General features: G+C 32.4%; 3 protein-coding genes across 3 annotated transcripts; 1 reads left to right on the forward strand and 2 right to left on the reverse strand.

Annotated features, from left to right (window-relative positions):
- Positions 1 to 4134: 4134 nt before the first annotated feature.
- LOC132747588 (cytochrome c oxidase subunit 5A, mitochondrial-like) lies at positions 4135 to 10726 on the forward strand. Its single transcript, XM_060737011.1, has 5 exons — positions 4135 to 4289; positions 7299 to 7432; positions 7760 to 7864; positions 9358 to 9514; positions 10505 to 10726. Exons 1-4 carry the CDS (start codon positions 4211 to 4213, stop codon positions 9505 to 9507), a joined length of 468 nt encoding a protein of 155 aa, XP_060592994.1. The 5' UTR covers positions 4135 to 4210; the 3' UTR covers positions 9508 to 9514; positions 10505 to 10726.
- A 2891-nt stretch (positions 10727 to 13617) lies between these two features.
- LOC132747609 (DIS3-like exonuclease 1) lies at positions 13618 to 56646 on the reverse strand (the record flags this gene model as incomplete). The annotated part of the gene is given in 20 exon segments (XM_060737030.1): positions 13618 to 13822; positions 14292 to 14426; positions 15367 to 15538; positions 16101 to 16243; positions 17722 to 17826; positions 18392 to 18541; positions 47041 to 47193; positions 48500 to 48656; positions 49469 to 49563; positions 50626 to 50662; positions 50932 to 51040; positions 51043 to 51082; positions 51085 to 51127; positions 51714 to 51862; positions 52414 to 52567; positions 53165 to 53277; positions 53947 to 54074; positions 55453 to 55604; positions 55752 to 55881; positions 56499 to 56646. Coding segments are annotated over 20 exon segments (2472 nt in total), but the record flags the coding sequence as incomplete, so codon positions are not given.
- Positions 20722 to 32313, reverse strand: LOC132747541 (uncharacterized). The gene is made up of 2 exons (XM_060736948.1): positions 32210 to 32313; positions 20722 to 23101 (listed from the first exon to the last, which is right to left on the reverse strand). Exon 2 carries the CDS (start codon positions 23098 to 23100, stop codon positions 20998 to 21000), a length of 2103 nt encoding a protein of 700 aa, XP_060592931.1. The 5' UTR covers position 23101; positions 32210 to 32313; the 3' UTR covers positions 20722 to 20997.
- Positions 56647 to 57727: the final 1081 nt, after the last annotated feature.

A 57727-nucleotide genomic window follows, 5' to 3' on the forward strand; every position in this document is an offset into this window, starting at 1 on the left:
GTTGACTTTTAAACTGACTTGGGAGAGCGATGTTATTTTATATGCTGTAAAGTCACGATTAACATGGAACAATAATGTTTCTTTTTCTTATTAAAAACAGGATCTAGCAGTGTTGCTTATCATGTTAGTCACCGGGCAATTAAAATAAATACCTACATGTAGTATGCGAGTTTTACTTGTGTTTTTCCCTTAGCTCCCAACAAATCTTCAATGTTAAACACCGCTGCACAATTGAAAATTTTATGTCTGCTGTAATTTTGGACCTTAATTCCTACATGTCCAACTCTTTCAGGACATGCCTGTGTGTTATATGATATACAGTGACCGAAAGGGCGGATTGTTCTCTATCAAATTTAAAGTTACATTCATAGATGCTAAGAAACAATTTAAAAGAGCGGGCACATGGTCCAAATACACCACTGTCTGAGTATAATTCTGCAACCCACTGCTCCAACTATAATCACGAAGTCTTCAGACGACCCTTTTAACCGAAATTATATGGATAGGTACTTCATACATGTACGTGTAGCTGTGCATGCTAAAGAATCGGGGGTCAAAATTTATCGTATACTTAATTTGAAATTAAATTATAATATAACACCATTGAATTGAAATTTCAAAGGAAAAATAACTTGATTACACTTAAATAAAAACGTAAGGGTCTTCCAAGTTCTTTTGCATACAGTTGTCATAATTATGGGCATTAGTTTATAATAAATATTATAAATTATGTTGATTTGATACAATGATTAAGATAAAATCTGCACACCATCACCATACGCTCAATTTCTTGATGTTGCCCAATCATGTCGTCTCAGTTTTCATTTGTAGAACTCCCCGAATTGTGTTAATTTTTTAGCATGATGTGTGCAAATATGTGTGTGCCGTTATAAATCACATTTTACCTATGACAGATTGCATTCCTTAGAAAATTATTCATTTATGATATAGTTCTTTCATCCACATCCATATAGTTTTGATAAAGTGAAAGTATACATGTTTTTTTGATAATTTCACAGTGAAATAATCAAATACATTTACAATTTCACTTTCTACCGAAAAGCATTTCATAAAACTTGATCTGTCATGCAATACAAACAAATTAACGTCCTATTAATTTCATGTTCTTTTAGCGAGTGTAAGTGATGTGACCAGATAATGACGCCAAAGTATTCATGTTAAAAAAATAATTCTGTAAAATATCTAAGATTTGTTACATTTTTAACAAACTGTGAGCAAATATATAAATGCTTCTCGTGAGCATGCACATTTTACTTACGATGGAGTAAATTTGTGACAAAATTTCCATTCATTTATGATTTATATTTTTTTCATCCACATTCAAATAAAGTTTGGGTATAACACAATCAGAGATGCACTTTATATAGCTCTTTATTATCTTCTGGGCTACAGCAGAGACATAGATAACAGAGATACATGTAGGCAACATTTTAATGAATTGAATGAATTATTAATCTACAGATTAACCGTTTTTCTGCGGTTGAAAGTCGGGAGATTTTTTTTTTTGATTTTTTTTTATGAAATGGTACCGTACGTAACAACTACAGTTAGAATATATAAATACAGAATCCCTAAAGAAAGCACAACACGGCAAAATTGAAAATGTTGCAGGCTCGGTTTGATTGAGCCTGTTCATGGACGGTACTGGAAAGTGCAAGTTACCGTCCACGCCCCCTACAGTTAAAATCTATTAGTTACCTGTAAAATCATATGTGAAATATCATAATAAATTGCAAGATAATGACAATTTGTAATCAATTTCAATCGATTCGAAATTAGATTTACTTTATAAAGATAAAATCGTTGGTTTTTCTTTGAACATCTCTACAGAGTACAGTACATGATAAATTTACACATACCTTGATTTTAGCTAAATGTGACTGTTATTGTGAAATATAAAAGATGACTGAAGTAATTTCAATAACTTGAAATTGTTTTATAACAATAATTTATTTTAAGCAGAGTGAAGGGCTAAGCACAAAAAGAGCAGCAAAAATTGTAAGTGAACATAACATAAATGTTACAGAGCAGCAGATTGAGTCTGTTAAGAAAGCAGAACATTTGTTCATTGATAATTTGGTTGACCACATTGAGAGAAGACTAGATTCATCAGAGGTTGTAGATTGTATGAGTGTTTTTAATATGGCAGATCAGTCTACATTCTATGGTAATAATGAGATCATGTATTTGGCTGAACATTTCAGAATGGATGTAGATGAAACTTTGCAAGAATGGGAAACTGTAAAAAGTTCTCTAGCCAATATTGAGTCCAAAGACATTGCTGGTGCAATGAACATGATTAAAATCTTGAACTCTGTTAAACATGTGACGGGAAATTACTGCCCACACATTGAAAAACTGTGTGCAACTGCAGCAGTTCTACCTATTAGTACTGCTGAGGTTGAAAGGGTGTTTTCAGATGTAGCTAGAACAAAGACTGAAATCAGAAACAGGTTGAGTGTCAATAGTGTGCATCAGCTTCTTATGATTCACAGAAATGATAAATACCTTGACATTGAGAGAACTGTTAAAAAGTGGCACAGCTTAAAACCAAGACGGATAAACTAAGAACTGTTTGTGACTGAAATAATAGCTGTATGTACCTCAAGAAGGTGAATAGTTCTGTATGCCACCCTGGCAAAAAAGTGATTAAACAATTATATATTTAATTGTGTTACAATGAACAGCTTAATTCTGTGTGTGCTAAAAATGTTGTGAACAATTTTAAAGAAAATGTCATATTTGTTTGTTCATGTGTATTTTTGAAGGTTTTATGTTCACTTTTCTCATGACTGTCCTATTTTGTCTATTTTTATAGATTTAAAGCTCATGGAAATTATATTTCAATGAAAGAATTGTACTGTCTGTATATATTTGTATCAATGACTATTGCAGGGCTACATTTACATTGTCACATTTTATGTATATTTTAAGGTTTCATGTTAAAAACTTTTATAACAGGAGTATTTTTAAGAAATAAATTCTTAATATAATGACTGTATATATTTATGTCAATGAATTTATTGCAGGGCACCATTTATATAGCACAACACCAGATGTCATATTTTATGCATTCTGTACAAGATTCATGTTAAATTTTTCTTAAACCTTTTATTTACAGTTCATAGAAATTACATATTACTTTTATTAGTGAAAGAAGAAATATATTTGTGTCAGGACTACATAAAATTTTATATTCCACCTAACCAGATATTATTTTTATTCATCCTTAAAAATGTTTTATGTGACTGTCATATTATTTTGGTCAATTGTGATGCTATGAGTTGTTAAATACATGTATTTAAAAATGATTTGAAATAAAAGTGTTCTTTTGCTTTGTCTTTGTCTGTGCTATATACCTATCATCTAAAAATTCTGAGTCTTTAAAAATCATGTATTGACACATGTTCCACCCTGCCCCTTTTTGATGCCTCCCTGCCCCTTTTTCAAGTCTAGAATAATCACTACAACTTCCTAGCCAGTTAAGATATCACGTGTTCTTGCTAAACTATAAAATTGTAGCAATTAAGTAAATCTTATTTACCAGATATAAAACTCAGTAAAATAAAACATTTTCTGATAGCTTATGCATTTGTCTATGGCTCAGTGGGTATGTTCTGCTATGTTTTTTTAAGTGAAAATTACCAATATTTTAACATGCAGCAATAGATAAAAGATTTAACTTTCAAATGGTATATAATATAAAATGATCAAATGTACATCCATTAAGATTTACTTGCTACAAAATGCCTAATATTTCGCTTTTTGATAGACATGAGTGATAGCTTACATCTCTGGCTACGGTGAAATTATATGCTTATCATTTCATTGTGAAATTATCAAAATATTATTTCGATATCTACTGAAAACTGTATTTTTTTTGTGAATAGACTTAATTTGTCCGAGTCGTCATTAAAATTCATTTATTATGAACAGTTGGTTAGCAACTGGTTAGAAAAATTTATCTTTCTTCACTTATTTTAAGGTGTCGCTTATTGTGCTTGATTTGATTTCATGGTTTTCAGAATTTTCATAGATTACAGAACATTTTTGTTTGAGACATGCTTGAAGTTGGAGACACTTCCGTTTTAAATATTTTTTGCTCTTTTCGGGTTTAAAATCTGAACCCAGAATTGTCGCGCGTGCGCAGTGGGAAAGACCTTGGTTCAAGTTAGAAACTTATAGCAAAATGTTACGGTCTTTTGCATCAAAAGTTGTTTCAGTGAGTCGAACGGCGTCAAAAACTCAATTGTTAAAAAGCCTTACAGGTATATATATTATAAAAGTACACTGACAGCATATTTAATCGACTTACATTGACGTAATGGTGGGTGGGGTACAAAAGATTATGAACAGTCGTCACGTACAAACACTCGGAGGGTCAGACCGAGAAACTACCTTGCTCATCCATTGTTAACTCTCCGTTCTGTCTCATTCTTATTCCCTTTACACCTATTTTGTTTAAAAATTCCATTTACCATCAAGTCCCAATCGATTCAAAATCATCTTTTCTGTTGTCATAATTTGGACTGAAATTGCAGCATATAATTTATCTTTATGACAAAAGAGAATAATTATATTGATATTGAATCCCATTTGCCCATGCAATATTAGTTCCTGGCATTCAGCAGTGTGTTTTTTAAGCTGGCTGATTTGTGCCATTTTGTGTTTCATGCTTAGCCCCACGACCATGACGACCCTGCCAAGCAAAAAAGACATCAATAAACAAGTAAAATTGGCAGGGCGCAGAGTGAAAACATGCTTATTAGGGGTGGCGCATGGCAAAAAGTCAAGATTGTAATATAGTGGGGCGGCAAGGTGAAATATTTATTGTTGTAGGGTGCTTATAACTATAAGCATGCTTTTGTTCGCGACCCCAAATATTCTAATTAGCAGGGGCTTGAAATGAGGTTTATTGAATGTATAAAACAGTGGCATCGCAGAGGGAGAACACAATGATTAGCGGGCCGCGTTAATAATTTGGGAGCCCTTGTGTTTAACAATTAAATATTGACTTTTTGCCCCAAGTCCTGATAATTAGCGTGTTTTTGCTAGGGCTGTCATTGAAGATCACAATAGTGATCGGTATTCATCATCTGATACAATATCGATACACACTTTCAAATATCGATACAAGCTAAAATGTATTTATTTCTGTTTGTGAATATACCTCTCTGTTTTGCCTAATAAGAGAAGAGAAGTCATTTTTTTCCAGTTTTTCTTGGCTAAGTTGAACTTTAAACTCGGTTTTCAAATGTCAGTGACAATAGTAACAGAAAAAACAAACTTTCTGTTTGTTTGTAGTATTACTATTTGTTATGTCTAATAGAATCCTGCATAGCAAAATGATCCCAATTTATAACACATATTTAAATATTTATCATTGTATCTACTGTTGATATATCGCTATATCGTCGATATTTTTCTCTTGATATATCGATACAAAATTTTCCATCAATGACAGCCCTAGTTTTCGCTCTGTCCCATACCATTTTAACTTGGTCTGCAAGTTTGTGGTCAGCTACTTGAGAAATATCAAGGTCAAATAAGATTTATAAGCCAACATTCATTTTTTTTTAATTCGAAAACAACCTGTGGCTTTCTGAAGGGGAAAATATAGCACAATAAATCAGAGAGGGGGAAAGCTCAAATTCTAACAACTGAGAATGGAATTTACCCACACATTTTATTAAAATTTCAATTCAATTTAACATGCATGGTACTTAGCAGAGGCTACCTATAGGAAAGTTTTCTGTCTTGCAGACAAATTTATCAGTTAGCTGATATGACTGAGTCAGCTGCTATTATTAGGGTATTAAAGCGAAAATGGGGAAAATATACCTATTTTGGGCTAGGGGAAACAGCCTTTTTCGGATGTAAGATAAAGGGGAAAAATCACTGACTGTTCCATGTCTGTTTTGTCATATGTGTTCTTTTTTCCAAATGTAAATTAACTCAGTAAATAAATAACAAAGATAATTTAAGGAAATTTCCATATTTTAAACTTGATGGTTAAGGTCAAAAGGTAAAGGTCTTATTTGAATTATTTAACAATTGAGTTTTGTCATAAGGCTTGAAGGGTTCTTTTGTATAAGTATTGTGTATGAAACTTGACAGTCAAGGTCATATATACATTGTAGATCAAGGTCAACTTCAATTAAATCTTCCTTTCATGTTTTGTCCAATGGATTGTTGTGCCCAGGTTTGAAGACAATCCCTTCAGTTTATTAATTAAAATGTAATAGCCAATTACTTATAGGAAAAGAACTGTGAAATGACAATAATTTGACTTTCAATGTTGAGGTCTTTCACAATTCAAGATCAAATGGAGGCGGAGTTGGATTTTCTGAAAGACATGATTGTCCTCTAGGTATTTGTATTCAAGTATGAAGATAAAATGATTGTCCTCTAGGTATTTGTATTCCAGTATGAAGATAAAATGATTGTCCTCTAGGTATTTGTATTCCAGTATGAAGATAAAATGATTGTCCTCTAGGTATTTGTATTCCAGTATGAAGATAAAATGATTGTCCTCTAGGTATTTGTATTCCAGTATGAAGAAAAAATGATTGTCCTCTAGGTATTTGAGATAAAATGATTGTCCTCTAAGTATTTGTATTCAAGTATGAAGATAAAACGATTGTCCTCTAGGTATTTGTATTCAAGTATGAAGATAAAATGATTGTCCTCTAGGTATTTGTATTCCAGTATGAAGATAAAATGATTGTCCTTTAGGTATTTGTATTCCAGTATGAAGATAAAATGATTGTCCTCTAGGTATTTGTATTCCAGTATGAAGATAAAATGATTGTCCTCTAGGTATTTGTATTCCAGTATGAAGAAAAAATGATTGTCCTCTAGGTATTTGAGAAAAAATGATTGTCCTCTAGGTATTTGAGATAAAATGATTGTCCTCTAGGTATTTGTAATCAAGTATGAAGAAAAAAATGATTGTCCTCTAGGTATTTGAGATAAAATGATTGTCCTCTAGGTATTTGTATTCAAGTATGAAGATAATCCATTTTAAAAATAACAAAGCAATTTATTAGCTAATTATAGCAAAGATTAAGCAAAATTCAATAATTTGATCTTGACTTCAAGGTCAAGGTCATTGATAAGTGAAGGTCATTACTTAAAGGTCTTGTTCAAAGGATTGTTGTATCCAAGTATGATGACAATCCATTTATAAATAGATACTTTAAGTATTAGCTAATCTTTTTAAAGTTTGGTCTCAAACTCTCAATTAGATATTTAATAATCATGTTTTTTCCTTCCAGTGACTGGAGTACAAAGATGCAACTACAGTGTACCTGCTGAAACAGGTGATGAGTTTGAAAAAGAGTTAGTGGACTTTCTAAAATTAGAAAAGACTACAGGGTATGAAATACGAGCAGTTATGAATGAAATTCAGGTAAGTATTGTGCACTGTTACCTTGCTAGTGCAGTATCTGAGAAAGTCATGTTATCTTTTATTAAATTAATTTAATTTGATCTTACTTTGATATGGTTTGGCAAAAATGATAATTCTATGAAGCATCTGGATCCAACAGTGCTACATGTAATTAAAATTGAAGATTGTTTAAAATGAGGTCATCATTAGAAATAATGATTAAGTTTAATTAAAAAAACCCTACATTTTTAATTTTGCCATTTTGAGCATTCTTCAGGGATTCTTTTTTTTTCTTCTGTATTTTAATGGTAAACAGTATATTTATGTTTTACTTCATGTTGTTTACAGGGCATGGACTTTATACCAGGCCCACCAACTCTAGATGCCTTCATGCATGCATGCCGAAGAAACAATGATTACGCTCTAGCGATCCGCATTCTGGAGGGTGTCAGGGTATGACCTAATTTTCTTCATTCATTTTACCGTTTAACACTTTTATGATGCTAAGGAGATTTTTTTTGACGCCATTTACAACTTTGAATGGTCCGAGGTTCTGTTTTTTGTGTCGTCCAATGAGTCCATAAATGTGTATTACATGTACACTGGGACAATGTGTCTCATGGAACACCCCTAGTTTGTAGGTCAAAGTCAAGGTAGCATAGACTTAAAACAGGGCTCTCGATTGACACGGGGATCCGGGTTTTGACTCGTGAAAATCGGGAAATGCACAAATTTGACACGTGATAAAATCTGCTCAAGAGTCAATTTGCCACATGGGATTTTCAGCTATGCAATAATAATTACCTTTAATCCACCCCTAATTACCTATCAAATCCTACATCTGTCAAATCTCACTCATTAAAAATGCCAACAGGCAATATAAGCCGTGTATAAAATGCTTTACACACGGCAATTGTTTATACCCTGTGCACTGAAGCGCGACAATTCAGTGGCTGCAATTTGACAGTGCTAAAAATAGCTCTACACAACTGATAAGAATTACATACTTGAGGTGTCAATTATTGATTGCTTTTAAAGGTTTATACATGTAATACGTCTTTGATTTACTTGGAGTACCGGTGCATTTGTTATTTCTTTTTCCATTAAATATTCCAAGATACATTTTGGTATTTAAAATTAATATGATAATTGATATAGCATACCAGTAAAGATAATTCTTTTTATATTTTATACATTTAATCAGAAAAGCTGCTGCTTATTTTATTCTTTCACAGCAATTCATTTTTTGGTTTTATTTGTTGTTTTTTTTAGGTGGAGCAGGGGGTGGGGGGGTAGAGACATTTGTAATTATGGATTTTTTCTGTCAATTTAGACTTTGGAATCTCCAAAAATGACCTCCAATACAGTCTTTTTTGTAACATAAAAATGATTCATGTAGTCAAATGACACTAGAAGAAAATTATTTGACTCATGAAAATTTTGGCCAAAGAGTCTTTGACTCGTGAAATTCTGACCCTACTGAGAGCCCTGCTTAAAAGGTAATAATTTAAAATGTACATTGATGATCATGCTGGCTAGTCAGTTCCATCATTCATGGGAGTACAAGCATAAATTTGAGGCACATTAAGAAAGTTTGTCGTGAGCCAGAAAAGTGAAGATTATACTTGTTTGTTATTACAAAATAGTACATAAGTGGTTGCTTGAGATCATACTTTTTCAATTCATGGTACTTTTTGCAATTATTGGGCCCATTGAGAATATAAGATAGTGTTTGTTCATGTTTCTTTATTATTGTAATATTCTTCTATAGTAACCATGCCTTCTTGTAAAGTTAAAGTACTGAGCCCAGCTTTTTTGGACAGATGCTTTTAGTACTTATTTTGTATACTTATTTCTTTGGTGTTTTATAGTATAATAACTATTTCTATAGTTATTACAGTTTGATATTTGTAATACTTATAACATTATGATGTATTTGTTTTCAGTTTAAGTGTAACCAAGATGAGAAGTTGTTTGGCAGTCTGATTCAAGCTATTCGACCAACTTTAGATGAATTAGGAATCCTTTCCCTCGAACAGATGGGATATGACAAACCAGAGCTGTATTTGAAAAATGTTTTTGATATACATGAGTAATTTAAAGGTAAGCTGCCTGAGAATCTTATAGAAATATTAGAATATATTAAAGGGACTCCACTGAGGTTTTTTACATGACTGGACTGGCATTTATTTTTCAAGATAAATGTTTCATTGGATGTAACATATCTAGACCAATAACTAAACTTGTGTGCAAAATTTCAGATCATCTGCTCATTCTGTTGTTCAAGAATAATTATTCTATTTGCGAAAAATGAATAAAAATGCAGATCGTTGCAATGCTTTTCACTCTTATTGGACTAAGAATACAGGGCTTCCATTAAGTTTCAAAATTTGGAAGTCAGAGACTGAAAAATCTTTGATATTGGAAGTCACATTATATAGGTAAAGAAGCATTAAATTTTTGAAGTCACAAGTCAAAATCAACGAGTAAATGCTTCCAAACTTTCATTAATGGAAGCCCTAAGAATAGCACAAAAATACAATTTTTAATTTATTTCTGAGTATATTTCTTTATTATCCTTTACATATACTTCTGTTTTAAATGCCCCAGTTGATCTATTCATGAATTTGAAATTTTTATCTTTTTAGGATTTGGACCTTAGTGAAGTTTTTATAATAAAATGATACTGTGTAAAATTGTCCATGCAGGTCAAACAAGTGTTCAAGTATTGAATATATGATAATGTAATGTTTTTAACAAGAGGAATTGTGTGTAATTGGAAATATATGTTGGAACAAATAAGTAAAAGTAACAAAATAGCAAAACAAAGTGGTCTCTGTTATTTCAAGATAAACAGTGCATTAATAATGTTCTTTATTCTTGTAAAGATGTCTGACTGGCAGTTCTTGTTGAGTTTTCCTTATTCATTTGTATATATTCATATTATATTCAGTTTTAGACCAATATAAAAGGGTCATTCAGATAGAAAGACCCTACCATAATTGGCCTTTTATTTTGTCTTTATTCAATCTGAATTGTTTAGTGCACTGTAAGAAGTTTATTTATAATTGTTTTGTTTTTTTGTCTTTTCAGATTGTTTATATAGAAAAATGGAAGACACTTTTAAACCAAACAAAAGTTACCTTTTATAGGCTGGTTTTTTCAGGACTATTTATAAAAAACATTATAATTCATGACTATTTAAATAACAGATAAAGAATGGAACATAAAATAATTATTGTGGTTAAAGTGTGATGCAGAATTGTAATTTTTCATAAGGTTTGTTTTACAAATAAATCATATTGTAATAGTTAATGTGTTTTTGTATCTGTTGATAGTTAGAAAACTCATTCCACCCTGCCTTACTTAACCATTACCCTGTTGGAACTAAAAGAGATTATTGCATTTGCCACCAGTATAGTACCAGGCCAGTGTGTACATCTGTGCAGTCTGACAAGGTTCAATACTATTGGCTGACCAAATTTTTCGATTTTCATCTTGATATCCATAAAATTAATAATGGAAGTCTCTGACAGTTACAACAAGAGCACCGCTAGGCAGAGCATTATATGCCCGAAAGTACTTTTTCTTTTAGTAAGGATGAAGCATTTGTAAGACATGGGAATTAAATACAGTATTACCTCCTTCAAAAAGCAATCCTCCTTTATAGCTGAAGAACATTCATGTATATATACAGTTGCTGTTTTTAAAGCACCACCATTAAGTTGTTATCTTGTAAGTAAAAATGCTACAACGGATGGACAAAAAGACATCGTGGGTATAAAGCTGTTAATCCTATAAAATTTTACAGCTGTAGGTTGATTAATGCTTTAGTTATTGAGCGAAAATTGTTTCCAGTTTAAAGGTGATAGTAACCTTGATCTTTGACCTTGTGACCCCAAAATCAATAGGGGTCTTTTACCCAATATGGACAATCATCCTATGAAGTTTGAATATTGTGGGCCAAATGGAACTTTAGTTATGCTCCAGAAACCATTTTCAGTAATAAGCTAATAGTGACCTTGTGACCCCAAAATCAATAGGGGTCTTCTACCCAATATGGGCAATCATCCAATGAAGTTTGAATACTGTGGGCCAAATGGAACTTCAGTTATGATGCGGAAACCATCTTCAGTTTTAGGGTAATAGTGACCTTGACCTTTGACTTTGTGATCCCAAAATCAATAGGGGTCTTCTACCCAATATGGGCAATCATCCTATGAAGTTTGAATACTGTGGGCCAAATGGAACTTAAGTTATGCTCCGGAAACCATTTTCAGTTTTAGGGTAATAGTGACCTTTGACCTTGTGACCCAAAAATCAATAGGGGTCTTCTACCCAATATGGGCAATCATCCTATGAAGTTTGAATACTGTGGGCTGTATGGAACTCGAGTTATGCTCTGGAAACTAAATTGCTAACGGACGGACGCCAGGGGGTATAACATTATATGCCCGAAATTCTTTTGGGCATATAAAAATGAAAGCTGGTCTAGTCTTTTGGTTAAATTTAGCAGGTTAAGTTGTCCACATCAAATTAATTGCTCAATGCCCCAATAATTATAGATAAAAAGTTATGGCTTAACCTGCTGGGAGTGCTGAATTCAAAAGTAATAAACACTTTGCCACCATTTTCGATTCAGGCTGGCATACCTCCCATGTTGTCTGACAGACTTTATCAACTCCAAATTTTTATCTTTATGTACTGGCATGCAATAAGTTCCCGTCAAAAAAAGCAGAACTGGTATTTTTCGTATAGAATCTTGATTTTTACTTGCATTCTTTAAACATCGGAATCATACCATGCAGATGTGTGAATAAGATCAACAATGCTGACTTGTTAAGACATAAGCACTCGTATTGAAGGTCCTGGAGACTAAAGTACCTCTTGGTTGCTGGGGAGTTAAGATTCTATAGCAACCTACAACTCGGCTGCCGATGCCCTAACTAAAGCCGTGGGAGTGGCCCTTCAAAGAAGGCACAGAGAATGAGGAAAATGTGTGCGTGAGTTCCTTGCACACATAGTGATGACTTGAAAGGCAGGTCCTTTCCGCATAACAACCCTTTCAGGGCTACCTCTGTTTCATATTTTCTCTGTTTTGTGTAAATTAGGTTCTCATTGGCCACTGTACATTGATCTACTTCTGGCTAAAAATTCATATCTTTGACTTTTACTATGTGGACACTGCATGGAGGTAAATTATCACTACTTTGTGCTTCAAAATTAACCTTGGAATGACTGGTGACAATAGGTCTGAACTCCACAGCGAAAGCTGTTTTTGTGCACTTGTTGGCAGATGGACCCTCATTAAGCATAGAATTCAGTCAGTATGTCAGGACCTATTTAAGATCATTTGCTATCCTTCACAATTTTAAATAATAAGCCAAAAGATAAAAATAATCTTTTATTGTCAATTACAGGTTTCAATTTCATTCAAATTTGAGGCAATAAATTATTTCAACTTATTTGATGTAAGTTTACATGTACAATATGTAGGGCACTGAGATCTATAAAATATGCACAATATATTCTTAACTGTAACAAATCTTTGTGTACTATATATAGCATGTAATTTCACATTACAAAACATGCTTCATGATAAATGAAACAAGTATCTTCGGTTTCACACACCACTGGTATCTAAACCATGGTCATACATTCCATGCAATATGTATGCCTGTGTTTTATCGTTAAGACCTAAATTTGCATGGTCCTTTATCTTAAGTGATGTCACTCAAAGATCATACTCAAAATAATTGTATCAAATTTATACTATTGTGACTCGTTAAACTCTACAGTTTTCTGTTTCTAAATTTGCCTGGAACAATGCTGAGCACTATTATTGATTATTGTACTAAGTACTTATAATGACACATTTTTAACGTCACAGTTTTCCTAACTTTGGCTTGCACAATCTACAATCACATGATGTGTCAACATTTGAAACATCACTGCCTTCTGTTTAAAACTTGGCCTTGCACACTACACAACTTGTCACTTATATGTCACAGTTTTCCTAACTTTGGCTTGCACACTAGTCTATCTACAATCACATGATGTGTCAACATTTGAAACATCACTGCCTTCTATTTAAAACTTGGCCTTGCACACTACACAACTTGTCACTTATATGTCACTGTTTTCCTAACTTTGGCTTGCACACTAGTCTATCTACAATCACAGAGGGTCAACATTTGAAACATCACTGCCTTCTATTTAAAACTTGGCCTTGCACACTACACAACTTGTCACTTATATGTCACAGTTTAAAGCAGTCGCCTTCAATGATGTAAACAGGTGATACATGCTGTCATCTGATTGGCCATACTGACTTTTGAGCTGCGGGAAATTTTCACCAAGGTCATACGACTCTAGCTGTAAACGTTTTTCAACAGCTTCTGAAGAAACCTCCTGCGAAAAATTATAACGTGAAATTAATTTTATCCATTTTTGTGTGATAAGCATGTATAAAATAATTTCTATAGAAATGCAAAGAATAATGTACAATTAAATCTCCTAACATCTTGCATCAATGATGATGTCATAATTTGACATGGATGGATTTTACAATCAAGCTGAAATGAAACTTGTAAAATTATTAAATACAGCTATAGCTGTTAAATCACAATGTGGCTTAAAAGTAACATCTTAATTTGACAAAACTTGCCGTAATGGACTTACTTTGTCTACATTAAAGCTGAAGACGTGCATAATCTGGGATAAAATGTCAACTTTTTATCTAACTGCATTGACCATTCTTACAATAATGTTGATAAGCAAATCTGCTACAAAGTACTGAATTTCCAATATACCTTTTATTTTGAAAAAATTGAACACAAGATTTTACGAATATTGTAATTATGAAAGATTTTTTACATACCTGTATGATAGATGCTTTCTGTTGCTTAGCAACATCCTCCATGTCAGTGAGAGGCTTTTTATGTGGTTTATTAGACAAGAGTTCTAGTCTGAGTGATGAAGCATGGGCCCAGGAATCATTTAAACTTAGTTTTACCTGAAATATGATAAACAATTAGGAAAGGTTTGTTCCTGTAACACAAACTTCAACATTGTCCTTAACATTGCATTTTTGACCTTAATTTCATTCCAATACATTATGAGACATCTTTAACATGGAAGTATGTTGTGTCCAAGCATGTAGACTAGTTTACAGAATAAAGATGTTGACATTAAAGTTGTGAGCAGTGTTGCAGGACAAATAACCATCACACCCAATGATTCTTTGGCATTAAAATGGGAATCTTATCTAAAAAATTTCTTTAACAAATTCACAACTCGTGTAACATCATCAAAAATCCAAGAGCTTTCCATTAAATGTTAAAAAATCTATAAACACAGAATGTGCACTGACCAATGAAAATCTGTGATCCAAGATAGATCTTTATAACCAAGGGGCCTTATTTGGTTTTAAAAAAAGTCTAATATTTTTTGTGTTGACCATCCTCAATATAAACCTACAATCCCAGGACTGATGGTTAGGGCTGTCGGGTTAGCTCAATGGACTGGGCTACCTAGGTTCGATTCCTGGATGGTGCAGGTCACTTTCATTGTGATTGATCATGAAATCCTTTCTATGGTCATTCCCACTGTACCTTCCTCTGGTATGTACAGATGTAATCAGTTCCTTGTGAAAGTGAAGGCAACAACTTGACAGCCTACCTAGGAACAATGCGGTGGCTGAACTGTGCTCTGGTAAATTCAATGTGGCATACAGTGATACTGCCATGATCTGGAGTAAAGATTACTAATACCACCACAGCCACTTCAGCCTTATGTGCCACCTGGCATGAAGAGGCTAGGCTAGGCGCCACAGCCACTGAGGGGTAGGTACCTTAACCACTAGGCCAGTCCTCCCATTCACTGGTTTGAGTATTATTAGACATTCTCAGCAATTGAACACTTCATAAACTTCAAAAAATTCTAAAAATAATTACAGTTATATGATCTAAAAGATGATATTTTTGTTGACCAAGTACACTATCCACTACAAAGTATGTGTCATGTTTTGTGACACTGCCGCCCGTCCATTCCACCTCGTCTGTGTCTGTCACGTACAACACCTGGCCCTCTTTACTCTTCAAATAAACTGGACCTTTTATACCATATCTGAATCAAAGAGAAAAACAACAGCATACGAATTATGATGTATAATTCATTACAACCAATCTCTACTGCTTTAATAGAGAAACCTGTATTAACGAAAGAACCAAAAAAGCAATTTTTAAACTTACTTAACATCAATTTCTAATTCTTTCAACCATTTAATCATGGTAAACTTGCAAAAAGTATCAAACAGTAGATAAAGCATTTTAAAGCAAACAAAAGAAGACAAGCTCGGCTCTGGTCAAAGCTTTGGTCATGGTACCAATACACATTTATACTGCAAAATCTGTATAGAAAGTACAGAGTTATGCAACAGTACCAAGCACTAGTGTCAAATCCTCACAGATAAAACCCTTATCTTGCTAAATCACTTAAATGGACTTGCTGAAATTTTACTTTTTTGTGGAAATGTTGATTATCAATTAGGGAATATTGCTGCTCTTGGTCAGCAAATAGACACTATTGTGCACCACAGCCCGACTATATACTGGTGGCATAGATTGTTCTTTTTATGTTCCAGTATTAACATTGATAAAAGCTTACCGATAGTTTTAAGTACACATACCTTGGAACAAAGACAAACAAGCCATTGGCTCGTAGTTGAAAGATAACGGCATCTACGATACAGTTCTCATCTTCCGTCCCTCGTCCTCGGAAATACAAACACTGAAACAGCTCCTGAGATTCTCGCTGGGCATACTGTGATGACTAGGAAATAAAAAAAAAAATGTTCTGTTCATAATTTCTAATTTTCTTTAAGCCTTACCAATGCATTGGTCACAGGCATAGTTTCAGTTGCCACCAGTAAGCTAAAGGTTAAATATGTTAAACACAGGGTAATGGAAACTCCCACTTTGTTCTTTGGAATTTACTCTTAATGTATTGACAAATAAAGAGTGGAGCAATATATTAAATTTAGGCAGTTTTTATATCTTTTATTCAATTTGTAACAATTAAAGGTCAATCATCATAATCCTTTCATTATAATTGACAAGTATTTAAAGATCCTGTATGTTTTGTGATTGATATTGTTACTGTGTGTATACCACACTTGCAAAAAATTATATATGTATATAATTATGCAAATAAAACGATTTTCAAACATCGAAGAATATGTAAAATGTGTACTGCAAATATTTGTGCATATTATATTTAATCAATAAATTACATGCATTCATTTCTTATTGGAAAATTTGACTTAGAATTTATAGAAAATAAATTAAACCTCCCTTTATTTACATGAAATGTCTTTATAAATAATGCTTATTGGAACTTACAATATTGACAAATCTTCATTTGTGCATCATATTTATGAAATAAAACCATGAAAAAATTGTGTTACAGGATCTTTAAAGTTACATTTAATAAATTTCATAAAAACAGAAATAGCGACATTTCATTAATAAATTGGGTTTTATATCGACTCCAGATCTTATTTTGGTGTCCAGACAACCAATATGAGTTTTATAAGCATAAAAAATGGACAACCTCATTGTGGCGAAATCGGAAGTACAATATCTGTTTGCATGACAAACTCAGCCTTCAGATCATCCGTACATCAATATTAAATCAACAAACATGACTATAAGTAGCAGTCCTAATTTAACGGTATATTTCCGCATTGTAACGGATGTTTTCATACAAATTTAATTCTTTTTTTATGAGATGATTACTTTTTACTGAACCTCAGGCCTAGTTAAACGGTTAAAAATGTTGTTTGTACTAGAAAATCTCATATTTGTTTGTGTCCCTGATAGCAGCTATAACACTTGTGACGTAGCGCATACACAAGCTGATTATAATCTTCATTAGCAATTGTTAAAATTCGTATAATAACGAACTTTTGTGTTACCGTGGGGGGTTTTCCGTTTAAAATCCATATCTATGAAACAATATTTGTTGAGATTTACAAAAGACTGTTAAAAAGGTTAATTAATCTGTAGAATGCTTGGTTTTTAGTCCGACGGCAAAAATATTTTACATATTTATTTAATGTAGCTTTAAATATATAGCTAACTCAGCTCAACTTGACAGTGGAAAATGAGAATGTCACTCTAAATAAAAACTTACACAAAGATTATTTAGTTTATAATGTCATATTCAAAGAAACTTGCAAACTATATCTCTATATGTTCCTGGCAAACATTTCCATTTAGTGCAATAATTAAATTATGATATAATTTTACCCTATGTTTCTTATTAATATGCTGACTCAACTCCTCCAGTTGTGTACATGTTGGTAAGGAAGTTGTTCTCTCCTTCTTAACTGCCTCTAGAAGCTGCCTGTGAACCTGAAATAATTTTACATACATGTGATGTTAATCCTTACCACACTTAATATCTCTTTGTGTAGAAGTTTTCCACTTTTTTAATATTTTTAACTTGCAACCATGTATCTTAAATGGACATGTCCATCTTTCAATATGTCTTTTTTTTTAGGAAAATTTTCAAACTGAGCACTGAATGAATAGTGCCTTCTGATCTTAGCCTGCACTAGTCACATGGGTAGAATTTTAGTTACCATCTGCAGCTACAAGCTCATATATCTACTTTTCATTGGTAGAGGACAGAATTCTGTCAACCTGACATTAAAAGCAATAACAGCTTGCCAGAGTGCTGCCAATGTCTTACTGATATTTACCAGCAAGGAACAGAAATTACTCTTACCCATTTGGGTTTTTCATGGTGGTGAGTATAAATAATGCAATAACTATCATCACAAATCAATGTCAAAAAGTAAAGTTCTTAGATTGACCAGCAAGGCACAGATATTCTTGCCCATATGGGTTTGTCCCGGACAGCCGGTATAAATAAATGCAGTAATCATAATTTATGTGAAGAACTAAAAATACTCACGATAACATCGGCGTATCTTCTGATTGGGAAATGTTGAAATGGTGTAAAATCAAGAAGCCAGACTAATGGAAAAAACTGGTCTCGGCCAAAATCCCTGCCAGAAATTTATTCTCATTAGAAACATCCTGAGTAGTCCAGTGATCTGAGTAACTGAAAATAAATTTAAGCATAGCATTTAATTCTAAAAATCATGTATCATCATGTATCCAAAAAATTTTTTGAGACATATTGCTTTCGCTGTTTGTCTGTCCATCCTCATTCAGCTTTTACAGGTCAAATGGCTGGTCAAAAAAAACCCAAAAACTTACAGGAGTGATCAAGAATACTATTCCCTAGTTGCGTTGCATAATTTGCCAGCAACATTCCTACGTTTCACTTCACTTGCCACAAAAAGCCCCAAGACATTATAGAAAAATTTTGTCCCGCTTTCACAGGTCTAACTGCTGGCGGGATTTCAATGAAACTTCACGTTAGTGTATAGAAACATCCCAATTATGATTCATGGGATTTTATTTGAACAAACTTGGAAGACATACACTAGAAAGTGTTTCATGCCAAAGATCTAAGTTCTAGCACTTTCGGATTGTAACAAGATTTTTTAAGTTTTTACTATATACCAATCTGACTAAAGTTTAGATCTAATTATTTCTTTTAAGAAGATCTGACGATGACCATATATTTCCCCTTTATAATTACTATTTCCCAAGAAAGCTATTTTAAGCCAGATTTTACATAGGCATAAGAAGAAGTATCAAAATACCATTATCCAAGGAAGTTAAACAAATTGTTGATTTTTGTTAGACAAAAACGTTTGACGTAATTTTTTACAAGTTAACTTGAAATAATAGAGTAAATTTTTAATGGGCAAGATTGTTTTGCCAGTTTACCTGTCGGTTATATGGACAACACCATGTTTGTTCTTGAAATTGTGAAAAATACCTACTCTGTATTGGTTTTCTCAGGGTTTAAATTAGAAACTGCATTGCTTTCAAAATTATGAAAGCTTGCCTATGATTGCCTGTGTAAAAGGTCATCAGAAATTATTTCATATTTGGTCACGTTCAGATCTAAAAGCGAAGCGCTAAGAGCTGATTCTAATCAGATTGTACTATATTCATATAAGGAAAATTAAAGACACCTGGGGCTCTAGCTCTTTGGGTTTTGTAAAAGAATTTTTAAAACAAATTTTCAAGAACAGTACTTTACTAAAGTAGATTCAAATGGATAAAAGTTACATACATGGTGTGTTAAAAGTAGTTCAGATCATAGTGTTACCCTTTGTAAAACAGAACTCAAATGTGAAAATAGTGAATTTACAAGAGTTACAAAAAGAAAGATCACTATTGGAGATCCATCTTCAAGATAAAATATAAATGTCTCCCTGACCTCATGAAAATTGCACTGGTTCTTCCAAATGGGAATGCTGATGTGGAAAGAAGTTTTCTGTTAATACAAGTGTTGTTACAGAAGATAGACCAGCAATTGGTGAAAGAACAATATGTGCCATCAGAACAGTTAAAGATACAGTAAAGGTTCATGACCAAATCATCAACCCCACAAAGTTTCTCTGACAAGGGAGATTCTCAGGAGTGCCAAAATGGCATACAGTACTGACAGACAAAGACTAGATTATGAGAAAGAAGAAAAGAGAGGCAGTTGGAAAAAAAACAACAGGAAAAACCAAAGCTGTAAAGGAAAAACAGAGAAAGATAAGTAGAAGTCACAAAGACAGCATCTGTGCTTGACATGGAAAAGGAGCTTCTGAAGAAAGAATCAGAACTGCAGGGAAAGGTCCTTATATCTGAAGGTTTGCTGAAAGAAGGCAGTGCTAAGTTAAATAAGGCTATAGAGACATGTGATTTGCAAGGTGCTGGGGTGGCTCAAATGATGATAGCAAAAGCTTCATCAAAGTTTAATTAAACATGTAGTCAAATGTATGTTATAGTAGGCCAGTGTATTTAGTATTTCTATTTAAATTATTTCGAGGTAAACAGTTATTATGATTAAAATAAGTATTTTGGCATATGAATGGACACAGATACAGAACAGTACCTAGGGCTTTATTTTCTGATTCTGGTCCCACCTAATGACCCACTTTAGTATTTAAGAATTGTGACCTTTTCTAGAAATGGATATTAGCTGAGCTATATAGGGCCATGATGGCCATGGGGGCTGCTGACTGCATTAAGCAGGGTCATGTTATATACAGGTTACATAAATTAAATAAGAACAACACATGGTACATATATAAGACTTTTAATTAATAATTTTTGTCAGCAAACATATATATATATATATATATGTGACAGATAAAACAGTTGACTGTATAAAAATACTTAGAAAAAACTCATCTCATTAACTAAAAATTTTGACATTCATTTTCATGAACAATACTGGTCCTCTTCCGAAGAGGCTCTTGACTCTCAAATGTAAATAAAATATTCAAAATCATTGAAGCTGGATTCATTCTTTCAGTTTAATCTGTTTCAAGTTACTTCAAAATATTATGTGTTTTCAAGAATGATAACTGGTCTATATTTTGACATTTGAATCTGTTTGATTCAATCAGTACATGATCATTGACAATGATACTTAATACTGTCATTTCATTGCCTAGCCAATACCCTTGAAAGGAGTTTACATATATGTATGATTGCTACATTGTTTCTTGCCCTTTGTTGAAGAGAAAGCAGGTAGCATTTTAATGCTTGTTGATGTCTGTTTTCTTGTTCCATACATTGTCCTAAAACGTTAAGAGCTGTTTCTTTATGTCCAAGATTTTTATCAGTTTCTATTGTTCTTTCAAGTTTACTAAGTGCTTGTTGTTGATCTTGATGCTTTTGTAGATGACCATAGATCTTGTATTGTAGGAAGTACAGGAAAGGGAGAGAATCAACTACAGCCCAGTCCATCCAAAAGTCAAATAATTCATCTCTGTGTATCATGTCATCTTGTGTAGATCTGAACATTTCATATTGTAGTTCATGAGGAACACAGTTAATCTCTTTCTGTATAAACCTGACGCAAAATGCTGTAATTTTTTTGATACAGTCCTCACTTTCCTCATTACATACCCTCTTGAAATCTACTGGTATTGCTTCTCGAGGATAATTCCAGCATCTACAGAAAGGTAAAACAGGATTAGAGTTATATTGTTGTTCAGTGTGTCTCAGAAGTTTTTCAGCTTTCTCCATATCTCTTGTACAGTAGAACACTGAAGCCAATTTAAGTCTGCTTGATGAGATGTCAGAGTTTAAACCGTCTGATAGCCAGACAAATGCTTGACATGACATTTGTTTTTTTTCTCCAATGCTGGATGATGCTAGGATAGATCCATATGTGGTAAAATAAAAAGGTGCAAGTAACTTGATTGCAACATGTTCTAATGTATTACCATTATCACTGAAGGTCATTACTTTACCTACAGATTGCTTTATTGTTTTAATGTTTTTATTTTGAGAACATTCTAAAAAATCCTTATGGCTTTCACTTATCTCCATTGCAGTGAGTATATATCCCAAGGTCAGAACTTGTTCATACATTTCAAGAGAAGAATCAAAAGTGTAAACACCATGTGGTACAATGTTCAATTTAACTAGAAGTCTATGACCAAGATCATCAATACCAATACTAAGTAACCTTAGTCTATCATTCTGTAAAAATTCACAAGTATTTTTGGAAAGTTCATGTTTTGACTCAGCTGTAAATTGTCCTGCCATCAAATTATTTTTCAGTATAATGAAATGTGGACAAAAGCCATTCTGTATGTAACTGTGTAATTCCAATAAGCAGTGTGTTAAACATGTTAATAAATTGTTATCTTTCCATGCACTTGGGTCTGTTTTTTCTATACAATGTAATAGAACTGTTTTACACATGAAACTTGATATATTGATTTCATTTTTAGGATTAAGGAAGGACTTAAGAATCATTTTCAGTAGTACATAACACCTTATTTGTGTGAAATTAAGACTAAACATAAGATTCCTTTCTGCCAGTGATGTAGATATTCTCCATTCCACTTCAGGATATTTACTGACCTTACTTTCAGTTCCAACAACAAAACACCCATTACAGGCTTCAGATCTTCTCATCTTTTGTGTTGGCCATCTGCCAATGCCCTGTCTTTCTAACCAACCTGATGCTGATTGAGGCCATGATTTACATGGAAAACCAATCACTTCGTCAATATCATAGCATCCAGGGTCTCTCCTAGCAATAGCTGGTCCATGCTGCTGCCCTCCACTCCTAAGCCTATAATTTTTAATTGTGTTTTTAAGCAATATTCTCCCTTCTCTATCAGTACTATAATGTGTACAAGGAATATCAGATGCAGGAAGATGTTCATATGTTTCGAACTTTTGTAAGAAACAATAACCAGGGGTAGTGTTCTCATCCTGTATCATAAGGAAGTTTGACTTGCCTTTTTTCCACTCTAACCGGTCCTGCATTATATTGACATTGTGCGCACAGACTAGTTTATCATAGTCTGACTGAAGTCCTTTAGTAGTTGTACCTTCACTCTGACTTCCTAGATAATAGGCCGTCTGATTTCTATCAGTAAATGTCCAGTTGGTATTAATCATAGTCTCTAGCAGCATGCAATTTCTTCTCCTTCTCATCACTATTCTTTCATTGACACCAATGTCATCTAAAACCTCTGATAACATCAATGATAGGTTTTCTCTGGAGTCAAGTTCTTGAAACATTCTGTAATATATTAGTAAAGGAGAAAAACTGTTTCAGTCAACTATCAAATAAATTCTATAACATACTTCTACTTGTAACTAAATTATTTTTCCTATATGTCCTAGAACAGAACAGAATAGGAGAACCGACCCAGACATTATGAAACATAAGATAAATAAGTTGAGGTTAAGTTATCAATTGCTCAAGAATTTTGCTTTTTTTCCTCCATTTGGTTGTGGTATTTTTCTTTCCAGAACAGAACAACACTTTATTAACTGTAGTTACATAGAGCAACACATGAGTGTTACTCTATCAAGTAAATTTGAATATTTGTTTTCTTATATTTTGATATAAGATTTAAACACTCATTCAAATAATTATGCAACATTTTCTTACATAATTCATTCAATATAAATGTGAAAAATATGTTTCATGAAAATAACCAAGAGAAAATATTTCTTTTATTTGACCAGGTAGGTGGAATTTTTCAATTTTTATTTCCTCTTTTGGTTTTGAATGTAAAGGGAAGTAACTCACTTCCTCTTCTTTATGGTTAGTATGAAAAAGAATTGAATTATTTCCCTTTAAGATTTATCACACACCCGTGCCGATTTGTGACTCTGTAAAAATGGTATTGCAGGGATGTGCATATATTTTGATGTGACGTCATTTGTGTTATACAAACATAGTGTAAAGACGCGCTGTATGAGGCTTTTTCATTTAAACGGTCTTTACATTTCGAGGGGTAAAAGCGAAAGAAGTCTAAGTGCATATCTGTAAATTTTTCAGGAGAGACAAAAAACTGTCCTGTTTTTTTCAGGTTATATATATAATTATCATTTGTGTACTCTCAAATAAAAATCAGTTATATTGTACATTTAAAAAAAATTACTTGAAAAAAAAATGAAAGAAAAAGGTTATATTTGTAAAAATGTACTTAGACTTTTTTCGCACTCAATATTTGTCAAAATATCACAAATCTGGAAAAAGGGAAAAAAGTCTAAGGGACGGAAAACAGAAAAAAAAAACCCTATTTAGACAGAAATGCTAAATATAGAATAAGTTTTATCATAACTTACTATTCTGAATATAGAATTGGAAAGAAAATAATATAAATTAAAAAAAAAAAAATTCACTTGGACCTTTTTCGCAGTAAATGGTCATTTAAAACTTGCCTGATAAATAAGTGACATTCGACCAAATTAACCAGATACTTTCATCTTAAAGGAAAATAATATTAAAGTTTATAAGATTCTAGGACTAATTTAAGTTTCTACATATTTATTATTGCATTCAGTTTCTAAAATAATGGCATTTTTTGTCTAATTGTGATCATAAACAAAAGTTTTAGTTGATTTCCATAAGATAATCGCTAAAACAGATACTGGAAAAATTTTGTTCTTCAATTCTAATGTAAAACCAAATAACAACATGGTCAACACATATAAACAACTATAATACAATGTAATACACTTAGTGTTAACCATAAAAATGCAATATTTAAATGAATGGTTTAATAAAAGCTATTGAAGACAGTTTACATAAAATGGACATTTCAGATTTAGGCACTCGCACTGGACATAAAACAAGGGCGAAGACTAAGTAATCTAAGATTAGTAATAAAAAAGATTTTTTGATGATAATATTTACAGAAAATACAGCACACTTGTTGCAGTTTTACATTCTGCACAATTCATCACCAAAAAGTACATAATTCTTCATAATTTGACACATAATGATTCTTCAAAATCAACAAAGGATGTTGTCAATTATTTCTTGGCAAGACCTGATAGACATCACTTTTACATCTATGCAAATTTTGTACAGGGTGTATAATATTTGTCCACAACAAATTAGAATTTACAAAAAAGTCTGAAACTTGTTGATGAATTATTTGATGATTTATAAATTGCATTAAATTTAAACAAGAAATTGTTTCTTGCAATTTTAAGATGACTATTCTGATATCACACTGACTATGATTGTCAAATTTCAAAAATATGTAAATATTGAATAAGTAAAAGTATTGGTAATAGTAGTGGTGCTTGTAGTAATGGTAGTATTGATGTAAGTGGCAATAGCCATGTGAGTTGTGGTAATGATATAAGTCTAAGACTACAATCACTGTCACTTCTACAGTATCAATGACTTACAACTCTAAAAGTCACTGCTACAATATCAACAGCTGACAAGTCCACAAGTCCAACTCTACAATCACTGTCACTGCTACAGTTTCAACAGCTAACAATTCCACAAGTTCAACTCTACAATCACTGCACTGCTACAGAATCAACATGCAACAAATTCCACAAGCCCAACTCTACAATCACAGTCACTGCTACATTATCAACAGCTAACAATTTCAAAAGTTCAACTCTACAAACACTGTCGCTGCTACAGAACCAACATGCAACAATTCCACAAGTCCAACTCTACAATCACTGTCACTGCTACATTATCAACAGCTAACAATTTCAAAAGTTCATCTCTACAATCACTGCCACTGCTACAGTATCAACAGCTAACAATTCCACAAGTCCAACTCTACAATCACTGTCACTGCTACATTATCAACAGCTAACAATTTCAAAAGTTCAACTCTACAACCACTGCCACTGCTACAGAATCAACAGCTAACAGTTCCACAAGTTCAACTCTACAATGACTCTCACTGCTTCAGCATCAACAGCTAACAATTCCGCAAGCCCAACTCTACAATCACAGTCACTGCTACATTATCAACAGCTAACAATTTCAAAAGTTCAACTCTACAAACACTGCCACTGCTACAGAATCAACATGCAACAATTCCACAAGCCCAACTCTACAATCACAGTCACTGCTACATTATCAACAGCTAACAATTTCAAAAGTTCAACTCTACAAACACTGTCACTGCTACAGAATCAACATGCAACAATTCCACAAGTCCAACTCTACAATACCTGTCACTGCTACATTATCAACAGCTAACAATTTCAAAAGTTCTACTCTACAATCACTGCCACTGCTACAGAATCAACAGTTAACAATTCCACAAGTTCAACTCTACAATCACTGCCACTGCTATAGAATCAACAGTTAACTATTTCACAAGTTCAACTCTACAATCACTGCCACTGCTACAGAATCAACAGTTAACAATTCCACAAGTTCAACTCTACAATCACTGCCACTGCTACAGAATCAACATGCAACTATTCCACAAGTTCAACTCTACAATCACTGCCACTGCTACAGAATCAACAGTTAACAAAGCCACAAGTTCAACTCTACAATCACTGCCACTGCTACAGAATCAACAGTTAACAATTCCACAAGTTCAACTCTACAATCACTGCCACTGCTACAGAATCAACATGCAACTATTCCACAAGTTCAACTCTACAATCACTGCCACTGGTACAGTATCAACATGCTCTTATTCCACAAGTCCAACTCTACAATCACTGCCAGTGCTACAGTATCAACAGCTAACAATTCCACAATTCCAAATCTACAATCACTGCCACCGCTACAGTATCAACAGCTAACAATTCCACAAGTCTAACTTTACAATCATTGTCACTGCTACAGTATCAACATGCAACTATTCCACAAGTCCAACTCTACAATCACTGTCACTGCTACATTTTCAACAGCTAACTGTTAAACAATGCCAGATGTCCAACTCTACAATCACTGCCAGTGCTACAGTATCAACAGCTAACAATTACACAAATCCAACTCTACAATCACTGTCACTGCTACAGTATCTACAGCTAACAATTCCACAAGTCCAACTCTACAATCAATGTCACTGCAACAATTTCAGCTAACAAGTCCACAAGTCCAACTCTACAATCACTGTCACAGCTACAGTATCAACAGCTAACAATTCCACAAGTCTAACTCTACAATAACTGTCATTGCTTAAGTATCAACAGCTAACACAAGTGTAACACTACTATTATTATCACTTCTATGGGACATCATAGTCAATTGTTTAAGATGGCCAGCTTCAAGACACTTCAACCTCACTACTGTGGGTTCAATTTACATAAGGAACTTTATATTCTTTCATTTGAGAAAGTTTACAACTAGGATGGTGGTTCTACTTAGGTGTCCAAAATGTGCCTGAAATAGTGCATGATGGTCTTCCTTTACCATTTTACGCTGGAAAGTTGCCATGTAACCTTTACAGTGTCCAGGTGACAAAACAAACAATCCAAACTATCAATGCTGAAGTAGTCACAGCTAACATTTCCACTAGTCTCTCAATACTATCAATATAACTGCTATAGTATGAACAGCAAACTACATGAAATCTATACCGCCTCCGTAGTCGAGGGGTTAGAGTCGATGACTTCTAATCCAGTTACCTCTCTGGCGTGGGTTCGATTCCCGGGAGATGCTTTGGTAGTTTAGCGCGGAGGAAGGTAGTCTAGTACTGGTGTAACTCTCCAGGAACGATGGTTAGAAAACTACCCGCCTAGTTGACTGAAATACTGTTGGGAAAGGCGTAAATTGAAACTAACAAACAAACAAACATGAAATCTACTTCTTTGGTTTCACTTTTATTACTGACATTTGTATCACTATCACAGCTTTTGTACTACAATCACTAAAAAATCAATAATTACCACTACAATCACTATTGCTGCTACAGTATCTTCAGCTAATAGTCAACCACATAGCTTCCTATACTTAGCTACAGACTATCTTCAGTTTATTATCACATAGTAGTAGTATTAACTGAAGATTATGTAGCAATGATAGTGAAAGTGACTACTAAGACTACTATTTTACCCATTCCTGAAATTTCATCTATCATGGGGGGTGCCAGATAAGTCACATGCTATACAATGGCATTCTTAGGATGATATGACTTTGCCGAAAGGAATGAAGTTGTAATTTCATACGCAGTTGTAAGAAAGTAGTTACGGGTGTAATGACATTAATTTCCGTGGAAAGTTGTTTTATTAAGATAAAGTATTTAAAATATGATTGAATATGGTAGATTATGCAAGAAAAAATAACTGACACATGTTTTAGGTTGAAGGATCAGAATATCTGTCCTTCGGGAATACACCCATGGGCAGGTCCTGTAGGGACAAATATTCCAATCTGAACCGCAAAATATGACAGATATTATAATTCTGTCATCACAAACATTACCATTACTATAGTGGTATACAGTTATCTCTAGTTACACTAAATTCATACCACACAAATCCCTGCAATAGTTATAACAGCTTTAAGCTGCAGCTTAAGTACAAAAAATAAGAATTAGTGGCAGTTACATCTATAACAAACCATTTTCAACTCTGTTGATGAGGATGATGCTTAATGACAGTGATAAAATAAAATATGATAATCATCTGACAAAATGAACTAAAGAATGTGATATGCATCTTATTGTGAGCTGTCAAGAAACAACACCCTGTATGTTTGACACAAACGGTTATGCCAGTTTTGGAGGGGCCCCTGGTTTACATTTGCTTTCTGAACAAGCATTTCCTGTGGCATTGTCATAAAAAAGCACTAGATTAGTACTTAAATTTTCTTTAACTGACCATCATTATAAGAATTCATCAAGGTTCCAACTTTTTTTTATTTCTATTACTTATTTAAATAAAATATCACTAAAATATAGGATCCTTTGTGCACAAATTTTCATGCCTGAAAAGCTCATGGCCCTATTAATGTTGCAATATTATCAATATAATATAATACAATACAGCTTATTTGCTTTAAAGGCACATTATGCCTCAGAAGCATCTTTAGAAAGGTCAAATGATAAAATAATGGTTTTAGAGAATTTTAGAAGATGTAACCTGAAGAAAGTAGTGATAAACGTGAAATAATTTGTTATAAAAGTATAAACAAAGTTTGACTTCCATACAAATTCATTGTGAACTGCATGTACCTTATAATTGCCCAAAATCAACAGATGAAAAAGATGGTTCGGCCAATGAGTAATGTTTGGATCCTATAAAAGTACATCAAAATTAAAAAAGCTTTTGAGAAATAAAAATAAAAGCATTTCTGAGGCAAAATGGGCCTTTAATGTTGATAACATAAAATTAGCCAACAATTTTTCAAATATAGAAATTTCAAAATCATTTTATCATTGGGCAGTTACTTGCATAATATTTCTTCTTCTGAACGAAACCAAAAATGATTTGTTATTGTACATTATACATAAAAATGTGTAAGAGGCACATTAAGCTACAGTCTCACTTACATCCCAGCAGAGCCCCCGATAGACGTTCGAGGTGATCCGGGAACGACCGGGTAACTCTGCCGGCAACATCTGGATGAGCCGGGAACATCCGGCAATCGACCCGGGATGGAGTAAAATATTTAATATGACCCGGGTGGTCCGGGATGATCTAGGAAGGAATAGCTTTGCCGGCTTCATCCTTAGCTCTGCCGAGAACGACCAGGGTTATATCGGGGAAGCACTGTTAGTATAAGCTCTGCCGGCACAAACCGGGGATGATCCGGGGTATGATATTGCCAGTAGAGCTACGGTAGAGCCCCTGTATATGCCGGCAGAGCCCCGGTAACTTCAGGCAGAGCCCCGGAGGATAAAGGTAAAGCTACGGTTGATCCCAGTAGAGCCCCGGCAAGCCCGGATCATTTCAAAAGAATAACAACAATTTGGGATAATTGCACTTGTTTGTATTAAAACCCTTCCCATTTCCTTCTATCAGGTATGGCATAAGGATTTTTCAGAAAATTATTATGAATTACTATTCTGGAACAATAAATATTATATTAAATAAAAAATTAATAATGTATCAATGTTATCATTTTCGGGCGTTTTCAATCCACCGGGGTTCTACCGGGGCTCTGCCTGGATCGTCCTGGGCTCTGCCGGGGCTCATGGATGATCCAGAGCACATCCTGGGTGGTTAGTTGGGAACTACCGTAGTGCTGCCGGGATAAGTGTGACCGCAACAATAATTTCACCCCGGATCGTGCCGGTAACTTACCGGGATGATCCTGGGCTCTGCCGGGAGTAAGTGAGACCGCAGCTTTATGAAGTTGACTAAGGCTGATTTCCTTTTACAATTAGCTGATTGTTAAAAGCAAATCTGCAGTAATTCATAATATGTGCTGATAAAAATGTAAGGATGTGCCTTAAAGAAGGCTAGGATGCTATAGTATGTGCACGCCTTACATTACTTCTGTGTTATTTGGGACTAATTGTGCCATGAGATAGATTAAAGAATGCTTCTATTTGATTATAAATGTGTATTTTGGGTACCAATCTAAGTTCAGGATCATGAACTATTATTATCATTATGCACTTTAGTTATAAAAGTAAAATAATGATAATCATAAACATTGTCACTGATTTTAAATACGATGTAAAATTAACAATTTTTTCTAGTATGATCGTTTATTAGTCTCTCAAATTGTATTTTGTTAAAAACCCAAAATGTTCTATTATATGTGTATATAAACAAACATCCTTCTGGTAATCTTGCATTAATTGCTACTGTTTACTATGTTACTTGAATCTGCCCCTAATTACACTAAAGATCTGACAGGCACATACTAACAGGAGGTCCCTTCAGTCTCGTAAACCTTTAAACTGCCATTCATTGGTAAGCTTTCACAATTTTGAAAGTGAAGCAGTTTCTTAATTTAATGGCTTGAAAACCAATATAGAGTAGGTTACAGTTTTGATTATTTCTAGGACAGACAAGGCAATGTCTATATTGCCGGCAGGTAAACAGGCAAAACAATTTTGCATAGTTATTTTCAAATAATACTTCAATCATTTTGTTTTTTTCCAACAAAAATGAACAATTTGTTATTTCGTAAAAAAATGAACAATTTGTTTTATTTTCATTTAAAGCAAATAAACTGTAAAGACAGAGATACTTTGTCTAATACCTATCTGTAAAGGATGTTTTGATTGCATGGCATAAGCATTCCCCGGAAAATACAAATCAAAATGAAGGTAAAACAAATACGGTGGCAATCAGATCTGCATTGCAAGAAATAACTTTTAAGTTCATCTGTTCTTTAACTATAGGTACATTGTATATGCAGTTACAGTGAATTTGTTTGGAAGTCAAACTACTACTTTGTTTACATTTTTCTACTTTTATTAGCTCGATTATGCAATATGGTTGGAACAATATATCAAATTATTTGATAGAACCATCTTATACATTTTAAAATACTGCTTAAACTGACTTTAGAATAACTTATTATGAAGGGTTATTCTTTTCCAAAAGTAATGAACATTGACTTTATAACATGAAATAACAATCATATCATTCATGTTTTTAATATTTTTGTCAATAGGCAAACATTTTTTCACTTAGACTTTTTTCGCATTCAGTTACTATAGTATACACAGTTTCAGCACTGAATGCGAAAAAAGTCTAAGTGAAAAAAATACATGAAAATATGCAAAAATGATATTATCTTATTATCAGTACTACTTTTATCAACAGTTATCATTATAAAACATACTTTAAAACTGAAAATGAAATACTGCTTATAATTTTTGTCACTTAGACCATCACATTTTTTTATAAAATGATTGCGAAAAAAGTCTAAGTGACAAGGTTCACTTAGACCTTTTTCGCATTGACTGTTTTTCATATTTCACTTAGCCTTTTTTCGTATTTTTTAAATATATATAAAAATGAATGTGTTGTGTTCAAGATTTTTTCACAGAAGATGTATATACAGATTTCAAACACATTTATATAAAAAAGTGATTTTCTGAAAAAATGTCACTTAGACCTCTTTCGCTTTCACCCCTCGATTTGGTATGTGATAAATAGAATATTAAAATATGTAAGTACTGAATTTATTGATTTTGTTGAATAAAATAATATCATGCTCGACTCTATATAATTTATTCAACTCGTTTAAATAAATTCAGTATTGAACTTACACTCATTCAATATCCTCTATTTAAGTATCACCAAAATACATGATATTATAAACTTTTCTTTTTCGAAATATTTCTATTTAATTTAAATATAAAATTTATTAAAACAAATATGTTATTTTTAAGATGAACACTCACAGAAATATTCCATGAAACATTTTTTTTACACAATTCATTCTATTTAAATGAGAAATTTTGTAATTAGAATAAAGTTTAAAACTTACTTTTTTAATGTTGGATGGAACAATATTTCATGAAAATAATCAAGATAAAAGATTTCTTTCCGTTTCACCAGGTAGGTGGAAATTTTTTAACTTTTACTTCCTCTTTTGGTTTTGAGGAAAATTATAACTCAATACACGGATTGACAGTTTCCGAACTAGCAGACGACAGGCTATTCTTATGTAAAGATTATCGATCATGTATCTCACTGTATAAAACGTATGTAAAATGGTCCGACTGGAGATAGGTTTAATCGCATTTTGTTTGTATAGGCATGATTAAATCAATGAATATAGTATATACTGTGTTTCCTTGTTTTTTTGTCATATAAATTACACTTTTGCTGTAAAGACACTTGCGTATAATTTATTTACTTTTATTTACAAGCCAGGCCACCTTGGACACCTGTGCAGACCACATAGATTGATTTTTGTATCCTTAAACTTTCAATGTACTACTCCAAATTTCAATCTGGGCTATTCCATCACACATTTAATACTTTTTGTACTGTTGGGAGCTCAGTTATTGTATCTGATATCGAAATCCCTTATTCTTTCAATGGACTAATCCAAATTCAAAGCTAGGCTATTCCATCACACAAATTCTAACAACACTACACAGGTAAAGAGTTAAAGATGTACTATGCTCAAATTTGATATAAGAAAATATTGACAATGGATACACAGTCTCATTATAAATATAAAATAAACATGTTTTGAATTCATATAAAGTAGATATGCTACATTTTAAACTCTAGTGTATAGGTGGTCATAATAAGAATATATAGTGTCAAAAAAAACAACTGGCAGTTTTTTTAAGAAAAGACTAACTTAACTTGACCTGTAATAGGAAACGCAGCTTCCCATTCATAGTTTATTCATTCTTTTATCCAAATTAGACATATTGAATAAAAATTTCACAGATTTCAATAAATTTCTATGATAAAAATATTTTACTAAAGGATGAGCATATTTTTATATCTTTAACTTCAGATCTGACTCATCATTATGGATTCAATAAGTGTTGTTTTTGTTTGTTTTCTTTGCATTAAACAGATGCCGAATAAGGGCCATTTTCCAATTGGAAAAAACTTTTTAAAAATCCTAAGATAATATTGAAGTTCACAAACGTTTTTTTTAAGCACATACCACTATTAATTTTTGAGAAATCAGTATGTATTATTTTTATATTATGTGTTTTATTTCTTGAAAATAGTGACTGTATGTTTTGCAAATTTTCTCAATATTTCAATTATAATATTTATACATGTATGTTGTTTTAAACATGAATGTAAAAAGAATCACTAAATTTTATGATAAACAAAGTGATGGCTTAAATAAAGACCAGAAAAAAAGAGAAATAAATACATGTACATTTCTCTAAAATATTTCTACTATATCTTGTAAATATCAATAGCAAAAAGAGACAAAAATATAACAAAATTACAGTGGGCTAATGATGGAAGCTGGGAAGTGTACGCAATTCATAGATAACCAGCTACCTCCGGTCCACATACTTGACACTAACAAATACATCCCTATATACTATATTTTAATTTGTACCTCAGTTTCATAAGTTTATGAATTGAATAAGACATAACACCTTAAAATTATTGTATTTTAACACACATTCAAATCTTTGTTAAACGAGAAAAGATGATTTCTTTCTTGAACAAAATTTATTGTATATATGCAGTTACTTATAATTATTGATATTGTTTTTAAAAATTTGAGGCAAATGAAACAAATTAAATTATAAATTCACAGAATATAAATCTATATTTATATGACTAGTTTAAATGTCCTATTTTTAGAATACTGATAACCGAGTGATAGTGGGTACATTTTTGATAAAGATATTAGACAATAATTTTCAACTGTGAAAACATTCAAGATCACATTTATAACACCCTTATCTTATTTTGAAACAGTGAGACTTGTTAGCAATATTGGGGATTTTATGATGAAAATTTATGTTAAATGCTAAAAGTCTGTTTATTTTTCTGGTTTTTATGCTGATTTTCACAATTTCTTTTTTTGGTCATTATATCGGTGGTCAATCTACCTAGCTGGATAACTAACCAAAGGTATGAGGGGGATGACCCCAACCCTCTCATACCTATTATGGGGTGAATAAACGAGGTTACCATGTCTGGGCCTCAAAAAAAAATAATTGTTTTTTATCGTCGTAAAAATTCCATTGCACCTCGCCGTTACTCGGGTTAAACACCGCCATCGAAGTGCATTGTATATTATCAATTAGGGAAGATCGCACGTGTTTAGATAATCGAAAAAAACTTTTTTGGATAATCAAGAGGGAGATTTTTCTTCAAAAAGAGGTTTTAGAATTTGCAATAAACATAGAAGGAAATTCTGACACCAAAAAGAGGGAGATCTCTTTAATTTGTGAAAATACCCCTTATTTTAAGAAAATTCTTTGAAAATATGACTGCAGAAAGTGGGAATCTCCCGCTAAAATGTATGCATTCTTGTATTAAACTTGTAAAACTGTCACACCTGTCTCGGGCCGATGCATTTAGAGAAGGCGGTCTATCGCTTCGCAAACAGGTATAAGCGTTGTATAAAGCGATGCTCTGATTGGATAATGATAATTAGCAGTAGGCATATGGGCGGATACAATCCCTGCACTTTACATCGCCGTGTAATTACTCTTTGGGAATTAAGATTTTTCGGCGAAGTTGACTTCTCTTTGATCTATCAGAAGGGCGAAATGGGAATAAATGTATACATGGCAAAGTTTTCACCTGAATCGCCCTTTTGAATGAGCCCTGCTGGGAGCATAAAAAAACCCCAAAAAGTTAGTGGGCTAATGGTGGAAGCTGGGAAGTGTAGGCAATTCATAGATAACCAACTGCCTCTGGACCACATACTTAACTCAGGTTAATACTTCCCTATATACTGTATTCTAATTTATATGTTACTTGGTTTAGTAAACAAATTGAATATGATAGTAATGGACAAGAAAGGTGTCTTAAACACACATTTACACCAGTATCTTTCATAAAAATAAAAATTGTTAAAACATATCTTTAAAAGGTGATGTTCTTACTTTATTCTTTCACTTAAAATGAGTCCAGATAATTAAACTAAATGAAAAGAAATCTAACTTTTACAGCATTTATTATGTGAATGTACATGAATGAAGATTTATTTATATATCTATAGCAAGGCCCATTTATAGATTTCAGAACTATGAGTGTTATAATTATATTATTATATACAAAAAAAAAGAAGTTATTCAGTTGTATCAAAAAACTATAAACACAATATTCTTCTAAAAATAACATTATGGTTGTCAAAGATTTTATATCATTTTATAGCTATCTACTTTTGCTCTTCATTTCTGCAGTCATGTAATATTAACATATTGGGTTTCCCATTTGATTTTTTAAATATTTATAGATTTAAATAATCAGTTGACACTATAACAATAAATAATGTTGCTTGATCAACTAGAACTGCCACTTTCATGGCCTGGACACCCCTGCATACCACTTTGTCAGAATCAAAAGTGGCCATTTAGAGCTCAAGGACAACCTCCCTGCCAAATCTGAGTGACTAAGCCAGTGCATTGCTAAGTTATGTATTCTACATGCTTCAAATGTGAAAATGTCGAAATCAATACAATGCGGACAGGCATTCTTAAGCATTTGAGTAGATAAGCTTATTATAGAAAAACATTCCTGTGACTTAACCTTTATCACAGTCACCTAAAATCAATAGGGGTCATCTTCTAGTCATAAACAACCTCAATACCAAATATGAAGACTGATGACCAAAGCATTATGGAAAAGCTTTTTTAGTCATGGCCCCTGTGAACTTCACCTTTGACCAAGTGACCTCAAAATCAATAGGGTCACCTAATGGTCAAGATCAACCTCCATGCCAAAAATGGAGACTGTGGGTCAAAGGAATCTTAAGTAATTGGGCAAACAAGCTTTTTGAGTCAATGCCCCTGTGACCTTGATCTTTGACCCAGTGACCTCAAAATCAATAGGGATCATCCACTAATAATGACTAACCTCCATGCAAAATATGAAGACTTTGGGTCAAAGGAATCTTAAGTTATTGGGCGGACAAGCTTTTTTAGTCAAGGTCCCTACTGTGGGTCAAAGGAATGTTAAGTTATTGGGCGGACAAGCTTTTTTAGTCAAGGCCCCTGTGACCTTGACATTTGACCCAGTGACCTTTAAATTGATAGGGGTCATCTACTAATCATGACTAACCTCCATGCCAAATATGAAGACTGTGAGTCATAGGAATCTTAAGTTATTGGGCTAACAAGGTTAATTTTTAGTCATTAGGCCATGTAGCCTTGACCTTTGACCAGGTGACCTCAAAATCAATATGGATCATCTACTAATCATACCTAACATTCATGCCAAATATGAAGATTGTGGATCAAAGGAATCTTAAGTTATTGGGCAGACAAGGAAAAACCGACGGACGGGGGACGAATGGACAGCCGGTCGGACGGACGAGCTGATTAGAGTATACCTCCCTCTACAACTGTGCCGGGGTATAATGAAAGACCAGCCTAGGATAAATTTTGAAAGAATTTCAATTTATGTTAATGCAAATCAGAACTATGAGCTGTTTCATCAAAATCTGTACAGTGATTACGATGTAATGTAAGGTTTTCATATCTAAAGCTATGGTTTGTGGTGGGGACCTTAATCTCTGACCCTGTGACCTATAAGTAGGACAGGCGAGTAGAGCTCATCATGGTCCATGTACTTGTGACCTTTGGAGGCTGCAGATGGAAGGACTTCTACTATACTGTCTTAAAAGTTAAAGTTTTGTAACACACAACCAGACCTAAAACAATATGCCCTCCTGATCAATCAATCTGGGTGCATAAAAACAAAAAGTTAGTGGGCTAATGGTGGAAGCTGGGAAGTGTAGGCAATTCATAGATAACCAACTGCCTCCGGTCCACATACTTAGTTCTGGCAAATACACCCTTATATACTATATTCTGATTAATATGCTAGTTAGTTTAGTTATCCAATTGAATATGATAGTAATGGACAAGAAAGGTGTCTTAAACACACATTTACACCAGTATTTTTTCATAAAAATAAAAATTCTTAAAACATATATTTAAGTAGTGATATTCTAACTTCACTCATTCACTTAAAATAACTTCAAATAATTAAAATAAATGAATAGAAAATCATTTTTTTAGAGCATTTATTATGTAAATGTACATAAATGAAGATTTATTTTTAGTTCTATAGCAAGGCCCATTTAAAAATACAATAATTATATCATAATTTACAAAAAATGTGGTTTATTCAGCTGTATCAAAAACTAAAAACAACAAATTTTTTCATAAAGTAACATTATGTTGGACAAAGATTTTATAAAAAATTATGTTTTAACCATTTAATATGTACTTTTGCTCTTCATTTCTGCTTGTCTTGTAATATATACATTCTGGGTTTCCCATTTGATTTCTAAATATAGATCTTCCACAACTATTTTTAGATTTTGTCACATATTGACACCTGCACAAAAAATTTAAATAAAATACATTACAATCTAATTTTCTCTAATTTAAATTGACAACAATGAAAGACTAGGCTAGAGTAAATTTTGAAAGTAATTTAAATTTATGTTTACGTAAAATTGGCCTAATTTTTACCTACATATAACTCATAATAAAATATATGTTTAGCAAGAATAAACTTGTTGGATAGGCAAAGTATGAGGCCATATTATTAGATGTAAAAAGTATGTATGAACTTTGAAGGATTTGGTTTTGTTTAATACTTGACATAATTGTCAAAATTGTGCTCAAACAACACTGCTATTTTTTTTGTCTGTTGTAAGAATATATTTAAAATACATTCAATGTCAATTTATTAAATAAAAAAAACTATATATAGACCAGAAAACTATTTATATATAAACTTCTAAACTGAACAAATTTTATTTCTTTCATTTAATTTAATTGTCTGAAAGCATATTTATAAAATATGAAATATTACAAATTTTCCTCTCAGTAAATTCTGCCAGGATTTCCCCACATTTTGCTCAACGAGAAATGAAATATAACATATCTAGCAATTTTCTAATATTCAATTCCAAAACCAGTCTGATTAGTGTATTACCAGGAATATGGTATATATAGTAGTTAATATAAAACAATTATATGTGGACCGGAGGTAGCTGGTTATCTATGAATGTGTACACTTCACAGCTTCCATAATTAGTCCACTGCAAATTTTTCAATTATTTATTTACTGGTAAAAAATAACATAACAACTAGATGTGTCCATGCGGACACTCACCAGGCATGCCATTACTCCATTTGCCTATCCAAGTGGCATATTAACATACATATGCATGTTTTATAAGTGGTCAAAGGATATATTGGTGAGAAATAATCATACAATGTATTGTTGGGTATGGTCCCAAAATTATGTTGCATACAATCAAAAAATATGACATAACAACATATAATTGTTGGTACTGGTTGGGGACCACCAAAACCGGACAACCACCAAACCCGGACGGCCCCAGAAATGCTTAATTTAGTATTTTCTTTGTTCAGTGGTTGTCAGTCACTTTTTTATCAACAATAAATGCATCTTTCTTCTTAAATTAAGAAAATAAATTTATTTCAACCTCCGTAAATGGTAATATTTTAATGTCTATTTCAAGAATGTTGACATTGAAATTTGGGGTCAAGAAAGCAATGCCTGACCTCATATACCAGCTATAATCATTTGCAGAGTAAACAATAGAATATCCAAAACTTCAGCATTTAATGCTGAAATATTGTATAACATGTTAAAAATCAAAAATTAAAACACCCAAGCTTTTATCTGAATTAAATCACATCATGTACATCTCTCCGGACTCATGGTACTGTAGTGTAGACAATTTAGGTAATTTTATAACCTCCTTGTGGAGCCTCAGATATAAGTGTTAATACAATCAGAAATAACACAACATGACATTAACTGTTAATAATAACAGCTCCTTCCATAGGCCAAAATAAAAAGCATTCCATAAGAGACGACGCCGCTCACCGGCGTCGCCAATAAACTAGTTTGTTAGTTGCTGAACTGTGTCAAATTTTTAGGTCTCAAGGTTAAAAATTATGAAATCTGTAGGAAAAAATGTTAAAAAAATGTCCGGTTGATGGTCCCCAACCAGTAAATGATTTTGAATTGAAGAATTAGTGTTGTAATGTGTTTTTTCCTGGTCTTTTGGAATATTTTTAGTGTCAAGAATTGAATATTGCTAAAGCCAGTGCCAGTAGATGTGAGAGATATTGCACTTTCTATTACCTATAATAAACTGACAAAATAAAGAGGAATATTCAATTTTCATATTTTATCTTTTTGAGTAGGGCTTAAAAAGTATTTCAGTATTAAAACATTGTGTACCAATAAAACACAGAGTAAAATTAAACTATTTGCTATTTAAGACAATATTCTGACTATCCTCAGCAATTATAAGAAGGGGCATAAAAATACTTATAAAATATTTTCTGATAACAAACCAAGTATAAAATACAGGACAAATCAAAAAAAAATTTGGTGGGCTAATGGTGGAAGCTGGGAAATCTCCGTTTTTATTTTACATAATTATTAATAACCCTATCTTGTTCCATCAAAGAATCTTTCACATTCTGCTGAGAAGCTGAAGATATATCCTTTAAGGATAACTTCTAACATAGGTAGTGGCAGCTTCTTTGTTAAATGGACTGAAAATTTTATTTGTTCAGAACTATGAGCTGATCACATCATTTAAAATTCATCAAAATCTTACAGTGATTGTAATATGATATAAGGTTTTTATATACATGTATAGAGCTCTGGTTTGGACCTTAATTGCTGACCCTGTGACCTGTAAGACTGGCGAGTATTATATAAGCTCATCATGGTCCATGTACCTGTGACATTTGGAGGCTGCAGGTGGAAGGACTTCTACTATACTGTCTTAAAAGTTAAAGTTTTGTGACCAAAACAATATGCCCTCCAGAGCAACCAATCTGGGGGCGTAAAAACAAAAAGTTAGTGGGCTAATGGTGGAAGCTGGGAAGTGTAGGCAATTCATAGATAACCAACTGCCTCCGGTCCACATACTTAGTTCAGGCAAATACTTCCCTATATACTATATTCCGATTAATATGCTAGTTAGTTTAGTTATCCAATTGAATATGATAGTAATGGACAAGAAAGGTGTCTTAAACACACATTTACAACAGTATTTTTCATAAAAATAAAAATTCTTTAAACATATGATTAAGTAGTGATGTTCTTACTCTATTCTTTCACTTAAAATGAGTCCAGATAATTAAACTAAATGAAAAGAAATCTTAACTTTTAGAACATTTATTATGTGGATGTACATAACTGAAGATTTATTTATAGTTCTATAGCAAGGCTCATTTATAAATATAATGATTGTTATAATTATATTATTATATATAAAAAACAGAAGTAATTCAGCTATATCAAAAACTATAAACACAACACAATATTTTTTCTAAAAATAACATTATGGTTGTCAAAGATTTTATATCATTTTATTATATTTTCAACCATTTATCTACTTTTGCTCTTCTTTTCATTTCTACTTGTGCTGTTATATCATATTAACATTCTGGGTTTCCCATTTGATTTCTAAATATAGCTCTTCCACAACTATTTTTAGATTTAGTCACATACTGACAATTGCGCATAAAATTTAGATCAAATACTTAACAATCATAAATTTTCTCTGATTTAAATTGACAACAATGTAAGGCTAGGTTTGAGTAAATTTTAAAGTAATTTTAATTTATTAATAATTTTTGGCACATATAACTCATAATAAAATATATGTTTGGTTGGATAGGCAAGTACATGTACGTCATTTTAGAAGTAAAATGTCTGAGTCTCTGAGTGAAGTTTGAAAGGACTTGGTTTTGTTTAATACTTGACTAAATGTCAATACTGTATTCAAAGAACCTGGCTTTGAGTTGTTGTTTTTTTTATCTATTGTAAGAATATATTTAAAATACATTCACTGTCAATTTATAGAATAAAATTAAACTTAATATAGAACATGAAACTATTTATATACCAAAGTTCTAACCTGAACAAATTTTACTTTATTCATTTAATTCAATTATTTCACACCATACTTATAAAACATAGAATATTACAAATTTTCCTGTTAGTAAATTCTGCCAGAATTTTCCCACACTTTGCTCAACTGAGCTTTTAGTGAGAAATTAAATATAACATAACCTCATTATTTTCTAATATTCAATTCCAAAACCAATCTGATTAGTGTATAAGCAGGAATATGGTATATATAGAAGTAATTAATATGAAACCCCATTATTATTTTGTGGGACGGAGGTAGCTGGTTTAAATTCTATGGAATGTTGGTTACACTTTCACAGCTTCCATAATTAGTCCACTGCAAATTTTTCAATTATTTATTTACTGGTAAAAAATAACATATCAACTTGATGTGTCCGTGTGGCATGCAACCACTCCATTTGCCTATCAAAGTGGCATATTTACATACATATGCACGTTTTGGCTATATTGGTGAGAAATGATGCCGAATATGGTCTAAAAATTATACATTGTGACATAACAACGTATAATTTTATTAGTTGAAGAACTAGTGTTGCAATGTGTTTTTTTCTGGTCCTTTGAAATATTTTTTGTGTTAAAAATTGAATGCTAAAGCTTGTGCAAATAGGTTTTGAGAGATATTGAACTTTTCATATTAAAACAGACTCAATAAACTGAAATCTTCAATTTTCATCATTTATTTTTTCAAGTAGGGTTTAAAGAGTATCAGTATCAAAAAATTGTGCTCCTATAAAAACAGTAAATATAAACTACATTTTGTATTTTGCTATTCAGGTGTCCTCAACAAATATAAGTTTATTTTCTTAAAACAAACCAAGTATAAAAATATGGTAGGAAAAATCTAAACAAAAAGTTAGTGGACTAATAGTGGAAGCTGGGGAAAGTTTGTACGCAATTCCCAAGTAAACCAACTGCCTCGGTCCCACATACTTAACTTTGCCAAAAACATTCCCTATATACTTAGATTTCTGATTGATATTGTTACAGTTTGGTTATCAAATTTGGAATTTATGGACAGGCATTTAAAAACTTGGAAAATAGCATTGTAACACATGGCTTTAAAAGATATTGAAGGTTTCAGCTTAGAGTAAAAAAATGTTCGAAAGAGGGAAAACATATACCTGGAATATTCTTTACCTTAATTATTACCTCTCATTACAAATGTAAGAATTTAGAAATGTGAAATGAAAAAACAAATAACTTGGTTATCAATCTTTCAGAGGTTTGGTTTATGTTATATTATATTCACCCCCGTAATATGAATTGAAATTTTCTTGTTCCCATATTTCATCCACTTACAATTGAATATAATTTTGGCAGTTTCATTTTATAAACTTTATGTTATCAAATGATGGACAGGTTTCTTCATCACTATTGTTTATTTTAATTTTATAATAAGAATATGAAGCCATTTAACTTTTCCTCTATTGTTTTTAAAAATTAAAAACCAGGTTTAGATATTTTAATTTTTTCCTTTCCCTTTACTTTTTTACAATTATTTTAATTTTTAACTTTACTCGGGGTTTCCACTTTTTTTCCCAAAATTTATCCCTTTTTAAATTTACAAGTTTTCTATTTTTTAGTTTGTTTTAAAATTCACAAGTACTGCATTAATAAAAAAAATGAAATTTTTCCAAACTTTTAAAAATTTTACAAAAAAATCCCAAAAAGGGGTACAAAGGGTTCCAAAATTTTCAGCCGGGCCCACATTTTTAAAAAACAAAAAAGTTTTTTTTAAAATCTCATATTTTAACTATTTTTTTCCCCATTTTTTTTCTTTTTTTTTCCCTTTTTTCATTTTAAACCGAAAGTATAATTGAAAATTTTTTATTTTTTAAAATGTGGGGGGGAATGGGTTTATTTTTTTTAAGTTTCAGGGCAAAACAGTTAAACTTTTAAAAAGTTTAAAGGGGGCATTTCGGGTTTGTTTGTTTGAAAAAAACCCAAACCCCTTTCCTTTTGGGAAAGGGTTTGGGCTTCTTTTTTAAACCTTTTAAATTTAAATTTTAAAAAACACAAATTTATTTTTTTCCAATTTTTTTAAAAAGCTGACTTTACCCAAAATTGGGGGGGGATCAAGATGAAAATTTTGATTTTGGTTTACCCAAACCCCATTGCGCTTGACCCTTTTCCCGGGGCTGGCCTGGCTTCTAAATTTTGGTTAAAAAGGGGGGTTTAATTTTCAGTTCCAGCAAGATGAAACCCATTTTAAAAATTGGGAAAAAGTTTTTTTGATTGTTACAAAAAAACCGGTAAAAATTTAAAACGGGGTTTTGGCCCTTTTTTGTTTAATTATTTTTTCATTGTTTGAAAAACATTTCTTGCAGAATTTTTTTCATTTGGGGTTTAAAAAAAAAAGGTAAGTGTAAGGGCATTTGAGGAATTTTTTGTTTTTTTTTTAAATTTGGGGTTTTACCCCCACCCCCGGGCCCCGTAAAAGGTTTTCTTTATGTGACTTTCCCGGGCTTTATTGGTGGGGGAAAAACCTCTTTGGCAGTTTCCCCCTTCCCTTTGGGCCATTTTTTTCAGGGGTTTAAAACCACTCCCTTTGAGGGGAACCCCCGACTTTCCCGAAAAGAAAAGCTGGATTAAGTTTCCCTTTTACATGAAAAAACCCAAAAATTTCTTTCAGGTTTGGGGAACCCCCACATTTGGTGGGGGGCAATTTGTTTTAAAAGTCAATGACCAAAAAAACCTTTTGGGCCCACGGCCCCCCCGCATTTGCTGGAAAAAAAATTCGGTGTTTTCCTGTTCATTTTTTCAAAATTTGGAAAAATGGTTTTGGAACCCAAATTTTTCCCATACGATAACTGGCGGTTTCCCTAACTTTAAAATCACTGTAAACCCCTTTTCGAATTGTCCCAAAACCCCTTCTATGAAAAAAACATTTGGGCAAAAATTTTTCCCTTTTTTTGATTTTTACATATGAACTGACTTCTAAACAGATTTTGGGTTTCTTCTATGTTTTATTTCTCCGATTTTAACTTTACCAGAATTTTAGGATTTAAAAACAGACAATTTACACTTTTTTCTAACAAAAAAAATTATAAAAAAATTTTGTTTCCAGTCTGGGACGTATGTTCCAGTTTCCAGTAGGGAAAAGATACAAAGAAAAATGCTTTTTTAAAAATACCCAAAAGGGGAAAGGGGGTTTTTTTTATTTACCAAAAAAAAGGGTTTAGTTTCACTGATTCCCAGGGTTCCCAAAAGGAAAAAAAAATTTTCCAATTTTTTTAAATATCTGTTTATGTTACTATCTGCTACTAAAAACCTAGGGCGGGAATTTCCAAAAAAAAATTTTAGTGGGCTAATTTTTGGGGAAGCGGGGAAGTGAGAAAATTCATAGAAAACCCAAAAACCCCTCCGGTCCACATACAAAGGACTGACGGAATTTTATTTTATCCCAAATTATTTTTTACATATATTTCAAGTTGACAAGGTTTAAAGAATTGAAATTTTTCAGAAAAACAAAAACTTGTCTTTAAAACCCAAACTTTTTTTAAAATCTAAATTTCGCAAGGAAAAAAAGCTCTTTTTTTAAAAAATTTTAAAAAAGAATTTTTTTCCTTATTTTTACAAAATTCTCAATACTTTTTAGAAATAATTTTTTGGAGTGAAAAAAAACCGAAAATTCAGAAAATTAAATTGAGTTTTAAAATTTTTTAAAATTTCTATGTAAAAAACATGTTCAAAAATGTTCTAAATTAAGGGATCCATTTGATAAAATTTTCTATTTATATATATAGTTATACAACCAAGATAAAAACCCCTTAGTAAAGCTTTTCGGTTATTAAGATAATTGTGAACAAGGCCAAAAAAAAAACAATTATTTGGAAGGTTCTGACTTGATTACCAAGAGATAATCCCCAGTTGTATCCCCAGTCTGCATTGTTAAATGATAAAATTCCTATAAAAATATAAACAATTGCTTTGAGCAGGAAGGTAAAAAAAGGCGCCAGCACAATTTCCCCAATTATCCTCAGCATTGTTCATAATGATAGGGAGACGAGGTTAAAATAATGACCACAGTATAAAATGTTTAAAAATATGGTACTAAAGTTGAACAAACATTTTATTTTAAATGTTTATCAGATTACAAACTATTCATTTTCTGACCTGCAAAATTAAAAACAAATATCTATTAAATTTTATATACATAATACATCCAAGTTATCAGGGAAAAATTGAGAAGTCTATTTGACAAATCAGTTCAGAGGCATCAGAGGAAATAAAAACATTAAAGGATTTTAAAACAATATAGAAGTTTTGAAACACACAGGTTTAAATAAATAACCAGGAATCTATAAACAAAATGCACCCGGAGTTTATAAAAAATTTAGGAGTTTTAAAATATTCAGGAAGTGAGAAAGAAGACAAGTTTGGAAGAAAAACCTGAAAGTTAAGAAATGTTAATGGTGTTTAGAATCAACATAAGAACAGAACATTTACAAATGAGTTTAGAAACACCATATAGGAATTGTACATTTACAAAGTTGTTAGAATCAAAACAACATGAAACGAAACATTAAGGATGTTTAGGGAAACAAACATGGGAATAGAAACATTTACAAAGGTGCTTTAGAAAAAAACAGGGAATAGAACATTTACAAAAAGTTGTTTAGAAAAACAATGGGAAATAGAACATTTACAAAAAGGTGTATAGAACAAACACAGAAAATGGACTAAAGTGTATAGAAACAATTGGGATATTGAACCATTTAACTGACGAACAAAGCTCTCAGCTTCAAAATTTTTCAAAAAAGTGGAGCTTAAAAAACCACTTTTTCAAGGAGTTTAACGTAAAGTAATATTAAAAACTCTTACCTTAGCTTGGAAACATGTAATGGACTTTTCCACTCTTTAAAAATTTCGGTTACAGCCCATTGTTAGGGCTTAAGGGATTTCAGTGCCATAATAGAATACTAAATTTATGCAACAGTATAAACTGCACCAAATTTCTTTGTTACCAAACAGATTTAATTGCATAACAGTGGCCACTCACTGTTTACAAATATTGTAAGGCTACAATAGCAAACTTTCAAAACCTTTTGCCGATTATCAAATATTTTTAACAAGTTCAGTTTTAAAAGGACAAGCTGGCATAAATCATACTGATTATCATGATAAAAGCATCAAATATAAACAGACATATGTAAGAATATAGAACTGCAAATAAATGCCCAGAATTATGTTGCACTGACCATCAATATGGCTTTTGATATTCATGTATTACAGTGAGTGTTCCTACTGAAGGCTTGTCATATGATCATGATACTTGTATGGTTCTATTGTTTGTATGGCTATACAAATACTGTTTGTATGACTATACAAACAACAGATCCCAACCAAATAATTTCAGAAAACGAAATAGGTGAATTTTTTCAAGTGAGTAATTCAATGTAAGGACAAAGCTGTAACAATCAGCAAATTTAACAGTATGACACCAAATTTTTTTAAATTTACAAAATGGTAGGGAATCTTACATTCACTTTTTCGTTTATGGGATGTAAAAAAATAAAAAATTTTAAAGACCATCCTATGTTATGTGACAACAGTTGTCCTTGATAAAAAGCAAAGTATCACAAAACTGTTTCCATAAGTCAATGATCACCATCAATTGAAGACTAAATGATATTGGTTCATCTATACACAACATTTGAAATTTGCAAGCACAATAAATCTTTATAAAATGATGTAATTTACCTTGTTAACCACTGGATCATTTTTATCCACACATCTATCCAGAGATTCTGCCAGCTGTTTATTGGACGATGTTTCTATATTGAAGTTCCGAGACGATGCACAATTCCTTAAATTACTAAACTGCTCTTCTTTTGGTAATGGATGATGCCTCAACTAAAATATATATACATATATGATGAATTATCGTAACAATGAGCCCTACTCACAGCTAATAGTGTCATTTTATATTATATTGATAATAATCACAGAATATCTTCAATAGATTGGTAAAATAAGCAAACAACTTGAAAATAGGAATAAATAAATTGATATTGATATTTTTGAACATCCTTTTCTCCCTCATTTCCATTTTTTTTCTTTTCTTAGGAGCAAACTTGTTCCACCCTTGTGTCTTGATAATTTCCCATAATTCTTTGAAAAAAAAAAAATAAACAGATTCTATAAAATATGTTCATTTTTTTTTAAACCAACCAACCAAGAATTGTTGTTTTTTTTTAAAAAGCATTTTGTTTTCAGATTCATGAAAATTAAGATTTTTTTCTTATTTGTAAACATGTTGTCAAGTGATTTAACCAAGCCTAATTAAGGCACTTCCTATCCATCTACAGAAATTGCCTAAATCTTGACAAAATATGCATAAATTTCTCAAACTCAATTAGGTTAAATGGGTACAATTGGTCATAAAAATAGAAAATTTGATTGTATTTCATTTAAAGGTTACCTGGATTATTATAATTTTTAAATATAAAAAATATTTTTAGGTTTTATATTTTTTTGGAAACTTATTCCCCCTCTTGGGGCTCCCCTTTAAAACAAAAAAATTTTAAAGGGAAAATTACCAGGCTTTATAGGAAAAGGCTTTTATTTTCTTCTACCGTGGGTTGAAATATCTGCATTCTGCTATATATCGGGTACTCCCAAAAGCTGAAAAAAAAAACAACATAAAATAAAAAACCCTTTAGACCAAAGCAGGGTTTTACCTTTTCGTTTACATAAAAAAAATGAACCATAAGAAAAAATTTAAAAAGACAAATTATTGGGTCAAGGAAACATTAAAAAAACCCTCTGGCCAAATTTTTTAGTTTTTTTCAGACCCGTTAAATTTAGTTTATAAAAAATGAATGAATGTAAAAAATGTTTTTGTTTTTTATATTGGATGCCCCAGGTAAAGAATATAAGTTTCTTTTTACATCACAACATTAAAGCAACGCATCCTTACACCCCAACAAATATATCAAAGGATATTTTTAAAATAATACCATCCATTGATTCTTAACATAAGGCCAATATGTGTATTCATATGTGAAAACCTACGGGTTATCTTGTAATAAAAAATAGAGGTATCTGGTTATTAAATGATATTTTTTACAATATATATACATGCAGTTTTAAATCTGATGTCAGAAGATTCAGTCGACACTTTCTACCAACAATAAAACATTTACTTCTCAATAATTACCTCTTTAGGGTTCAAGTTTTCAATGCTCTTTGTTTCACTGAGTTGCACCTGAACCTCAACACTTTCTAGTTCAAGTGCACCGCTTTTTACCCGCCTTGCCTTCAGACCACGAGCTACTGCCATCAACATATCAATAGACTCACGAAGTTCTTGCAACCTTTAAAATAATGAGTGATATAAATAAATAATTCTCAAAAAAATGCAATAGTTTGTTTTGGAATCATTTAGTCTGATTACTTATAAAATTCATATGCATGAAACAACCTAGACTCTCTTTGTTACAAACTTGAGAAAGAACCAAAGTCTATGGCTGTATTATAAATTGTTTAAACTATGAAGTTAACTCCCTCCAGTGTTGGAGCAGTAATTCTAGACTTGCAGAAATCAAGATCACAAAGTAGAAAAATATCGCTTTTTTTGCCAATTCTTACATAATTTTATTTCATTTTTGTGCATTAAACGTGTGAGAGATAACTAAGACGTCTTAAAGTTACATTTTTGGTGTGATTTCAGCATTTTAATAATTCAAGGGTTTTGTTCTGATACTACTGGAATCTAGTATTTAGTGTGGTGCTCAGAAGCTTTTTCAGTCTCACTCTTAAACTATACCTCCTAAGTTACACATCAGTCAGATGTAACCCTTGTCCTTCGACCAACCTTTATCAAGTGCATGGGAAAGCTTAATAAATGAGTTCAGTTTTTATCTTCCATCTATCCCTTACATCCAGGTCAATGCTATTGTTTAATTTAGGCATCAATTTTTAAAGTGGGGGATATGCCTAACTGACTGTGTCAGGTTATTTCTTTACAATTTTTCATCTGGCAGTCTCGCCAAGTTGGAGCCTTTACATGTTCTTCGAAAAATCAACAGACAAAGTCCCACTTCTCTCCTAAGGATGGTGGGAGTGGCAGTTCTAGTAAACATCTGAGTTATGCATCATAGCCATAAGCCCATTCAAAGATGATTACCTGACTTCAAGCTCCTCTCCCCATAGATCATGTAACTCTGGGATATTTCTAACAACCTCAGCATCTATAATCCCATCATGCATTGCCTGAGCCAGCTGTAATTATTACAGGAAAGCGTTTATTTTGAGAAGCAACTTGGATTTGGTTAAAGTTGTACATCAGTAGACATTTTTGAATGAATTATGATTGTTAGACATATTTGCAATTATAATTTTAAGTTTTAATTTTCCTTTGGATGTAAAATTTAAATATTCATTATACCTTAAACAAAGATTAAACTCTCTGTTTTTTATTTACACCTAAACCACATAGTAGAACTTCTTTCATTCTGTATTAAGTCTGAGATTATTATGAATAATAGTCAATAGTGTTCCAACTGCAGTGTTTACAATCATGTTCTGTAAATTTTAAAATTTTTGTCCCAGAAGAAACTTTTGAAATTTAAAAAGGTTTAAAAGGCATACCCTTTTGGTGACCTTTTAAATTCCCAACGTCAATTATTGATTTTTAAGGGGTTTCAGCGTTTCTGGGTGGGGAGGAAAAACCCTTTTCATTAAAAACGGTAAGCAATCTGACGTCCCATTCAAAAATTTGGAAAAACCCTTTAAATACTACTTAAAAATGACAAGCCAATTTTTGGGATGAGATGTTAAAAACTTTTTTTTTGATTTTTAAAACCTATAATATGTTTAAAAGATATATTAGAATATTAAACCCGTTCCAAAAGCAAAACAAAAACGAGTTTCTGGTTTTAAAACAAAAAAAAGCGCATTAAAAATTTTAAAATAAAAGTTACCTATGAATAAATTTATTTGGGGATGTAAAATTTGTTTCCATACCGAACACCCCTCATAAAATGGATTTTAAAATCCCAATCACACTGATGCATAAATTTAAAAAAACCCAAATCAAAGGGGGCAAATTTAAAAATTGACAATCTATTTGACAAAAAATTCAATTTCCAAGGGCTTGATTTTTGTCTTTTTTGTTTCCAAATTTCCTAATTTTCTAAATTTTCAAAGCATGACTGTTAAATTTCATTGTGGAAATTTTCTGCATTTTCCCGAAACTAAAAAATTTAAACCTTTCTAAAAAATTTAAATTTTTTAAAAAGGGCGTTTTTGTTGTTCTTATTTTTCACCTCTTTCTGCACTTACCATACACATGCCTTTTTTTGTATCTAAAAAAAAATGTCTGTAAACATTTTTTATAGGGGATTATAATTTAAAAATTTCAAAGCTGTAAGATAGGCCATATCAAGAATATCTGGTTTCTAGTAACAATCCTACAGAATTGAACCATCACACCAGCATAACATGATCCTTTTGAACTATAACTTCTTTTACAAGTTATCAAAATTATGTAAACTATTTCATGGCAGAATACACACTACAAGTGCTTTAATGTATAATATTTTTTCATAATATGTTAAATGAAAGTAACTAATCTCTTGTATAATTTACCTATCAACTCCGCTGACCAGTGAACACAAATTAGCACTCAACACCCCAGGTAACATGTCATAACGTCTATCAGCAAGGTATACCGTAGTTGAACGACTTGAGCCTCGATATCAGTCAGAAAATTCGGAGGTACAAAATACGTCACATCAGCAAAATATGTACACCTAGCTCTAAAATTAAACCATTCTCCAGTCTCCTGAGAGAAATAGAAAATAAAACTTTACTTTTGGAATAAAATCCCATTATTATTTCAGTATTTTTTCAAAATTTTATTGCCTGAATGCATTTCTTTCTTTCATTTTTTCATCCAGTAAAATACTGTGCCGCAATTTTACTTCCCTATAAAAAGTAAAGTTTTTACAGTATGGGTTTCAAGCTCAAAGTGTGCTCACAGACTTTACAGCATTTCTCTTGCTCACTTGGCGCTAGAATCCATCTATGAATCTTTATTGGGTCCTGCACTATATTGATGGAGCCTGCTATGGCACCATGGAACAATACTGCATATATATTTACAACTGGGTAAAGTAAAGCAGTGTACAGTAAATTTCTTGCTCAAGGATATAAACAGAGTTCCTGCTCAGACTCAAAGGTAACTACCAACTTCAAACATTATCATTTGTTACATTTAGTAAGTGAGATATTGGATTAGTCCCCAGTTACCTTAGTCCAAAGACATAAACTTGTGAAAACCAAATAGACGTGACTTTCGGCATGCTAAGCAAATATAGGTGGACATTAATTGATCGCAACAGTGTCAAATAAGTCAAACATTGACCTACTTAACAGACAGTGTGTCATCAACATCCTCGCAACCTTTGGGGTCAATACTAAAGATGAGATGAGATTTGCGTAGATCTCGACGATCGTTTACCTCCGCCTCCAACATCTTCCACGGGTTCTGTGTAGTGTCTTTTGGTAACTCGTTCAACTGTGAATGAAAATAAAAATATTTTACACTTACTTTATAACAAAGGCAAACTTAAGATATAGAATATATCTTTATTATCAATTTATAACAAAGGTCTTTTTTAAAAAAGAAAACGAAGAGGCCAAATCATGCATCAATAAAATAATAATTTAAACTAAGGTTATCATCTTAAGTGAAATAACTCTTTATCACTTCCCATAATAATTTAATGAACTCACACACAATATTCTAACAAGGGGAGACCCCTTGAAAGCAATAAAAACAACAAAAAATTGCAGACATGGTTCGATTGAGTCTGTTCATCAGAGATCATAAAAAGTGCAACATCTCTCACCCCTACAAGCCATCAAATGTACTTGACTCAATGCTAAGACACTAAGGACAACTTTTTCAAACCTGCCAGAAAGAACATAATAACTGCTGTTGGTCATATAAAAATATCTGGAAATGGGAAATCCCTAACAAAAATACATGAAAATCGTGGACTTGGTTTGATTCTATTGCAACCATTGTCTACAGATATGACTGTTGTGTCAGAATTTATTACCAACCTGTGCCTCCGAGAATGGTGGAACACGTAAATCATTCTCCACCAGTATAGCGGCGACCTCTGCCTCAAGGTCACCAATCTTGCCCAAACTTCGTACAAAATGACCATTAGGGTACATAGACTCTACTTCCCAGTTGTCGATACGCACAATAATCCTGAAAATATAAATATATTTAATCATTATTCATTCACTTTGTTTCTATGTTCCAAACACATTTACATGAAACAACAAACTTTAATAACATCAATTAGCGGCTAATTAAGTTTAAAGTTGATAGGTCTACAATGGGCACATTTTCCATAACTATTTAAAATATTGACAAAAGAAATAAAATATATATCATTTGGATAATCAACAACATCCATATATTATTATTTTGTGCTTTGTCGCTATGTCCGATGCAAAATACTATCAACGTAACTATCTATTGTATTACAGACCTTTCATTACAGACCAGTTTACTTTAAATTTTCATAGCATTCACATTTGATCATTTAAAAGACCATTACTTAACAACCTTAATAAATCCTTTAATAGTTTAATGTTTCAAATATTAACCTTCAGGGACCAAAAAAAAGATTAGCCTTTGCACTCAAGAAGACCCAGTCCAGTCCAGTCTGACAAGACTTTATACAATCGACTGACTAGCTTTAAACTTTCACCTTAATATCCCCGAAAATTGATAACCATTCAAGAAATAGAAGCCTGACAAGACCATTTAAGAAATTTGGCAGGTTCAGGGTTAACCTACCTGTGATCTCTGAGGGCATCAACTTGTCGAGTGCTAATCCTAATCTTGGGTATTCTATAATCCCATGGTATAACCAAAACTTTCCCAGCTTTTTTATCTCCCCTGCCTGTCTCCTGTTAATTATACAAACACACAGATATCAAATGTAATCCTGTTTTCTACAGTAGACAAGTAGAGATATCTAAAATTCAATGTAATTTGATTTACACTTCATTATTCCAAGAGATCTTATAATCTCATTAAATATCAGTGCAATGTTGTGAGTATGCCCTTTCATGATTCTAATTTTTTATCAGTGCAACCTTAACAGATTCTACATTGTTATTTGCTGAACTTCTGTAATGTTTATACTAAAATCCCTTAAACTAGTAATAGTCAATTCTAAGTTCAAAGTATGAAAAAGTCCATTAAACAAATTGTGTGAGATTAGAGTCAAATGTTATGTTGCACAAACACAGTATAGGTCAAATGGTGACTTTCCAGCTTTACTGTTAGAAAAAGAGTTCTGTGCATTATTTCATGCATCAGGGGTACTGAGTAGAATCAATGTTCTGTAAGCTTTCTGGAAAGCTTTCTCACATGTAAGCATCCAATGTCACTGTTGAGATTCAAACCCACAGCAGTGAGGGGCAAGTCATTTGAAGTCAACCACCTTAACAACTCGGCCACAGACACCCCTGATATTGCCATAAAGTTAAAAAGCCCTGATCCAAATTTAAAGTAGCAGAGCAAATCCATTACTCAATTTAGGTAAGTTAATGGTTAAAGTTACTCTAGTATACCTCATCCTGGGAGAAACAGGCCACATATTCCCTCCAGTTTCTCTGTAGTACACCAACAACTTTCCCTGTTGGCATGGTATCTGATTTGTCTGACACTGGCGTCACTTTATCCCCATCTCCTTTCTCCTCTATACAAATAAGGAAACAGATTGACAGATGTTTAACAAAATGCATCTGCTATATAACTGTACAATTCATATGGGAATCATTTTTAAACTAATACCAGAGAAAACAACAAGACAAAAGTGTATAATTTTAGTTATATGGCATAAGACCCCAACATTTACACATATTTGTTTCAATTTCCATTCATAATCTTAAAAATATTTCTGACTGTTTAAGGACAAAGTTTACTTATCAGAATATCTTACAAATAACATGTACATATAATAATGAATTTAATCAATTCAAAACACTGGGTGACAAAAAAGTTTTCAAGGCTATACAAAATCATAGCTTACAATTTTGTGAATTCCCTTGAAACTCCATGTTAGACAGTTAAACACCAACACACAGTGCAGTGCACAACATGTGTTTATATTTTCTAACACAAACAATGCATAATTTTCTCTTGATCCCTTGTTAAAATCATAAAATTGTCATACAATCAAGCCTGTCTCAGACCAATTAAGAATGTCTGTAAGTGAAGTGAACCCTTAAGTGATATTCAGATTGGGTTATGCAGCCTGCTATACTGTTATTACTTTTTTGTTGAAGTTTACCTGTCTTTGAACTTTCCAAAAAGCAAAACTGGGAAAACAAAGCAGAAAATTTGACTCCCTATAGTGATCTCCATACATGTGCCACCATATTGTTTTGGTTATTAGCAATTATGTAAACGTTTATAAATAATTGTTTATGTGGAAGCCTTTATGACGAGTTTCAGCAGATTATTTGGCGAAGTTAAAAATGACTGCAAGCTTATATAACCAGAGCCTAGTGGCTTGGGTTATGTATAACAAACAGCTATTTATACACAGTTATATTACCTGTAAAAATTCTATTTGATACTGACAGTAGATAATAAATAGAAATTTCTGTTAAAGCAAGTAACAGACAAGTGCTCAAAATCATTGTTAAATCTACTGAAAATAATATTTCACTGATTTATTTTTGTTGGGTTTTAAGTCACACCATTATTGTTAAAGTTATATGGTGACTTTCAAGCTGGTGATCTCCTTTGTCCATTATTTAAGGCATGAGGTGGGCGAGAGGCATAAGAGTAGAACCACAGACTTTTCCTAAGTTAGCTTGAAATTAAGGTCAGTCATATGAAAGCATTCAAATACCCTGACTAGATTTAAACACACAACAATGAGAGACACATGATTTGAAGTCATTGATCTTAACCATTAAACCACGGTCGCCCACTGAAAAAAGGATCTTAATCATTCTTTGGCTGCAGGAACAGAAAAATTCCTTTGCAAAATATCAAATCTGTAATGAACTCAGCCATTTAACTTCGACATAAAACAAACATTATCAACAATTTATTAAAGTCATTACCTTTTGTAGGTTCAGATATGGCATTTGACCGACTCTGCCACTGAGATTTGGGTAAAATTTCCACGACAACAAGATCTCCATGAACTGCTCTGTTTCTAGCTGTCATACCAAAGATGAGAATATCCAAACCACTGTCATCTGTCAAATCTACCCTAGAAATACATATACCTTATATAACATAATTTTTTCTTTTACAGGTGACAGATAAGGCATATAACTGTCCTATGTTGTCAATTTTACAGTTCTTTATAGTGCCCAATAGGGGTGTTCTACCTTAAAAGAGTTTTACGTTGACTTACTTAGTCCTTTTAATGAAGGCCTCCTGTGAAGCGTTACTTTTGTTCACTTGCAAAAATCCTTGCTGATATTTGCCTGACTTGATACCTTTTGTTAGAATCTCCAAAGGCAGATAACCTACAAAATCTGTGTCTGAAACATAAAAATAGAAATATAAATTGCTGGATACATGAGGGATATTTCTTGCTGGGTACAGAAAGGATATTTGTTGCTGGATTCACAAAAGATATTTGTTGCTGGCTTCACAAAAGATATTTGTTGATGGATATACAAGGAATATTGGTTGTTGGAAACACAAATGATACTTATTTGTTTGGTTGTTAGATCAACATATATTCTAAAGCAAGTCTTTTTCCAACATTCTGGTAGTGCCACTGACACCAATGGAATTTGGGGGAGAAAAAAAATCATCCAAAAAAAGATCCACATTTAGAACTTTTAAATAACTAATAGAAACCAATGAACATTTAAAGAACAAAGCAACAGCTTCTAGTGATAACCTTTTTATGCATATTTTCTTGTATAAGTACTTTCAAGGGATTCCATGTTGAACGTAAAATCGCATATCAAAGTTCAACAAATTAGAAGATCTACTTGATTCCCTGTTGACTCACTTAAGTTCAGCACTACTCAAGTCCTACTGTATTTTAAGTTCTACATATACCAAATTTTACATATACATGTATATTAAACTGTTTAAGGTTGATTTTAAACAGAAATCAACCCAGTAAAAAGATTAAGTAGCAAACCTTTGCTTGTTTTGTTGGAGGAAACCTCTTGTAATGATGTGTATAGGGCAGTTATATCAGGGATAACCTCCAACCAAAATCCATCGAGATAATCCTTCAGTTTCACCACAAATAAATTTGGTGTCTTGTGTCCAAAATCATAAACAAACTGAAAACAAGAAAGAGGTTATGTCTACGTCATTTTAGTGGAAATTTATTTTAGAAGAAAATAAACAAGAAGGTTTTTTTTTTACTTTATCCAAGGTTTTATTAAAAAGTTTTCGTATTTTATATCTTACATTTAATGTAAACCATTACAAAGGGCCAGCGGGTCATAGTAGTATCAACTTGAGTGAAACTGACTTCAATGATAATCAAACAAGCAAATTCGTTGAATTTATATCCCCCGCCAAGTACTGGTTATTATTAACACAATAACGGAAGACATAAGGCTTTATTTATATATTAATCATGGCATAAACAGTAATATTCATTGAACTTGATAAATATTCAGGGCAATAACAGAGCCATAACTTCGTGTTAAATAGTAAAATCTGGAAATGCCAATGAGATGTATGCATACTACATAACTAATCAAGGGCCATAAATCTGAGTTATAAGTATCTGACCGGAACAAGGCGACTATATGCACATCTCCTCTTAGTATCCCATAAAGTTTCATTGAATTCCAGCCAGTAGTAGCAGAGAAGTAGCGAGGAAACAAATATTTTTCTATATGGATACTGCATAACTAATCAAGGGCCATAACTCTGAGTTAAAGTGTCTGACCGGAACAAGCCGACGATATGCACATCTCCTCTTGATATTGATGATTCCCATAAAGTTTCGTTGAATTCCAGCCAGTAGTTGCAGAGAACTACTCCGGAAACGATTTTTACTCTATATGCATACTACATAACTAATCAAGGGCCATAACTCTGAGTTAAAGGGTCGGACCGGAACAAGCCGAAGATATGCGCATCTCGTCTTGATATTGATGATTCCCATAAAGTTTCGTTGAATTCCAGCCAGTAGTTGCAGAGAACTACTCCGGAAACGAAATTCAGACGGACGGATGGATGGACGGACGACACCAAAACTATATCCCCCTCCCGATTCCATCGGCGGGGGATAATAAAGAGCTCAGGTCAGAGAAACATATCACCTATCAAATATAAATAATACTTCTAACAAGAAAATACAATCTAGGGGGGAAGGTGGGGAGGAGGAAGGGGGTTTTTTTAACAAAA

Source organism: Ruditapes philippinarum, unplaced genomic scaffold, assembly GCF_026571515.1.
Source record: "Ruditapes philippinarum isolate M1 unplaced genomic scaffold, ASM2657151v2 ctg3553_1_1_1_1, whole genome shotgun sequence".
In the NCBI taxonomy this organism is placed as follows: domain Eukaryota; kingdom Metazoa; phylum Mollusca; class Bivalvia; order Venerida; family Veneridae; genus Ruditapes; species Ruditapes philippinarum.

Excerpts from the sequence above, each read along its gene's own strand:
- LOC132747588 (XM_060737011.1), top strand. The coding sequence starts at position 4,211 with ATGTTACGGTCTTTTGCATCAAAAGTTGTTTCAGTGAGTCGAACGGCG. Across the intron at positions 4,290-7,298 it reads ATTGTTAAAAAGCCTTACAG|TGACTGGAGTACAAAGATGC; the intron begins GTATATATATTA and ends TTTTCCTTCCAG. Across the intron at positions 7,433-7,759 it reads CAGTTATGAATGAAATTCAG|GGCATGGACTTTATACCAGG; the intron begins GTAAGTATTGTG and ends TGTTGTTTACAG.
- LOC132747541 (XM_060736948.1), bottom strand. The coding sequence starts at position 23,100 with ATGTTTCAAGAACTTGACTCCAGAGAAAACCTATCATTGATGTTATCA.